The sequence below is a fragment of the Electrophorus electricus genome, chromosome 26 (assembly GCF_013358815.1).
Source record: "Electrophorus electricus isolate fEleEle1 chromosome 26, fEleEle1.pri, whole genome shotgun sequence".
Lineage (NCBI taxonomy): Eukaryota > Metazoa > Chordata > Actinopteri > Gymnotiformes > Gymnotidae > Electrophorus > Electrophorus electricus.
In genome coordinates, this window is record NC_049560.1 from 5869679 (window position 1) to 5941767 (window position 72089).

At 39.0% G+C, this 72089-nt stretch overlaps 3 protein-coding genes across 7 annotated transcripts; 1 reads left to right on the forward strand and 2 right to left on the reverse strand.

The window, feature by feature from the left end:
• The first annotated feature begins 21885 nt into the window (after positions 1-21885).
• On the forward strand, positions 21886-23301 carry dnajc19 (DnaJ (Hsp40) homolog, subfamily C, member 19). Of its 2 annotated transcripts, none has more exons than XM_027010686.2 (6): positions 21886-22016; positions 22537-22588; positions 22683-22756; positions 22843-22922; positions 23009-23079; positions 23156-23301. In XM_027010686.2, exons 1-6 carry the CDS (start codon positions 22014-22016, stop codon positions 23224-23226), a joined length of 351 nt encoding a protein of 116 aa, XP_026866487.1. In that variant the 5' UTR covers positions 21886-22013; the 3' UTR covers positions 23227-23301. The 2 variants fall into 2 exon arrangements, with proteins under 2 accessions (XP_026866487.1, XP_026866486.1); XM_027010685.2 differs by lacking the exon at positions 21886-22016 and adding an exon at positions 22355-22375.
• A 56-nt stretch (positions 23302-23357) lies between these two features.
• On the reverse strand, positions 23358-34461 carry fxr1 (fragile X mental retardation, autosomal homolog 1). Of its 2 annotated transcripts, XM_035523259.1 has the most exons (17): positions 34381-34461; positions 32641-32693; positions 32458-32551; positions 32273-32344; positions 32029-32177; positions 31819-31912; positions 31325-31441; positions 31021-31191; positions 30799-30877; positions 30411-30520; positions 30213-30299; positions 29372-29582; positions 28541-28750; positions 27727-27927; positions 27228-27305; positions 24901-24986; positions 23358-24433 (listed from the first exon to the last, which is right to left on the reverse strand). In XM_035523259.1, exons 1-17 carry the CDS (start codon positions 34429-34431, stop codon positions 24263-24265), a joined length of 2034 nt encoding a protein of 677 aa, XP_035379152.1. In that variant the 5' UTR covers positions 34432-34461; the 3' UTR covers positions 23358-24262. The 2 variants fall into 2 exon arrangements, with proteins under 2 accessions (XP_035379152.1, XP_035379153.1); XM_035523260.1 differs by lacking the exon at positions 27228-27305.
• Positions 34462-43317: 8856 nt separating this feature from the next.
• On the reverse strand, positions 43318-51319 carry ttc14 (tetratricopeptide repeat domain 14). Of its 3 annotated transcripts, XM_027010697.2 has the most exons (14): positions 51198-51319; positions 50673-50808; positions 50284-50460; positions 49685-49806; positions 49409-49608; positions 49250-49334; positions 49002-49131; positions 48755-48910; positions 48584-48655; positions 48336-48455; positions 48082-48204; positions 45605-45722; positions 44949-45052; positions 43318-44764 (listed from the first exon to the last, which is right to left on the reverse strand). In XM_027010697.2, the coding sequence occupies exons 3-14, from the start codon at positions 50415-50417 to the stop codon at positions 43918-43920; spliced, it is 2211 nt and encodes a 736-aa protein (XP_026866498.2). In that variant the 5' UTR covers positions 50418-50460; positions 50673-50808; positions 51198-51319; the 3' UTR covers positions 43318-43917. The 3 variants fall into 3 exon arrangements, with proteins under 3 accessions (XP_026866498.2, XP_026866497.2, XP_026866499.2); XM_027010696.2 differs by lacking the exon at positions 50673-50808; XM_027010698.2 differs by lacking the exon at positions 50673-50808 and having other exon boundaries at positions 44672-44764; positions 44949-45033.
• Positions 51320-72089: the final 20770 nt, after the last annotated feature.

A 72089-nucleotide genomic window follows, 5' to 3' on the forward strand; every position in this document is an offset into this window, starting at 1 on the left:
CGAATTGCCTGTGAATTTGTCAGTCCCCGAATGACAGAACTTGTTATTACTGTATGTAAACACTGCCAAGCTGATGATATTGTGGTAAAACACACCCCACATAAAACATCTTCTGACTTGTTCAATTACCCAAAGCACATTAATGAACAGCAGTCAAAATTTTTGGGTTTAATCTTCTTTGGACAATGATGCAACTGGGAGAAAAAAAAGAGGGGGATGGACGAATTTGTGTGGTGCCAGTACGCAGGAAGTAAATGAGCATTAACCATTTCGGGCGTCTGGCTGGAGAAACAGAGGTCTAATCTGTGTAAGGAAAAGGGAAAATGATACGTTGCAATGCAACGCCAAAGACATGATGCTTTCTGTATATTTTGCAGATGAACACTTACAAAGATGTTAGAAACAAATATGACATCTTGAGAGAACCCCAGGAAAAGGAACGGCAAACATAATCAAATTACAGTCACTATACCCCTGCTTGGTCAGTGACAGAGCTAACAGCATCTGCCATCTTTCTATTGTAGTGGTATGGCCTCAAATCACACCTGAATTCAACCTGATACTTAAGCACTGAACAGTGGTCAGCTGACTGAAGCACAGACTAGAGGCATTTACACCAGCACGTCATTCATAAAGTATCTCTCTCCTTCTTGGGGTGTTGCAAGTCAAGAGAAAGTGTCTGCTTGGCAGCACAGATCAAAGTTTCCCCTCCCCCAGCATGAAGAATAATTATGTATGTTATTTGGAGCCAAAACTGTATTTCCCATATTTCATTATTCATGAGCTTCCCTGGCAATGTCTTACCCATGCAGGTTACAGTAAGCGTCTGCAGCGGCAGATTAAGCTAAGAAACCCATCATTATCCAGGGACACACACACACACACTCATTTCTATGCATTTCAGACCGTGGTTGCATTGAAGATATTCAAAGCCCCACCCTACACTCTTCTCAATATATCACCCTGGAAGACCATTAAAGCCTACCCATGTGAATACCCGCCATTCAGTAGGAACTCGCTGCTCATTGTTCACACCAAGGTAAGTAGGGAAACCTTTAGACTGTAATCACTGCAGCATGGCCCCCACATGCACTTCTCCAGCAGCACAGAGGGAGAAACTGGAGAAATGAATGTTAAAATCCAGCAGACGCTCCCTCGCCTTGTAAGATAGTGTGTGCAAGGGAGCAAGTCTAATTCTCTACCCCCCACCTCCACCCCACTCTCCTGAAATCAAATTAGGGAAGTGCACTGAGCAAAACATGTAAACTCCTTTACGCTGTTGGATGCCTGCTTGCACGCATCTCCTCTCTCCATTGTCAGGAGTCTGCCAGTGAAACCGTACAAACCTTACCGCATGGCTCAGAGCTCCCGGTACATATTGTGATTAAGAGGTCACCGTAATACTGACCAAACCTTCACAAACACTCCCATATCAAAGTGGCCAAGTTATTACTGCCTGCAGTGGAGGATATTTGAAGAGCAACTCATAGTATTCAGTAAATATTCACCGTTGTCTGTGCATTGTTCATTTCAGAAGTGATATTCTCTGCTCTGTTTAGCAAACTGAATGAAAATAGCTTTATGAAAAATTAAATATAGCTCTTTATATATCAGTTTAAATCAGTATAAAAGGTTGTTGGATTAGCTGCCCATTTCAGTTGTGACTATATCTTCGACTGATATTCATTATTGATTATTGATTTTTGGTGGGGGTGGGAGTCCCAAGCGTCTTGATCCAGAAAGTATAATCAGGTTTATCAGTATGTCTACGGGGTGACTAATTAAAACTCATTTTGACAGGGCCTTTGAGTACTTTTTCATTTTTAATATGAAAACACAGGACCCACTGACAGAATGAAGTTTAAGGTGTTCCTTGGCACCTTAATAGAACTAAAACCCAACAAACATGCAAAACATAGCAAACAAAGTTCACATAAAAGTTGTCACAATAGCAGAGGGAAACGCACTACTACAGGACACATTTAAAAGAATATCTAATATCCACATATTTGTATTTTTAACCAACTGCCTGAGGAACTGACCTGTGAAGCCAGCAGAGTTAAGAAAGAGTTAACTCATTTAAACAGAGGTGCAGATTGCTAAAGGCTTGGCCACTGCGCAAACATTGACTCTGTCTGAATTAGCCTAACATGTGCTGTCTCATGTTCATGCGCTGATGAAATGGATGGCCTGTCTGCTTAGGGAAGTAGTAGCCAGAAGTAAACATCTATGATTAATATCATGCTGCCACAGAATGAGCTGACTCAGATAAATTCACTACTGATACCTATAACTGTCAAATTGGATTACTGTTCTCATATGCCTAATCGCTCTGAGGTGGTATTGTTTTCTGTTTTTAATGTATTGAGTTTCTTCATTCTGGCAAACTCACTCGTTCAGTGTCTTGTCTTCTCTTCAGGCTGATGTTTTTTTTTTTTACAAGCAAAATTGTTTTCTGGTGTTTTATGGCTGATAAATTATGATAATCCTTAAAGGGTAGTGGGGTGGAAATGAATAAAGTCAGAGCGAAAGTGAGATTAGCATATCCCCAAATCCATTTACAGAGCGCCAGTGTTCAGAGTACAGCTACCATTTCACTGGATATTATTCCATTATCGATGCGTCATTTCATCCACACACACACACACACACACACACACACACACACACACACACACACACACACATACACACACACACACACACACACACACACACACACACACACACACAGGCTGACTGCCCCTCTCTGCATCACCAAACTCCATTTAAAGCTTCTCACTTATTTGACCAATATTTGTTACTATGCACGACCAGATTAGCATGTAATCAGAGGAGGGTTATTACCGGCCATCGTGACAGGTGTTATCGATGTAGGGTAAGAAAAGAGGACCAAATACGTTCATTTGGCAACCAGTCTGAAAAACAAATTAACGCCATACTGAACTCACATTACTTTCAGATTAAGAGATACTTGTTGACTTAAATTAATCAAACAGATAGGTCACGGTAGTAAAGCAAATGAACAAAGATGTCACACGGCCACAAACTGAGGCAGTCTGCACCAACAAGCAGCATCAAAAAGCAGCCCTTCTCTCCTGAGAAGCTGTGTGTATGTGTGTGTGTGTGTGTGTGTGTGTGTGTGTGTGTGTGTGTGTGTGTGTGTGTGTGGGGCGGAGGGTGGGGGCAGCGACACCTCCACCCAGAATGGCTTAGATGCTTTTTATTTAGGCCGAGGGCCTGTGCGTCTCTTATTTAGAACGGAGAGGGCCCATGTGATTCCTCAGTCTAAACTAATCAGGCACGTTCTCAGTCTGCTCCCTCTCCCTTACACCGGCCTACAGCCAGCGAAAACATATTTCCATTTTAACGCCTTCAGATGATCAAAGCATCAGCTTAATATAATCAGCTCAAAGCCCATTTACCAGCCAGGCCCACCGCTGTGTCTGGGGAGCGCTTCGTTTCCCGTCGCTATCTATACGGAAACAGGTGCTATAATACTAAATTAATTAGTCGGAGGAGATGCACCTTGTTCTTCGCGGCCGGCAGCCCTGTGTGGGTCACAGCCTCCAGGAAAATGCCATCTGGGCTCGAGTTCCCCTCTGGGAGAGGCAGAGGGAGGGAGCCTCGCCCAGCCTGCAGTTGACTGTGGAGCTTTTTACATGACAATTAACCCTATTAGCCCCCAGTGCACCATGCTTGTGCTTTTGGGTTTTTTTATGCTGGGGAGTTTGGCGGTAGCAGTGTGTGTGTGTGTGTGTATGTGTGTGTGTGTGGGGGGGGGGGTTAGCACCTCAACACGTCGCCTTCTGCAAATGTTTACAGACAGCCTCCGCAGAGCCGTATGTAAATGGCAGGAGAAGGCGGGGGGAGGGCGGCGACCTTGGCTGTAGGAGCTTCCACCCTGCACTGTACTGCCTACATCCTCATTGGGCTAATTTATTCCTGGGGCAACATTCCGGTCATGCAGGAGGGAGCGCAGCCATCCAGCCCACGGCGATAACACAGAGCACTGTGCGCTACATGCCACAAGATCTAGGAGGCCTGCGACTAATAAACATGTGTTAGTGGTTAGCACCCGGGGCTCCTGCCGCTACCACTGCGGAAGAAGAGTTGAGGTTATTCTGGAGTGGCTTTTACTTGCCCTGGGGGCTCAGTGTCAAATTCACACACCGTGGCTGCCTAATTGCTTTCAGGGATCTTTTGCGCTGGGTGTCGGAGAGCAAGGCGCCAAAAGCTTCTGAACTTTAACGGGCCATGGCAGCGGCGTGGCGTGCGGTGCCGCCAGAGCTAATAGCATAGAGCGGAAGCGGCCGTGTGGAGGAGGCTCACTCCTGAGCCTGAAATCTGAAAGTCAGCTGGTTTTCCGAGCACCGACTCTCCGTGAAATGTGGAAGAAAGGAGAAGCTCCTAGCTAATGAGGTAAACACAGCCTGAAAATTTATGCTTACAGGATTTTGGGAGGGAACTCAATGTAATTACTGAGACTCTGAGGGGAGGAGCAGAGGAGTGGGTCTGCTGGCAGGCCAGGAGCCAAAGCAGGAGCCCAGACAGGGGACACCCAAACACCCGTAAGGGCGCATGGAGATGCGTATACTGATATTATCAGCAGAAGAGATGCAGGATATCACTGTCATCAGTCTGCACCAAAGCACAATAGCCTGTTGAGAGAAAAGGAGGGCTTAGCAAAACACTCTCTCTTTCTCTATCTCTCTCTCCTCTCTCTATCTCTGTCTCTCTCGCTCCTCTCTCTGTCTATGTCTCTCTGTCTCCCTCTCTGAGTGGCTCAGACCTTTTCTCTCTTCTCTTGCTCGGATCTCCCTCTGTGTTGCTGGGAGTTCCTGTGTGTGCCATAGAGATTTAGCGATTAATCAGTAAGGCAGAGGGGCTGTGATGGAGATGGGCCGAGGGATCTCCGCGCTCCAGCCCTGTTCTCCAGAGCCCCCGGATCAGGCCCTGCACTAATGTTGGGATTTGACAGCAGTTGGGCGGTAAGCCCCAAGCAGATGGTAGAGGATGTTCAGTTAAGACGGCGATTGATTCTGGGTAACAGACACCCCCTCGTTAGCTTGAAAGCACCTCTGGGACAGCAGTCAAGTGGCAGCCTAACCTCTGCTGCCAAAAACCAAGTAGAGGCAAACAGGACACAGATCACCATGGCTGGCCCCCTCGGCAGGGCCACAGAGAGATAACCCCCCCCCCCCCCCCCCCCCCCCCCCCCCCCCCCCAAAAAAAAAAAATAATAATAATAATAATAACAGGGGCCTGGCAGAGGGAGGAAATTACCCCTCTCAGAAATAGAGAGGGGCAGATTCGGCAGTGGGAGGTTCATCTCCTAAAACGTGCAGTTGCCTAACCTTATTTCAGTGCAGCTCACAAGGCAAAAGGAAGTATGCACACAGAGAGTGAAGTTGCCAAGGTACTACAGGGACTTATTGTAACTGGTTGAAAATACAAGTGCATACATTGTAAGTAGACACTGATTATGATATTTTTTGTCTGATGTTTTATTAGGGTCCCAATACCTGGAGGCTGGTGAGGCCCTAAATCTTTCCATTTTACTTACACCTCATCCATATCTAAACAATTTTTAAGCAAAATCGCCAGTGTGAAATTCTCAGTTTATCTGTGGAGAAAAAATCCTTCCATGTCATATTAATTTTCCACAGCTTCAGAGTATTACTGGTACTGAAATTTTTTTTTTTTTTTAAATCCTGCAAATAACAATCAATAATAATCAGCAACAGCGCAAAGAAAATCTGAGAAGAAAAAGGAGGTGTGTGCAGAAGGAGGTGTGGAGTAACAACAGCAGAGGGAGAAGAGCATGTATACTGAGCGTACAGTGGGTGATAAGCAGCAATCCAACTAAAAGAGAACTCAGGGCGTGTGTGTACGTGTGTGTGTGTGTGTGTGTGTGTGTGTGTGTGTGTGTGTGTGTGTGTGTGTGTGTACGTGTGTGTGTGTGTGTGTGTGTGTCAGGGGACCCTTTCAGGTCAGTACTCTGACAGAGCGAGAGTTACTGTTGCAAAGCTCGCTTTACGTCGATTGCCTCAGCAGCTGTGAGACCAAGCACACACTGCGTCAGCATGGTAAGATTGCACATCTTTTTTATGTCTCTCTTTTTCTATCTCTCTCTCTTTCTCTCTCTCTCTCTCTCGCTCTCTCTCTCTCTCACACACACACACACATACACACACACACACACACACACACACACACACACACACACACACACACACACACACATTTTTTGATGAATTACAAGACAATTGGTGGATAGGTGAGACTGCATATATGAATACTGTGTAAAGATCTTTGATGCTGTTTTTTCAGATACAATTACCAGCAATTCTGTTACTTATATCACTATTTATTAAAATCAGTTATAGTCTGTCATTAATTAACCCATATAAACACTCTGATTTCAGAAATCTAATCAACAATAAAACTGATTTTTTAAAGTGTACTGAAATTGCTATACTTACTCAAAACTGTAAAAAAAATTAAATAAAAGGAAATAATTGAGGCTGTGTATATGTTATTAAGGCCAGAACATTTGGAGTGTAATAAATGCGTGTCTTCTTGATTCCATGAATGTGGACACGATTCATGTTCATTTTCATGCAGGTAATTTCAGCGTCCTTTCTTTCTCCCCCTCCGCATGCCATCTTATCAAAAGGTGATCTTGTCGAGAGGATCTGCTGTTTGAAGTGTCTTGCTCATCCGTTATCTTGATTTTACATTTTATTATTATTTTTTTTTATCAATCTGAAAAGTGAACCCTGATGAGTGTGTGAAGATATTAGAAGCGCTTCCTCTTTTGGTTGGAGGTTTATCTATAATCAATTTTCTTCCTGGAGCACTTTAATTGACACAAATGATAGGCTCCCACCAATGCATCCTTAAACCTGAAAAGCAGGGTGCATTTTCCCCTTTAATTTAATGAAGTCATCAGCAGCAGTGACCACTTTGAATGAGATAAAACGTTTAAGCTTTTGTGTTCCAATATTACAAAGCAGACATAAAGCCTGATTCTAAAAGCAGTGCAGAAACTCAAGCAGGGAAATGATGGCCCCTATTATTCGGTACAACATCTGAAGATTACGAAGCAAAGTTACACATTTCAAAAGCAGAAAATGAAACCTTACACTTTCACAGCCGCTCTGATACCCTTACAACATCCTTCCCATCGGAGCTCCACTCACTAAGCATCCAGTCTACTGCAATGACACATTAACACACACATTCTGACAGCATAAAATGTTCCCTTTTAGATACAGTTCCTGACTGAATAATTCTCTACATAACATCAAAACAAAATAAGGACCATGTTAAATTATAACGGCAATTGATGGCACTCTATTTCAACACAAACATAAAATGCTCTTTAATTTCCAGACGGTCTGATCTCAGCCTTCTACAGCATCTTTAAAATGTCATTCCGGGGATGTCGCAATGTGTGTATATTTCTGTTAAAATGTCATTTTGTCAAAGGGAAAAAATGTGTGTACGTTTCAGTGAAAACACAGCAGCAGGGTGTGTGTGAAACACAGTAGCAGGCTAAAAGGGGGCCGGGTTCGACTCGCAGATAAGAGATGGAAATTGCCACTGGAGAAAATTAGGGTTATTCAGCACTCCGATAAGCACCTATTTGCTTTTGGTCATAGTGCCTTCTCACACTTTATAAATCATCATTTAATTACACTGACAAGGCTGATTGTCGGGCCAGGCTGTAGGTAGAGAGGCTGTGGGCATGGTGAGAGAGAGTGCTCCGCGAGACCAGCGCACAAAGAGGGAAATTATACGTGTCCTTGGCATTTCAATCATCATCACTAATGCATTAGCGTTCAATTACATTAGACAGTTTCACAAAGCGCAAAAATCTAAAGACAAAAGTAATGTGGGTGGGGGAGGGGGTCTATGTGGCTCTGGCAAATGGCTGATATTTTGGGCAGATGTCTTACACTGGGCATTTTCTTCATCACATTTAGAGTGCACAACAAGAATTTTAATTAGCTAAAAAATGTTTATCAGGCGGATTAATTACATGTCCTCGTTTTTATATTTTATTTTTCATATAGGCATTTTATTTTATTATATATATACAAACGAATAGTCCCTATATATATATATATATATATATATATATATGCGCTTTTTTGTGAACAAACGCTGTCCAATTAAATGACACTTTGGACACAGATTTTAATTACTGAATTGAAATTAAGCAATGGACTCAAAACTATGTTGTATATTGTACTTGTACATTGAACAACAATCATGCCTTAGCACTTGAATTAATTAAATATCATAGGGCAAATTAAATTATACATCAGGTATTTACCATTCACTTCTCAAATCTGGTGAACCTGATATTTCAGCCACTGAATGAGCAACAAGAAATTTCAGCTGTGACTCTTTTTATGCAGGAGCTGTATACTGGTTGCCCTGCCTAATCTGCCAATCTAGCTTCACCACTGCTAGAGACTCTGTGGTCACAAAGTAAACCGTTCGAGTAGAGGAGTGTGATCTAAAGACCTTTTCAAACTGATCCATCCCATACCCAAAAAAAGATATGCTGATAAAAACTCTGGTAAAACAGAAAAAAACAAACAAATGTGAACACAGCATGCACACAAGCAGGGACAATATAAAGGGTTTGGTATTAATGTTATTAAACTACAAACTGACAGCGAGCCCAAAGCTTTTTAAAAATAGCCTTTAGGAGATATTCTTTAACAGAGAGACAAAGATACATAATCAACTCTACTTAATTTCTGTCGTTTTATCTTTCCAGTGCTCACCTAAAAATCAAGAGATCAATTCCAATACAATTATTCTAATGAGCAGGTTACACAAAGGGAATTATGTCAGAGGTAATTACAGTGTAGACATAAGTGAAAATATTATATTCTCTAATATTTCATGTGAGGGAGTAGGTGTAGTAGAAGCACAGGCTCCCTGTGTTGGTAGGATCCCACTCAGCTCTGTGCTGGCTGTTAGTGTACGCTAGCGTTAGCGTAGGCCAATGTTAGCGTAGGCCAGTGTTTTGATGCCATCTATTGGAGTAAATGCTCATCTTATCTAACAACAGTCTGAGACAGGGGCGAACAAGGAATAAACTGTATACACTGAAATCTAATCACATTTCACATTTTTCTATACAATGTCACATATTTAGAGCATTGTAAGAAATTAGTCACCCTACTACCTGTGTGACAATACACAACATTTGTTTACAATTTGACTGTACCCATTTTTAATTTTTATCTAATCAAACACCCAACATAGGAATACTTAATTTATTAGACAACAGACAGGTTAAAATATAAATATGAGTATAATGTGCTTTAGAACATTTCATTTATTTTAAATAGAGAATAACCTTGCAAACTGATGCTGGCTTCTAAATATAATCATTCAATTATTATAAATTATATAAATAGTATTAATGTATAAAATTATATCTACTGTACATATTGTTACACAGATAACTGAATTGTTGTACTAGCATATCTTTGGTGATTGTAACATCAAATTAAAACCTAAATCCTAAATATTTTCTATATAAATACTTTGAATTATGTCATTTTAATAAAACATATAAAAGTTTCATTTGACCTGAAATTTTAATTTATCACCAGCTCAGTAACTGGACTTTTAAAAACAGTGCATATTTACAGTTGTGCTTTAAGAGCCAGCTGGCAACTGTGCTAGGTTTAAAACCAGCAATCTGTTAACAACTAAGACTAAAATACTCTGTATCTGATGGTTCTCTTATTTTAGCTTTACTGTAGGGGGCACTGCCTCCGTACAAATATGCAGCACAGAAATTAAAAGTCTTCATTAATTTGACTCACTTCAGCCTTCAGACAGCAAACACAGACTCTACGTCCAACATCCATACAGCTGTGATGTTCCAGGCAACACATTACCATTAAACATGAATTATTCCGTCACGTACCACTACGTTTCGGCATTTTAATATACAAATTCTATTAAAATTGACTACAACATTAATTTGACCACAGAGCACTGCTGCTAAAGCCGTGGTTATTAATGTGATGACTGTTTCTTTCTGAGCTGAAGTGCTGTCTATCACCACATTGCCTCTGTCACAATGACCCGATCAGAGCGGCCGTGAGCATTGCTGATTGGCTCACATCCAGGACAGTGAGAGCAGGTGTGAAAGTGAGCTCTTGTGTCAAATTGTGCTCGTTTCTTAAAAGCAAGACTGCTATCCTTCAGAGGCGCTGCACCCCAGTGCAAAACAACCTTGAAATAACAACACGAGTCCAAAGGAGAACATGCTAGCGAGGTCGGTGAGGCTGTCAGCCAAGCCTCTCCTCGCTTCCTTCACACTTCCTGCACGCAGGAGGCCGGGGCCAAGGCCAAACGGGCCAATGGCTTCATTTGAAAATTGACTGGCCGATGACTGGGGCGGTCACTTGGAGGCTTATGGACCGCTCACATCGATCTGCTAGCTAGATGGGAGGGTCTGGCCTCAATCAAAAGCTTTTCTTTTCAGTTGCACGCAGATAAAGGCTTGATATTAATTGGTATAGAAAAAAACAGCTAGTTGTAGAAATGGAAGACACTGCTAGTGGCTTGAAATGGCCTCAAGAGCTGCAGACACAGACAGACAGCAAATTACCTCTACAGAGGAAAACGAAGCCAGTCTGAGTGGACTCCATATTGCCTGCACCATCATTCAGTTAATCTGTGATGTATCACAGTAGAGCTATAGAAAAAAGCTGCTAATCTACAGAGAACAAAGAATACGTGACAAGTGGTTTTTTGGGGATCCCTTTTTTGATGTCTTAAGTGCAGAAGTAAGTCTTTGCATAAGTACTAACGAGTACCTGTTTTCAGGTCATGTTAATAATTCTTGTTAATTCACCACAGCCAGCTAATTTTCTAGGCCACAAATCTTGAACATAAATTCAAGGGAACCAAAACAGTCCCTTTCATTTATCTCTAAAAGCACTTCATGGCTATCTTTGCGTGATCTTTGCGTAAAATAGCCACATCTCCATTCCAACACCTTCAAAGAGGTTTTGCTCAATCGATACAACCTAAAAATGACCAGGCCAGCCGAAAGTGAAGGCCTCTCGACAATATTGAGACACGTGGCGGCGTAGCTCTGCCTGGCTGATATCTATCGCGCGGCGTTTGGCAGCCGCCAAACGCCTGCTCTCATTGTGCTGCTGTCAGCTGCTGTCGAGATTTATGACAGACAATTACCACGTCCGCCGCTGCCACCTCATAATCAGAGCTATTATTTAACGATTGTTGCGATAAATTGACTTCTGCTGCTGTTTATCAGCTCCTGGGCCTGTTCACTGACGTGCTGTCGCCTCTCAGCAGGGCTCCTCTTAATGGTCGGAAACCGCAACCTCTGGAGCGGGGGAAAAAAAGAAAAAAGAAAGAAAAACCCTACAAACATTATAAGAAAACACAAAAGCACCCAATTATCTCTGAGTGATGCTTTCTTGTTTTGGGTTGTCACTTGCATGCTTCTGTACTCACTCTGCCCTGTATGTCTTAAATGACAGCATTCACTCAAACACACCTGCAAGGACAGGCACTAATCATTGTTTTACATAAAAACATCATCCAGGACATACAAAGTACATTCTTTTGCATCTATTATGTGATTATTTGTATGTTACACTCTGATACAGCACAGCTAGGGAAGGCTCTGAGAACAGAAATGTGAGTGTGCTCAAAAAGGGCATTAGTGGCAATCAAAAGGGAACGCGCTCACTCCTTCATCTTGGAGGAGGTGACTGAACCCATCAGCTGGACAAGCACGTCTTAAAGGTGACAACATTTCCTTCTGTAACTAAAAGCCTATGTGCACAAAGCATAAACAAACAGCACCACACACAATCTAATCACAATCTAAGGCTGCGGGCAAAAACAGTCACCATCGTTCTCAGTTCTTTTTCTGATTATAATGAATAAAATACAATAATTTGCCACAAAAGTGTTGTCTGGTTACTGGTCTAGCCCTCAGTCACAGCTGTGGCATTGGAGTAGCCTTTTTTTCTGTTTGAGATGAATTTTTCATTCAGAGGAAAAAAGTCACATGACAAAATAACAGAACTGTGGTGTTTCAAAGATGAGGCCTTTAAATGCAGCATTTAAGTATCATTTGGAATGTACCATACAGTCAATGTAAAAGAAAATTCATTTTAAAATTCCCTTCATGTGGCTTTAGTGGAAGAGATGGAAATTAACTAATATTTAATTTTGCCATGTAAATCATTTCACCATCCTTGTACACAAACTTTGCTTTGATATTCTTTGTCCCTACAGAATGCCATAGCACAATGCTGAACAAACAAACAAATAAATACATGTGTAATAATAATAAATACATGATAATTATTAATAATAATAATAATAATAATAATAACAACAACAACAAAAATAATTTTGAAAGAATTTTGTCTACTATAGAATCTCACTCTGACCAGGCCAGCCCTTGAGAGATGGTTCAGAGGAGAACAGCGAGCAGCTCACTAGTAGCTCACTCAGGAACTTAGCACAGGGTGTCTGAGATTCTGTCTGTAATTCTAGGTGTCACCATGCTATTTTGTCTCTGCAGAGTCACTGGAAATCCTGTTTCATACGTCACCAATGAAACAGCATGGCTGTTGTAGAAATCAAACCTTGTTTTGGAATGAACAGCACAGCTGGCCAGCTCTGGATAACTATGGCTGCTTCGAAACTCTGTGCCTGACCTCCTCGGGGTATTAGTCTCTTTAAAAACCTGCCCTGGACCAGTACTTGCTCACAGTGCTACTGGACTTCATGGTGCCGGGAGCCTGGTCTTCTTAGTCTTAGATACACTATCAGGCTAACATGACGTCTAGTGCAAAACCTAGATTGAAGACTTATTTTTGCAGTTTCTCCTGGACATGCATTAGTATCACTGCTAAACCCTTCATTTACATTTCAAGATTAAGATGGGGCAGACTCTGGGAACATCTTTGGCCCTATTAATTACAGCTTTCCAGGTGAAAGGTAGTTACTGACTTAAACACAGGGTTAGGATCCTCTTCGCTGGGGTTTTCCTATAAATCTTTTTAAATTCTGGCTTTAATAGAGGTAGATGCTTAAGACACAGCAGCAGACTGGAACTCTGTGGGAGACAAAGTAGACTGAGATTAAGGCCTACATTAAATGTTGCCTTACTTACACCTAATAGCTCAGGCACCTCGTCAGCCCTTCAAATCACTAGAAATCATTTTAGTGCACTTTGGGTTGACAGGTACAAATGTCAATCAATTGTCCTACTGCTGATAAATAATTTACTCATGCTATAGCAACAGATACGCTAGCTACTATATTTATAGCAACTTTCAAGTATTTATTTTTCTGATGCACTTAAAAAAATTTGCACCAAATCCATGTACAACAACCAAAGACATAAGAAATCTTACTTAGTCAACAGCGGAAACAGCTGACTCATCAACATCAACAATGACAAGGTTTAATATTATTTGATATAGCACCTTTCATGAACTTGAAGGAGCTTTACAGAAAATACTGATGGCCAACACACTCCACAAACGTGTTTACAAAAGAAAAAAAAAAATCACTCAATGTAAGCACTGACACACCCAGCTTCATTAAAATCTGCTAATTCTTTTAGCACACTTGTTCTTTGAGCAGCATGTGTGCAGCACGGGGTCAGGTGGCTTAGCATAGCCGAGGCTGAGTGGAGAGGTAATGAGTGGGGCTAGGCTAGTCGCCTGGAAGGAGACTATCATCAGTGCCTGACAGGCCTCGGCTCAATGGGCTCTAATTGACGGTCATTGCCGCCCTCCCACTCCAAATCCTCCCCTCACTTTAACACCCCATTAAGTTGCCCACACTGAGCGGCCCTCAGGGGGACTCCTCACAGGCAGCATAATTGAAGCAGATTTACCCCATAACCCTCAGCTGGGGCTATAAAATGGCAATGGATGACACGCAATGATATGGGTGAACAAGAGCGCAGTGCTGATTTATTAGCTTTTTATTGCTGATTTAAAATGGATTATTGCTATAGATTATTGTAGTATGTAGATTAATGATTTTGGGGGTTATGACAAGACTCTGAGCATAATTATGCATGTATGAAATAATAAAAAAATAATAATATATATATATATATATATATATATATATATATATATATATATATATATATATATATATATATATATATATATGCATGTATGTATATTAACTTAAATAGGAACCAACCAACACTACTACATGTATTATACCAAATAATATTTCTACATAATAATATAATAAATATTTGAATTTGAAAAAGAAACTGAATTAATTATTCCATTTTAAAGCATGAGCAGCCAACATGTATAAATAAGTGCTATGCAAATATGTAAGCAAACTATAATCATGCATAATGTCTGCCTATCAGGCGCACAAGAGTGCCCTCAGCCACACACCGAACTGAACACTTTTCAAAGCAATAACAGGCACAGCATCCTGCCAGGCAGCTGGTCCCAGGGGCTCCCACACTCCTGCAAGGACTGGGTGGCAGTAGAGAGCAGCATGATTAACTATTCTTTTCATCGAGAATGAACTGAATGAAGTTTTTTTGTTGTTGTTGTACCAGTGCAAATTTTGACCTTTAAATAAACCAAGTGAGAAATCAACTGATTTTAATATTTTTTTCTGTTTGTCAATTGTTAGTGGAGTCCCGAGTGTGAAACTTATTGCTTATACTTGAATGAAGGCTCAAATAAAGGAAAACTTTTGCAGGATGAAGTGGATCTTATAAAAGGTAATTCATTCATAAACTTTGTGCATCAAAAAAGAGAATGTGCATATGCATTATGTATTGTTCGACTGCAAAGAAGTGAAACTCAACAGGTCTTCACTCTTTATGAAATAAATACTGTCAATCATCAATTCATAATCAGCACTTCTTCATGACACATACACTAACTTTGATGATTATTCAGAACATTGTGAAGATTTCTAAATGACAGCTGCCAAAATATCATCTGTTAAACTTCTTACCTGATGAACTGAGAAGAAAGATGGAATGTAAGCCTTTATTTAGAATTGTATAAATGCAATAGTGTCAGCATTCTATATATGTAGATCACAACAAACAGGTGATTTTGTTCACTGACTCATTTGGGAACTTTGAACATTAAATTAGACAGGCAAATAAATTCTCACCACTCGACATTAGACCACTGAAAGCCTAATACGTTCTCTAAAGTCACAGGAAACACCACCAGTCAAATGGCTCTTTCCTTTACATAGGGCACAAATTCACAATTATTCACAACTGCACCCAAATCATTAACATGTTTAAGCAGTAACTTCTTGTTGTGTCGAAAACAAGCCCTTGGGTCTGGAGCTGAAGGAGGAAAACCTCATCCTAAAGGTTAAAGATCCTGCACAGCCAAAATAATCGACATACCAGCCCTGTGCCCTTCCACAAAGCAGAGCTCAGCAAAAAAAAGAAAAAGAAAACGGAGAAACAGAAGGGACAACGCAGCACACCAAGAGCGCAGTCATTTACATAGCAGCCCCCGACCCACAACTCCCGAGAGGAAACCCACAGGCACTCACCTTTCAGGAGAAGTCCACTTCCACTGCGAAGGAGTACAGAAAGCAAAACACAAAAGATCTTTCTCTCCCCTTCTCTTCTTCTCTCTCTCTCTCTCTCTCTCTCTCTCTCCCCTCTTTCTCGTCTGCTATCCATTAGCAGAGGGAAGAGAGCTGAGTTGAACTCCTGTCAGATTCCCATATGTTCCGACATGCTTCCATCTTCCTCCTCCATCTCCAGGCAGGCAGCCGGGATGCAGGGAGAGAACAGGACAGCTTCCTTCAGCCTGTGGGGCTCCTGGCAGGAGCAGGGCAGCTTCCTTCAACGCCTCACCCCCCAGAACGTGCTGCGTGGAAGTCTGGCTCGGATCTCCTCACAAAACAAACAGACACAGGGTTTTTCAGCAGCGTAACCCTGAGTCAGGCCTGTCTTTGAAATGCTTTCTACCCGACAACACAGACGGCTTTCATTATCTTCGCAGTCACTGCAAGGCCTAGCTTTAAAAGCTACTGATTTCTTTTTTCCTTTAGCCTCCCACACAAAGGAAGGGCATTTTGTAAATTACTTGCTCGTTTCAGACCAACAAAAGGTACTTTCATTGAAACACCCCCCCTCCATTTGATTTTGCTCAAATTTGATTACAAGGATTGAAAAAGGAAAAAGAAAGAGCAGGAAATAAAAAAAAAAAAAAAACAGATGGCGTCCTCATTCAGCACCCTGAATGGCTTTATCTGGGAGCCTTTTAAACTGTGGCAATCCACAAGCATTTCAGCTGGCTACAGAGAAAAAAAAAACTTGACAAAAATTATCGGTTTGCCAATTCTCATACAACTGCCACGAAAGAACGGAAAGAAAAGGCTTTTCTCTCTGAGTCTCTCTCACTCCCCTTCTCCCTTTTCTTCACAGTATCGCCTGCCTGGATCAAAATAATGGAGATTAGGTATTTCATTAGAAATTATAGCTGGATATGGTGTAGGCTGTCATATTAATAGCAACCTGCCCATGTCTCTTCGCCATGTGCTATTCACCTAGACAAAAGCCTGAGGGGGAGCATATATTGAACCTCTGATTCAGGCCTGATCAATTTTCCATCGTCAAGACATGAGGGCAATTTAACAAAGAAAGTTGCACATGACTGGCCTGTGGAGAGCCCCCGTCCTCAGCAAAACTGTGCTAACTAAACTAAACGCATATTTTCTGGGACAAAAAAGATACATTCTTTCAGGAGAGAAAGCGAAGAGACATGGGCTATAATTCCCTTTCTATGGCCCAATGGGCATTTCAGCATGTTCTTGTTTTCAGATGTAGATAATTACAGGCTGCAGTGCACAAAAAAAGTGGGAGTGGGAACAAACAGAGAAAGCTGAGCTCCATTATTCGGCTCCTCGTGGTGAGATGGTGTTTGGAGGATGAACGCATTGCTGGCTGCAGGTTGTGATTTCGAAAGGGTTGGTAAGTTATTAGGATAACTACTGCCAAAACGACAGCCAGAGACCTGGGATCTTTTTCAAGCGCTTTGGTGCCAAACCAGTGCATACCCAACTGCAAAGTACAACAGAGAGACATGTACATCTGGAACTGGAGTAGCTAAAATACTTAAAACTATGAGGACTGTAAACCTCAGATTAATTATTTAGTCAGGTAATCCTAATCCAGACTGGAACATGCTGGGAAAAAAATGCAGTCACTTTGCAGATAAAGGGGCTTCTTGTTTGGATTTGGTACACGATATAATTTGAGCATGTGCGTAACATCAAAGAGGAATGTTCACTAACAAAGTTAGCAAGCACTTGCTGAGACTCACTGCCCACTGTGATGAGATCCAGAGTGACCCTGCTGAATGACAGCTTGATTCAATGGGGCCACCTGATTACCACCCAGCGGTAGAGGCAAACACTGAAGACAGCAAATGCAGCAAATTTAATTTAATGTCTATAATCACAGGCCTTTGCCATAGCTGCTATTTGTGTGTGCTATTTATAAAGTGAATGGGTAAAGGTCAAACAGCTTTGGCAAGAGGCCATACCTGGATTCAAGATCAGGTCTGATGTTTCATATTAACTATAGAACTACAGCATCATGGAACAATATTTATTTAAAAAAATCAAGTTTACTGCAATTTGCCTGTTTATACTGTCACTTAACAAGCATCTTGAACTTTCAAACAATGATCAAGCCATGTTTACTAACAGGTATGGATAACTTAGCTAAGCAAAACATTGCATTCAAATGACCCATAAACCTATGGCCTCAATATAAACTGCCTTAAGACAAAGCTTTGATCTTGGACATTTGCCTAGTATTATATTCACAAAAGCTGTGAATACAAAACAAGCCATTATTTTCTAAGATGGCAAGCATAGCTCCAAGGGTGTCGTTTACAGTTTAGATGCCTGAAGAAAACTTATTCAGCAAAGTAGATAAAGCCATATGATAAGATAATTACAGCATGACATGAGCAAAAATATCCCACTCACACAAGCATGAAGAGCCTTATTACCTCTTAACACAACAGTCATAATGCACAATGCCAAGACATGTTCTCAGTGCAAAGAGAATCCCTTGAGTAAAACTCTCATCTCATCATGTGGGAAACTCTCATAAATAATTCAGAAACATCATTTAGAAAAATTACAATAACAAAATGTGGGCACAATGATAAAAACAAGTTTTCCCTCACCATGTGTGTTTATCAAAGTTCAGAAAACCATGGGTAATTATTTTCTTTCAAAATAAAAAGATGGCATATTTAAAACAGACATAAACTAAAGATAAAATGTCCCTAAATATTCCTATATTTTCTGGTTCCAATATGTTCACTTCATCTGAGCATTTGATAAAGGGATTACCGAGCAGCATTGTGTCACCCAAGACAAATCTGGATGTGGAGGTGCCAATTTGATTAAATAATTCTTATTTCCTTTTTGCAAGCCTTGCAGTCTTATTTCCAAAACCAAAATTCAGCATAATGTCAGATTTAAATGTGGTGCAGGGGAGAAAGAGCCAGGGTGAGACCCAGTCCCTCTGCCTTCAGCGTATACTCAAGCACAGGGCTAAACGTATTAGCTTTATTTTTTTTTAAAGACGCAACTTCGAAAACAGATGCAGACAGCAGTATATATAGAGCACTTACAGGAGCTCTACAGGAGCTGTACTCGCTCTAATCATGCCTCTGGAGAAAGCTCATCACTTCTTGAATTTGCCTGATTAATGAAGCAAGCTGGTAAAGCAAATCACAGTCAGATTTTATTGCTGGGTCCTCTGTATGTGTGAATCAGTCTGTAACGTCAGCTAAAATTCCTGAAGTATGGGAGACCCAGGAGACTTTGGTCTAAAGAAGTAGCCACAGATTTCGTGCATATTAGTGTTCTGATATGACAAAGAAGCAAACTCAGAATGTTGATGTTACATGGCGTGAATTTCATGTCTGTTTAAAGCTGCTCTGCTTTGCATGTTTGTACTAAAATGTGCTATAGATGTGTTTTACATTTGTGGCTTAGACCAATCAGTTCCCAACTCATCCATGTTTTTTCTTCTGAAAACCTTGATTTACACAATAAAGACATCTTCAGAATGTATAATTACTTACAAATGTAAACAGCCTATCCCATGTCCTCACTAAAGCTAACCTTTCAGAGAGGGTAATTAGAGTGCCAAGCAACGCAGAAAGTGATGCAAAAGTCCAATAAGAAACACATGAATGCAGTCATAACATTTTACCCTCTTAAAGCTGCTCTGCCACATTCAAAATGCATGCAATATCTGTTGTGAACAAGCTTAAAATGCATGCAATATTTGTTGTGATCAAGCTTAAAATGCATTTGCATGATTCTTTTAAAAATCATTTACTCCCTTATACTTGCAAAATATGCAAGCAGGTGTGAGAGAGAGCAAGAGGTCATTGAAGCAGTTCAGTATCACACTATTGAAAACTTTCAAGTGGTCACACTTGCTCACTGCATAATATGAGAGAAGATATTACATGTACATGCTGTGCACAGATTGTGATCATAATGATGTTTAATATTCTAATCCTGCTTTTACTTTGGAACTTTCTATCGTTCATTTTGTGAAAAAAAAAACACCCATTGCAGATGTGACAATGAATTTAGATAACGTCAATCCGGTGTCAGTGAGAAGAGTGCATTTCATAACTTAACAATAATACTGTAAACGACCAGATCTGATTAAAAAGCTATGACACTTATTACACCACTACATGTAAAGCTCACGCCAACATTAAGAATCAGAAATGTAGGCAAAATAATACATTGATAGCCCATCCTCAAAGAGACTGTTAAAAGTAACAGCTGAAGTAAAATGTTAGGGCAAAAATCCTTAAAAATAAAAAACTATGCCAGCCATCATGTTGCAGCTAAATCCTCAGAATGAAAATACATATCTCTGTCTCTCAAGTGCCCCATTGTCATGCTTAATTATCAAAGTCAGTATCATAAACAAACCCAGAACTTTTCATTCAAGTCCTCTATTTATGCATATCCCTAAAGACATAACCTTTGATATTAAAAACAAATAATTATCAAATCCTAACAAAAAAAAACCCCAACATCCTGAAATACCTTTAGATGCCCAGAGGAAAGCTGTGACCAGAGAGATGGTGTGATATAGTTCTTCCTCGCATTCTTAGGCTGTTTCCTCTCTCTGCGGCAGAAAGCAAATGCTTAGAGACTCGGTGGCATATTTAATTAGAAGCAAGCTGTTTGCACTATCAGTGTGAGGATCTACCTCTCCAATCTCTCGTGAGTCAATCTTCCCCATCTCTGATTTTCTTTTATATTTATGCTGGAATATTTAATTGTAGACAAAAGGTTACTCTGGCTGCATTCACCGCACAGAGGCAGAATAATCTGCTTTAAAAGGCTTGACATTTCAGGCTTTTCAAAAAGGCTGAAAAAATTATATCCCTGCTTTTGTTAATCAATGAAGTAGAACTCTCCTGAACAAAAGAATTAAATTGCTTGGTTGGTTTAATAAAACCAACAGAAATAGCTGCTTCCTCTGGGCTTTTTGTGTGGAGTCACACCACATACACCCAGCACTGTAATTCCATATGATTTAGGGGAAAAACTCTAATTTCTGCACACAGTTGGCTTTTTAAAATCCTTTTGAAACTCCAGCCAGCCTGCCTGGTTTGTAGAGGACAGATTTATCATTAAACCTGACTTTCACTGACTGCAGCCAGTCCACTACAATTTACAATTTCTATACTGTCCTTGTCTGTGCAGAAAAAGAAACATTGTAATTATGCAAATGAAAGGGGCAATAATTAGGACAGCCATTGGTTTGCTTCAGTGAGAACGATTCCAGTGGGAAGAACCTTGTGCTCTCCCAACTGGTTCCAAATCAATGTTTGCTAAAGTTTTTTTTTTGTAGATTTGAAGTTATTTTTATTGGTTAATGTATTACCATACTATCTCTTTGGGCTATCCCTACTCCTTGGGGTATACTTAAATGAGCCAATTAAATTAGTGCCCAAAAATGTTATGATTTAATCATGTACTGTTGTGAACAAGAAACTTTCTTGTTCACAACAGTACATGATTAAATCATAACATTCCTTCCATAGGGTTATAAAGTTCCAGGTGTGTAGATGAGATTTTTTTAATGTATAATTACTACAAAAAAAAAAAAAAAAAAAAAAAAAAAAAAAAAAAGACAAAAAAAGACAAAAAAAAAAAAAAAAGACCATGATCTGAGTGCAGGCAGCCCATAGACAGTTAATTTTAAGAAAGTGTGACTTCCATAGAACTTAATGAGCTAGTTAGCTACCCAGTTGCCATATAAGCCATCATGAGCAGGCACTTTTCACAAGAGCAGGCTTAATCATAGTTAGATTACTTAACCAATGTATATATTATAAGCAATATATTAGAGATATTATTCTTAAGTTATGATGAAGTTATATGAGCCATGGCAAACGTTAAGGAGGTATGCCTGCTAGTTACATTACTTTGCTATTTGTACAATTTAGACCTGTTATATATATATATATATATATATATATATATATATATATATATATATAGAGAGAGAGAGAGAGAGAGAGAGAGAGAGAGAGAGAGAGAGAGAGAGAGAGAGAGATTAATACTATAATTGAACAAAACTCGACTTTTACATCAAAGAGAGATGCAAAGTGTGTGCAAGGTGTTGTTTGTAGCAAGGTGTTGCGACCCTTGACCGTAGATAGCCATCAAATCATTTTAAGCAGCCAATTTTAGAAACGTTTGAGCCAAATAAAATATTTTGATTTTGCAACGTTTCGTTTCGCTTTCCGGCAGCACGGTGACACAAAGGTTAAAAGTCACCAAAACAAGAACACGAGACTTGCAGTGACAAGTCAGTGATTCGTAATCAAAGATATGTTTATGAACATAAATTGCAAAGGATCTTAGCAGGAAAAAGAAAAATGGTACGCACGCTTTGTTACAATCAAATTCGACCGTTTCGTTTAGCTATGTGTTTAGTGTGGATAACTACTGGATAGCAAGCGAGCAGCTAAGCTAACTTAGCTAACTTCATTATAGGTCGGAGTACTCAGGATTGTCAATTTGGCTGTTATTAATAGCTATATATGTATGATTTATGTGCCCTTTCGGACGTTACGTTTCCATCTCATGATCCAGAAAGTGTCTCAGAAATGCGTTACCCAGTGGTTTCCTGCTTTCCTGTTGGGAGAAAGTGAGCTAGCTAGCTAACGTTAGCTATCGCTAGCTGGTCACTCCGTTTAATTCGCGGAATGCACGAGGTTAAATTTGCAGGATGTCCTTGGTTAGGGAGCGTCCCGTTATTCTTTTTAAAGCTTAAACTGACACACTTTACCATAGCCACTGGAACATTTCTGTTGTGTTGATGTAAATTGCCCCCCATCCCCCTTATAATGAATGCGACGCCTAATCAGGGTTTATTGTTGATATTTTTGTGTTTTCCAGGCAAGCACCATAGTGGCCGTGGGCCTTACCCTGGCGGCAGCAGGATTCGCAGGTTTGTAAGATCTAACAAATGCTGGAGGGAGATTTACTTGTTTGCGAAGTGGCTAATAATTCTGTGATTGTGACTCTGTGGCGCTTTTGTACAGGTCGCTATGCGATGCAAGCCATGAAGCAAATGGAGCCTCAAGTGAAACAGGCTCTCCAGGCTTTTCCTAAATCTGTAAACCAGTCCTTTCTTGCAGATATTACAAAGTGTTAGGTGAACCTGTGGGTGCAACAAGGCTGAGCTACTCGCTTCTATTTCAGACTTTTGGAAGTGGCTATTACAGAGGAGGCTTTGATCCCAAGATGACCAAGAGAGAGGCTTCTCTTATTCTTGGAGTCAGGTACATCTGCAGTAGGGTAGCAGGTCTATGTACTCTTCCCCCCCCCCCCACTTCATGTGTACTTAAGGTTTTTTTTCTACCACTAGTCCCACTGCCAATAAAAACAAGATAAGAGAAGCACACAGAAAACTTATGATTTTAAATCATCCTGATCGAGGTAGGGATATACCATTTTTGGTCTTTTTTATAGTCTGGTTTTGTACACTGGAAACTGAAGAATGTTTGTTTTGCAGGTGGATCTCCCTATCTTGCTGCAAAAATCAACGAAGCTAAAGATTTACTTGATGGACAAGCCAAGAAGTAGTTTATTACAAATACTGATTGAGCCCTGACCAATTCACTTTCTTCTGTAAACATTAAAATCTTGTCATACATTTAATATGCCTTCTCTTTAAAGCATCAGTTTTACATTTATAATGAATGTGGTAGACAGACTGCAAGATCAAAATTTTATTTCAAGAACTATCTGCATACAAAACATATTGCACATCAAACAACCAGAATCATTTAAAAAAAAGAGAAAATAAGGACTCACAAACGTAATTTACAGAACACACACAAAATCTGGAAGTTGATCTTTCAGTAGTCCAAATTGTCACCTGCGTGCAAATACGTTCAGGCAGCCAGTTTAGTGTTAAAAGAATAACTGCTTTTGCTGTTTTAAATACTGTACACTTTAAAATAAATAAACCAAAAACAAGGTTCCTTTTGCTAAACAGTCACGGTCATGGTCACTATAGCCTGCCAGGCAATGAACCAGAACAAATTCAATCTTTGAGATAGCCATGAGCAGTGTCTTTTACACACCACTTAAAATGAAGAGTTAACAGACCAGTTTCCAGACTAACATTATTCTAAAGGGAAAGAAAGTACAATTCAGTGCAAAACATACTTTTTCAGACTGCTTTTCCTAATCCCGCCCATGAAGTGGTTGCATATTAAAACAGAAAGCAGCTAACTTAACAAGTCTGAGGACCTCTCTGATTTTCTGCATTACCATATCAGTTTTATTTTTCATGTTTTCCTACAGCCAGCTACTTGAATGGTAAAACAACTCTTTGAAGGCACAACATCTGATGATGTACTTGGACATACTTGGGTGTGACTTGTTTCACTTTTATCTCTACAGCGTGCATCTTTTTTCCCCTTTTTTGTAATCTTGCCTCCCCTCCTACCTGTTCCATGGTGAAGGAACAAAAAAGTGCAGTAGAGAATCTGGAAGTTCATATTTCTATCTTTGGCAAGCTTGTACAAGCACTATTGTAAAAATGTAAAGGTTACTTAATTAAAAGGGAAAAAAAGGAAAAAAAAAAAAAACCCCACAAAAAAACCCAAACTGCTTAGGAGAGTCCATTGACCACGGCTGGCTTGGCCCCATTTCCTTGACCAGTAGCCTTGGGGGCCTTCTCAGTGGAAGCACACGCGGCTTTATTCGGCTCATCTGCCTTGACGTTGGGACCGTTGGTCAGAGATGTAGAGACGCTGTGCTCTGCTATGCTCTCAACCTGTCCCTGTTCATGAGAACGGACATAGGCACCCCCGTTAGTCTCAACATGTCCCTGGTATCAAGTTTCCCAAAAGCAGTGTAGCGCTAAAATCATCTAGACTAATAGTGTTCAATGTGATGATTGCTCTACAATTTAAATGTTGTTCTTGGTCTACAGTCGTTTGGGGATACTTGGTCCTTACTGGTTGTGTTAAACACAATTAAGGAAAAAGAAGAGCAAATCCTCTCTGCAATTAGTTGTCGCTAGGAGAAAGTGCCTTATGTGTTCTTAAAATACCCCCCTTGTCCCAAATTCCCAATCCACTCTATGCATGTTTCCAGGCTTTATTCTCACCTAGATATCACATTCTCATGCTAAACTGTATTGTTCATGCACAGTTTTCTGAACACATTATATCAGAAGACTATATGAAGGCGTAGTGTTCAGTCTTTGGTAGCTCAATGAGTTCAGAAAAAAAGGAACCGACTTACCAAATCTTTATTCTTCTTCTTCAGATCTCGGCTTGTTCTCTGCCTGCTTTGTGATTCAGCCCTCGATATGTAATCAGCCACAGTAACTGCACAGAAAGGGGAAAAGCCTTGTTCAAACCCTACAGAACACTAGCGGGACTCTGAAGAAGGCAATCGATTATGAGAGCTGTATGTGGGTGCTGTGCTGGGGAAGAAGAAAAAAAGTTAGATGTTAGCTCAGCCCACTTCAGTTACTGATTTTATATAAGGCAGGCACATGGATAGAATATCTTCAGATTTGTGTTAAACCACATATCCCATGGCATAAATGTAATTATTAAAATTAGAAGATTAATTGTAAAAACAAAAAGCTCACATCAGCACTTTCTAAAACACTTGATTCTAAATAAAAATCTAAAACCACTTGATATTCATAAACCTAAACTGTGTGCCATTTTTCCAGACTCATCAATCTGAAACAGAGAATAAAAACGATGCTTCTGCATTAGCACTACAACCGAGTAGACTTAAGACTAGACTTAATCCATAAACAGGAAGCCATGCCCTTATGTTTGACTACTACAGTTATGTGCAAAATAATAGCAGTGAGTTTAAAACAACTGAGAAAAAGCTCAATCCTCATAATAGCATTTATTTCCATATACACAAGGCACTGGGAGCACTGCACATTCAATTCCAGATGAAAACATGAACAAAATTTTTAACTGAAAATGAAGGGGACGGGAAAAAAAAAAGAAAAAAAAAAAAAGAATAATGGGCTGTATAAAAAAAAAAATAGCAGTGTCTTCATTTTCATTTACAAACTCAAATATTTACAGTATAAACAGTTGTTTACAGATTTAGCTTTTCTGTTGATCACTGAACTAATATTTTGTTGTATTTCCTTCATTTCTGATGACTGCTTTACATCTATGTGGCATGGAGTCAACTAACATCTGACACCTGCAAACAGATATTCCAGCCCAAGATGACTGGACTACATTCCACAGTTCTTTTCCATTCTTGAGTTTTGCATCAAAAACAGCATTTTTGATGTCACTCCACAAATTCTCAATCAGATTGAGGTCTGGGGATTGGGCTGGCCACTTCATAACATGAATCTTGTTGGTCTGGAACCAGGATGTTGCCCGCTTGCTGGTGTGTTTGGGGTCGTTGTCCTGCTGAAGCACCCATTTCAATGGCATTTCTTCTTCATCATAAGACAACATGACCTCTTCCAGTATTTTGATATATTCAAACTGGTCCATGGTGCCTGGTATGCGATAAATGGGTCTGACTCCAAAGTATGAGAAACATCCCCAACCCATTATGCTTGCACCTCCATGTTTTACAGTCTTCACAGTGTACTGTGGCTTGAATTCAGTGTTTATGGGTCATCTCTCAAACTGTCTGTGGCCTTTAGACACATCTTGCCCTCATCTGTCCATAGAATGTTGCGTCACTTCTCTTTAGGGCAGTCAGTGGTGTTTGGCAAATTAACCTTTTCAACATGTCTTTTTTCCCCAGCAATGGTACTTCAGGAGGGTTTCTTTGAAATAGTTTGGCTTCATGTAGGCGTCTTCGGATTGTTGCAGCACTTACAGATAACCGAAGATCTTCTTCGATTTCCCTGGAGCTGATCATTGGATGCTTCTTTGCCATTCTTGTTATTCTATGACCTACGCAGATGGTAGCATTTCTTTTCCTTCCACGTGTTTCGGGTTTTGTTTGCCATTTTAAAACATCTGAGATCATTTCAGCTGAGCAGCCAATTATTTTATGCACTTCTTTGTGTTTTCCCCTCTCCAATCAACTTCTTGATCAAAGGTCTTTCTCCTTCGGTACAATGTCTGGACCGACCCATTTTACTCATTGAGCAAGGGCTAAAACCAGCAGGTACAACATTTGCTGCCCTCCTTCTTTAAATAAGGGCCATAATTGACACCTGTTTATTCATAGAATGAATGATCTCACTAATTGAACTCCACTCTGCTATTAATTTGAACACGCCCCTTTCATTAAATGAGTCAACTACACCCAATTAGCAGTCATGACTTGATTCTGTTGGTTACCCATTACTCGGCTACACCTAGTCATGAATGTTTTCCGAATGTTGTATCATCTTTTCTGCCAAAATCAGTCAGTAAATACAATAGTGATGTTGGACCTCTATTATTTTGCACATAACCGTACATTTAAACCATGAAAATATAGGGGTCTCAGGTCTGTGAATTATTGCTTCTCGGAACAGGCCTGTTCTTCATGGCTCTTGAGCTGTCCTGATTAGGGGCTGCTCCAAGCATGAATAAGCCATGCAGCTTACACACTACCATTCATGCACCCATTACCTGGCTGCCTCTCCTCTGGAGGGCGGTAGCGGCGTCGGCGGCTACGGTTACGCCGCTGTGGTTTAGCCTCCGCTTCATCTACAGCGGGGAAGGCAGCAGAGATTCCTCTCTGAGAGTTACACCAGACAGGCAGAGAGCCTTCTCTCACAAGTTATAACACACAGGCAAAAGTGCTCCCTTAAGAGTTATTCCAGACAACATGGGCTCCCTCTCTCTCAGAACTATATCACACAGGCAGAGTGTCTGGCATAACACAGAAGCGAGGTCAATTATACCACAGCAACAGTAGGACACGTTCGCTGGGCAACTTCACCACCTCTGTTCAGTTCAATTTTTGCTTGCGTATGTTTTGGTTTAAGCAGAGGCTCTCTACAGTTTTTACCCAGACAACAGCTCTAAAAAGCAGCTGTGCATCTTCTGATCGTGGCACCTGCAATGGTGGGGAGAAGCTAGGTCGATGGAAGTGCATGTGGGGCACCTTGGCCAGCAGCGTACTTGCCTAGGCCATTCTCGCTGAGCGAGGTGTTGTCCGACTCGCTCATGCCGTCGATAATGGTCTCGTCTTCGTCCGTTCGGCGGCGTCGCGAGCGGCGGCGGCGGCTCGTGTTCACGTGAGACTCGCTGGTGTCCGTGTCCACTGTCTGGTCTGTCTCAGTGTTGTCCAGAAGGCTGTAAGGGTTCCGATCTGGATCTTTCAGAACTGTTTAATTAAGCAAAAAAGAAGATTGTATTATTTTGGTGCACAGTCAGGATTTTAAGTTTATCAGTATTAAATTGAGTGCTGAATAGGCTTCTAAAGAAGGTCCCACCAGAAGATGCTGGACAAGAGTAACTCCACAAAGAAGAGGAAAGGGTAACTTGCCTGTGTCCTCTGCACAATACAGACACTCGTTTGTATATTACATTCCAAGTAAAATGCTTGGAAATACAAAATACAAGTCCTACCAAATACATCTAATCAATCATTCAGAAGAATGTGGCCATTTCCTTAAGCTTTCTTCATACTAATGAAGATCTGATTTTCTTTGATACTGACCACACAAGCTATTTCACTCTCTTTCATAAAGTGTACACAGCAAAACAAATATATCTACTGTGAGTGGAGGACATCAAAAGGGTAACTTTAGGAGACTGCATAGAGCCAAGGTCCAAACTAAATGCCAAAGTCTTTGATAATCTAAGAATATAAATGCCACTTTAAATTTTTAAATGTATGACAATCTCTTCCTTGAGTATTCCTTGGCTGGATAAAACAAGCGAGGAAAAGAAATGCTTCTCTTGGCTGTCCTCTAGCAGAGCCTGTAGAGCTGTACCTGAGCTCATGGTGCTGGATGCCCCTCTCGCTGTCCCACGACCTCTGCCCCCAGGGCCACCACGGCCTCTCCCTACAGCTGGTCTCCGCCTGCTGTCTCTCTGCTGACGCACCCCTCGCTCTGGCTCCTCCCCCGCCATGGACCAGTCGCTCAGCTCATCCTTGCGCTCAGAGTCCGTCTCTGAGGCGTACGAGTGCTCGGAGTTTGTTCCTACATGCGGCAAATGGAACGATTTCACTGCCTGGCTGGGCACTGCAGCCTGCCACTGCTAACACAGAACCTCCCTGAACAAAGGCTATAGTGTACATGCAAACAACTGGCTCTTATTCATGTTTGAGGAAGCATGAAGTGGGGACTAGATTAGAACATGAGACTGCAACATGGAACCTGAGGAAATGTTTTTTGTAGAAAGAATTTTTTGTAGAAGCTTATAGGATCACATAATATAGTTTGCTTACAATAGACTGTCTGTGCACAATACAATTAAATAAAGGAACAGATTCATAAATATTTTAAGCGTGTTCCTGCGTGCGCAGGGATGAGGCAGATGGCATTACCATTATGCCATACTCGTTATTTTGACTTTTTCAGTTTAAAGGCTTTATCTGAGTAAAAGGCTTAAGAGGTTACCAAAGCCAGAAGTAACAAAACTGTGAAACAGCTTGGAGTTATTGTAACCAGAAGTCAAAAAGTATATGTAAAAAGCTTAAAATTTTAAAATGTTATTGCAACCCAGTGCGTGTAAAAATGGTCTGTAATGGGAAATCTACGCAAGAGGCTTAAAAGGCGTCGGTTTAATCCAAAGTCTATAAAGAGTTCATAGGGCGTTACCATAACCAGAAGTATAGTTCATGCCTCTGCGTCCACGGCCTCGGCCGGCATAGGAGCGGCTAGAGTGGGGGGGGGCACCAGGCACACTCTCATCCATGGCATAGCCCTTGTCCTTGTCAGCAGGCCGGCCAGGAACAGGCCGGTAGCCGAGACCGATCTGCCGTAACTGCTCATCGATCTGCAGCCTCTCAAGCCTCAACTGCTCCACCTCCTGCAGGAAGCAAAACAGAGCACTGCTTGGAGCTGCCCCTGTGGCCTGCATGAGGCCAGCTTTGACACTGCCAGTCAGTGAATTACATTTGAAATAGGTGCTTATTATTAAAGGGGGGGACTTGTCAATTGCCATCATTAAACCCAGATATGACCTTTTGTTTTTATTTCTATCAGTTCAAAGTCAAGCCCATGAGTTACAATTTTTTTTTTGCAATAACTTCCTCCAATACTTGTTTTTATTCATATATCTACTGTAAGCCAACCATAAAGCTGAGCAAGCCAGCTATAGGGTCAGCAGGTTATTATTGCCCATGCTTAACCAAGTATCAGACGGTGAACATTGACCCAGGTCAATCTCTTTTTATACCAAGCAACACGCGTTACAAATGCCTCTTGAATTTGTTTTTTTTTTTAAATCAATACTTCAACCATGTTTAACCCTGGTTAAAAGCTCAGTGTGAAAGGGGGAATTGTAATGGTTAAGGTCAGGGTTTGGATTGTAGCAACTGGGACAGCATGGAAAGTGATAGCTTCCATCCAAAAACCCAAACATGGGAGCTGAGTCTCAGAGGCACAGCAGGACCACCAGCATGGGGGCTGAGTTGAGTCCCTCACCCTCACTACTCACATTTAGGTAAGCAATGTGGTACTCCAGGAGGACTTGCACGTTGCCAATGCTCTCCTTTGTGCCAACAAACGTGAAGGGTACCATCCCCTGTTAGAAGAATATTACTATTCATGAATAAACACCTCTCACCACACTTCATTATTATGTTTTGTTCAGGATTAAAAAATGAAAGAAAGCATCATGAGAATGAGATCTTACTTCTTGTCTGGGGAGTTTGTTGTCATTGTCACCTTCTATTCGTACTCGGACCACCCCAGACTTGTCGACAATCTCTTGGATAACTTTGCCACTCTTACCAATAACCTTCCCTGCAAAAAAAAAAAAAAGAATTTTGACCTTAGGAGACAACAAAAGTTCATATGAGGGCAGTGGAATTTTAAAACGGTACATGAAAATAACCTTTGTCCTCAGAGAAAAGCACAAACTATTTCCTTATCCAATATATTGCTTAGTTTCCTTATTTTACAGGTACAACCAGTAATAAATAATAGTTAGAATTTAGAATTTGCACAACAAAGTCAGGATCTCCAGAGAAAAAGGCCATCAAGTTTAGAATCACATGCAGTCAGAAATAAAAGATTCATACCGACTAGGTTTCTAGGAATTTGAACAGATTCTTCGAGGAATTCCAGATAATTTCTTGCTTTCTGGACTGCCTCTTCAGTCTGCAATCACACAAGAATAAACAGAAAAGGTCATTATTAAGGCAATACCGCCTAGCAACAAGGGCTAGACGGGGTCTGAACACTGATAGATCCATCCGTTGCTTGCATTGAGTGCTATCGTGTCCCGCCAGCAGTTTACTTACCTCACCATAAATCCTAAAGGTGCCACTTTCTTCATCCAGCTCAATGGCGGTCACGCCCGGCACTTTCCTGGCCTGCTGGATATTACTGCCATGGCTGCCGATGGCAAGGCCCATAAGGTCTTCCCTCACGGTGAACTCCTCCTGGAAGGCAGAGGCTAGCTGCTTTGTGCTCTGAACATGGATGATGTGTGTGTAGTAAGGAGAGGGGAGAGAGAAAAAAAAAAGAGTTAATATGTGGCTACACTCTGTGTTCCATTTTTACTGAAAACAATGAAAAGCAAAAGGCGGTGTTTTGTACGGTCACCTCCAAGTGCTTGGTGGCCTCCTCGTTCCTGTACATGAGCATGAGTTTGGTACGGATGCTCCTTAAGTGCATGTCACTCAGGAGGGAAACTCTCTTCACCGTGGCCTCGTTCACAGACTGTTAGAACAAGAAAACAGCAGCATGTCCAGGTGGTAGACTAAACAAAATTTAATACTAGAGGACAGAAGTTCTCATTATTATTTCAAAACGGCTGAAAATCAAATTGATTTTGGAAGGTGTGAAATTCTCAAATATGTTATTCATAGAAGAATCAATTCATTGTTCCTCCTTGATTTATCATTACTATAAAGCTAAAAACTAATATATATAAGATTTTATACAACTTTACCACTGTCAAATAAAACCTTGTAATATGTGCAAATGCAAGTCGTCGTCCCCACACGATAGTGTGGTCATGTTTAATACACACTTTAGATTCTTCAGCATTCTGTTGACCAGTAGTACTTATGTAATTAATTGTAACAGAAACTCACCAGTATAACCAACTGGCTAGTCTCTGGGTTGTAGACTATCCGGCTGGCTCCTACCGCCTTTTTGAAGTCCTTGTGAGCAGGCTCGTTTGCACATCTAAAAATGGAAATATTGAGAAATATGTAATGCTCCATCCTTCATGGCAACTCACACACTAACATAGGCAAGATGCGGGGGGGGGGGGGGTGCACAAAAATGGCCACTGCACTCACGCAGCCTTCAGATCCTCAGGGACAGGAACAGTGCACTTGTGGAAGGTGGTCTCTGTGACTGCTTGGTTGAGGTTCACTGGTCGAAGGCGGTCAAAAGTGACGATTTCATTGTATGTTGCATCACAAGCAGCATACTCAATCACATAGAACTGGCACAGAACAGAAAGTGAAAGTTAGAGACCTTTCGGCTGAAACGGAACCTAAAGAGCAGGGCATAATCAGGAAGGAGTCTTTTAATACTCACATCTCCCTTCATCATTCGAACTTTAGCTAGCCACCAACCACAGGGCTCCTGTTCATTTGCTCGGGAATAGATCTGAGTTACAATATAGAACCATGTTAAATGCATAACATTTACTTTTTATTCAGGCTTTACAGCAACAAAAACTTGTATCCAGAGTGGGCAGTGGAGATGTTGTGCCTACTCACCTCCACCTCATCTCCCTCGCCGATCTCCTTTTTGCCATCAGCAGAAGGAGGCAAACGGATATCGCTGAACGGGACTTGTCTTTCAGGTTGCCAGCTTAAAAAAATTTTTTCATAATAAAATGGTATTGCACAACTCAGACTGAAGAAACATTTTTGAAGAACAGTCATGACTGGTCTACTTACTTGTTTTCAAATGAAATGGAAAGCGAGTCATCATGAACATCTTTGACAAATCCCTGAATAAAAAAATATGTTAACATTTTTAAATAACATGCAATGACAAACATACACTTGAAATAAAACAGTAGCATGTCAGTGATGAATTTCAGCATAAAAAGATAACAAAATAGGGATACTTTTAACGCGTAGGTGAAAGGATTTTTAAATTTTGACTGTGGCCAGAGATTACATTTTTTAAGTACATCTGACTGAAATCAACAAAAAAATAAATGTGTTACATGACAGTAACAAAAGTACACTCTATGAGTTTATTGTTTAGTGTGAGCCAGGTAACCAACAGCAACACAACAACTGGCCACTGAAATTAAAACCTATGTATGGTGGCTGCTAAAGATCTTCAGAGCTCCAAGGGCACTAAGAAAAAAACTATTACAACAAGAAACTAAAAGGTGACTAAAATTACTGTGTGACCTAACAAGAAGCCTGTGACTGATGAGTGTGGCTTATTTCATCCCAATGCCATTGTAAATGAACAACACCTGGAACACTTTGAATGTTAGCAACAATTCTTTACTTTTCAAACCACTCAAAATCATGTGGTACAACAATGCAAATATCCACTGAAGTGCAAGGAAGGTATGCTTTAATCTACAGTTGTTGGTTCTCGTCAGAGGCAAACGTCTCTGATCCCAGAATAACACCAACACACATCTCCCAAACACCAATTCAAAAATAGAACTGGCGTCCATAGTATCTGCCGAAGCCGATGACAGCTAATGAGCCAAAGTGAACAGCTGACACGCAGCGAAACAAGTCTGGGCCAGAGACGCATGCACGGCATAGCTTCACGATGATAAAACGACAGAATTATAGCTTTAACAGGTGAATTTTCCAACCAGGCCTGTCACGTATAACCCAACATAACCTGGTGTGTGATCTACTGAAACGACTAGTTCCCCCTTTCGTAAAACTTCACGAAAACTTGCAAATATGATGTAACCTAATGTAGATATTTAAATACACTTCACAGCCCAGTAGATAATCATTACTGTTAGATAGTTACCTTGACTGCTAACAAAAACGGATAAAACCATCACAAGTCCATTGTTCATGCTAGACGCAACTTCAGTAACGCTAGCTATGCTAAGCTAGTTAGGATACGTAAATAATAAAAAAAAAGTCACAACGAGAGCTGCCTGGTTTCGCAAAGCTCTTTCACCAACCTCACCAATCCGCCTGGAAGATTTGCCAGAAACAGCGGCCAAAGAAAAATAAAGTAGTTAAGATAGCCACTGGAAACTAAAAAGCAGCGAACTAGGTTCATCCTCCGCGCACTGCCGTTAGCTAGGCGCTTGCTCGGCTAAATATCTGGCTAGATAAAGCTCATCTTGCTACAAGGTTAGGGCGGTTTGTGCCATCAATGAACACTAGCTAAAATAACTCTGAATAATGACTACTACACGGTACTCATAGAAAAAAAGAGGCAGTAAATCCAATTGTCCTGCTTACTGTGTTTAAAAAGAAAATGTAGCGTTGGCTAGCTAGCAACATCCCCAACACCCGCGTTAGCACGTAGCTAACAAGCTAGCGAACCTAGCTAACTCTGGCAGCCCGAAACGCGGAAAATCAACAATAGCAGGCCAACTGACGTTACGTTTGAGAGTTCGGTGTGGCGCCTCACCTGTCTTAGAAATAAACCACCTTCGTTATTTACAAAGTGAAACATAAGAAAACACGTTTTACCTTATAATAAGCTCCATTGGAGCCACGAACCTCTACCGTCAGTTCCTCCATCTTGAGCACGCAAAGGATCGTGGGTAAGCGCTCTAGAAAGGTTCAGGCTGCAGCCCGTGCGAGTCCTGCAAAATGATCAACTATCATACACTTTACACTTTAAACGTGTGCCACTGTCATAATCACATTTAATCGTAAATGGGGGGTTGGTAGACCTCTTGTTTTTAACATATAAAATAATAATATAACTTAACAAAAGTCATTTTATTCCTATCATGGGCCTATCAAAGGAAGAAATCCTCCCCTGATCATTTAACCCTTGTAAAGGTATAAAACCCTGGTATGGCAGTGCACTCATGTACTCATTTCTTCTTTGGTCACTCAAGGACATGATTGGGAATAATAACCATATGCAGAAGAGTAGAGTAGCAGCTACCATTGCATATTTTCGGCAGTGAGGCATAGCATTCAGACATACTCTATTGTGGTTGCACAGACGCACACAAAGCGGACCGAATTGTGAAGAAGGCATCAAACCTATTGGATGAGACCTCCCATCATTGCAGTCTCTTTACAAGCACATTTAAAAAGAGAATGGGGCTACAATAATTATCAGTGACTCCCTTTCCCAGCAAATTACATGTTTCCTTACTTCTGGAAGTCCATACTGAATACCAAACCCAGTTTCTTCTATGTTGTTTCTTTCCCTCTGCTATAAGAGGACTAACTTTAAGAACTATTATTGCAATTATTATTCAGAGTCTAAAACTTTAAAATGATCGAATACTACCTGTCAGTTTTGCAGTTTTGAAATAACACATTGGTCTTATAATTTAGTCTTATGATGTGGTTTTAAAATCTATACTTCAGACTGCAAGTCTACCTTGTCTTAATCTACAATCTTCCTTCTTTTGCAGCTCTTGTACTTTACTGTAGTTTATTGTCCATATTGTCTACGTCTTTGCATTTTGTTTGTGTACCCACAGAGCTGTTCCAATAACAGTAATAAAGAATCTTGCATTGAGTGTAATTTTCCGACAAGTAGGCTAGTCTAATTACAACAGGTTTTCCAGCTTGGAAATCAAGCACAACATTTTACTTAGTTTTTCTTGAAAACGAATAAGCCTATTTAAAAAATTTAAAAAAAAAATCAATAGTCTATGTTTATCAAGGAGATTCTTTAAGAAGTCCTTCCTTGATGAATATTATTCTGTTAGATGAAACCTGTTAGTGGCACCTAGTGGTCAAAATTATTTGTGCAACATTTCAGTATTTATCCTGCTTTTTCCCCCCCAAAATAATTTTACAATTTCCAATAAATTATTAAAATTACTATAAATTAATGCAAAATGAGTCTTGAAAATATACAAATTACTGAAAATATACAAATTACATCTAGGTGATAACATAGTGGATTAAAATAATTTATTGCTTCAGTTATGCACAACATTGACTTCAGAAGGTCGCAAACACTATAAAAAAGTTCACCAATTCAGATTAGTTAGTGACATAACATGCTAGGAGTTTGTATAAAAATCTTAAATTAAAAATCTTTATTAAGATTAAAAGCCCTTCATCATTAGAAAAAAGATATTTTAACAATGTTTTTAGTCAGACTCTATTATTTTCCCAGTGGATATTTTGATAATCTTTTCAGTAAAGAAAGTTTTAAAAATTATAGCAAATCTCATTCACTCAAATATCTGGCTCTACATTCAGTAAGGGTTACAGTTTCTCTGAGGAAATGTATTAGTGTAATCAGGTGATGGTGACACCTTATACTAGGACCTGAATGGACTCATAGTCATGGTCTCAATTTCTATCTTAATTTTAGTTTAAGGAGATTTTTGTCATGCTGAATCGTACATTTAAAAGGAAACAAGGCTGACAATAACCCATGTTTTATCCATCTCAGCTCATTACTTGAACATACACTATATTAATGCATGCAAAGATATGTTTTTTTTCCATTTGTCTCCTTCTCAGGGTGAATAGATAAAAAAAAAATGTTCCCTGGCTTTATAAAATATAATACATAGAACAAGGCCTTGATGAACTGTGTCTCTCAGCTGACTTCATGTTGAACACAAGTTTGGTTGGCAAATAGTAAATAATAATGCATAATGTGCAACAAAATGCATGAGGCTAGCTGAAGTCCTTCTGCAGCTCTCTACACCTAAGCAGAGTTATGTGTACATAATAAAGTCTGCTCATCCAAAATATATCAAATATCCAGGCAAATACCTAATACCGCGTGGCAGTAAAAATGTGTTAGGGGGTTTGCCAGCACATGGCCGCATAAGCGTTTATGGCCCTGCTGATAGCATAGCCTCATGTTCACTCTAACCAGTTTATGAATTCCATTATGCTAAGCCTGAACACTCTAACTACTGATGAATGATTATGAAATACATAATCTCCCGCAGTACCATCAATGCACTACGACAGGGAAATTTCTTTCATCCTATCCAATTTTTCCCTTATTTAAGAAAATAAATTACTGTCCCTCAGTAATCAGATATATTGCAGGGCTGTTTCATGAGTTAAGCCAAGTTCCATTAGGCTTTCATCTTCTGCCATATTTCGAAAAGCATGCGTACACAGCGAGATACTCAAGTGCTCATTTGCCAAGCCCTCTATATTATCTTTACCCATACCCTTTCCACCTTCAGTATAACAAAATTACAACACCTGAAGGAAGCCATTTAGCCCCCTCCTTTTTACATTCTTGAATTCACTCTGAGAATCTGTTATTTTATGCCAGATTCAAGTTGTCTATGTTGTGAAAATATCTATATTAAATTACGTTAGTAAAAACTCATTTTCTGACTTTACTTAAATGGTTTGCTTTAATTGTTCACGTCCAGCTTGAAGCTATATAAATAATGTACGTGTGCGAATAATGTTAGTGAAGCAGGACTCAGGGGCTCCTTAAGGCAGTTTAAGGCTAGGCGTTTGCTAAAATAAACAAATCTGGTTTTACTGTGCAGTGCACTGGGAAATCAAAAAGTTTGTGGTTTTATTCTCAATATCAAAAAAAAAAAAAGTGATAAAACCTAGATGAAAAATACCAGAAACCCTTGCTGCCCTGTGGCATCATAATTTTTGGTGGATCAGTTTCAATTTACACATTTCTAGATTACAGAAAATGTTCAGTTTCAAAATAAAACGGACATAATGAGATGGATCATTATGTATCGAATGCTGATGGTATACAACATAGATTTGGAATCCTTATTGGTAATCAAGCCATCTGTGGATATTTATCTCTGAAAATGGATCTCATGTCTGTTAAATCACAAATGAGTTTGTTTTGTGCTCAAATGGACAGGATGGAGAGCATTAGCAAAGATAGGGGTGCGAATCTATTAGTTTGTTCTCCATGCATATCCAATTTTTCTACAATCTGCGAATGCATTTATAGGAATAATTGAAAATTAGCTGTACATCTTTTTTGGGGAAGGGTAATTTATCACGACCCATTGTTCGCCTGTGACACTTCAGCCCTACCTCTAACAAGGATGGGGGAGCTCGGCGTTGAGCCACGCTGAGCAATTCTGCTGTACCGATGCATTTTCTCTGCTTTGTGGCTAATTGTGGCCTCCTTTCCATTCAGTGGTGAGTGGAGTAAAAGAGCGTGCTGGCTCGGTGTAGTGCCACTGCCTGGCCCACTCTTGCTATTATCAAAGATACTCTTGATCTTTTCAAAAGCAGGAAATAGATTTTTCCCTCTACTACAGGAAAAAAAAAAGTAATTTGCAATGCGTCCATTAGTTCTTCATTAAAGCAAGATTAAATTGCACTGCAAATCACATCTGCCTTCCCATGATTAAAGGGTGGCATTTTAGAGGCCAAAACTAATTACTAGTCAAAATGAATAAGAGTGAGAGAAAAAAAAAAAAAAACAGGCATGTTTTTACATTAGATAGTGTGGCTGGTAATTAGATTCAAGCTAATTCCACTATTTCGTCTCTATTAATGAGATGAGACTCTTTTCGTCTGCAATTCCTTCCTTTTTTTTTTTTGACTGGACTCACAGCTCCAAGTGTGTAATTCTGATAATACTAGAAGTCCGTATTAATGAAATTTTTGAGTTACCTGCTACAAGTGACAATTCTGTCTAGTGCTGCATTATCATCAAAGAGAAAAGAGTGAAAATTGGTTTCAGAGTGTCAGAAAGTGGCGAAATTATGGTTGGGGTAAGAAAGTGTGACTGTCAACTCCTTTTGTATGTGTGGGGCTCCAAGCTGTTGCCAATTGTACATGAGTAGCTCTGCTTTGGCACTCAATCCTGCTGCTTGTCCAGTGGAGCTGATGTGCCTGCTGGAGCAGTCTTCTTTTCACATTTATCCCAATTACTTTGATGCAGATCTCATAGATCAACTCTAAAGTCTCAGTCTTGTTACCTGGTAACTTCAGCATTAATGAACTTTAAGTAATCTTTAAAAAGGAATTAAAACAATCTGTCTGTTTTTTCTTCCCATATATCTCCAATTCATCATAGTCTATTTGCACAGTTTCCAGTACTAAAGCGCATTAATACAAGTGTTAATTAATTCTGCAACTTTACGTACATGGAACCTTAATCCAAAAGTAATGGAACCTTAATCCAAAATATTATCAGTTATTTCATGTTTACTTATGATAAGGCTGGAATATATACAGAATATTTAGAATGACAAAATAATTGCTTCATTGTATCAAAATCAAATGTATTACTATTTTATAATGTTTTCACTATTTCAAGCCTAAGTAGTCAATTTCAGTGTGTAAACACTAATGTCACCCTGTGTTGTAAACCCTACTGCCAAAATGCTTTAAAAGTGTCATGCTGATTACTCAATGGGAAATAGTTGACGCTCCAGAAATGTATACGCATGGAATTTTCCCCCAAGGCACAGTCCTCCTGCCCTTGCAGAAATCCATGCAGGAGCATGTTTTTTTTTTTTTTTTTTACACAGGAGGAATCACTGCGTTTCTGCTGAAGCGAGATTCTGGCCCACACACCGCCTCCACTTCAAGAATTCAAACCTCATACCGCGCCAGTCGAAGCTTATCCTAAGCTTGTTAGTATTTCTGATGCCATGTGTGATAGGCCCTGCAGCAGGTCCACAAATCAGCAGAATTAACTATGATCTTCCACTGCACATGTAAAACTGGGCAACACAAGTCTGAAATATGCTGCACAGAATATTATGATAACAAACCATTATAAATGCCCATAATCTACTTATGGCCAGGGTTCAAATTCATTCTGAGTTAGTGTGCTTCTCTGCCCCCCCCCCCCCCCTCCACTCGCCCACACACCAGCATGAGTCCGGACAATCTGAACCATAAACATATGGAAAATGGAAACACAAATTCCACAAATTCTTGGCTGTATATTCGTTGCTTTGCTGTACATACACACTCCAGTAAACATGGGTAAACCTAATACAAATATATGAGAAGGATGTTTTTGATCTGGTCTTTCCCTTAAAGTGGGATCCATAGTTCAGGAGGTGCAGGAAGGGGCAGTGTTGAGCGCGGCACTAATGATTCAACAGAACACCGTGCATCTCGTCAGATCTGGGAGCACCCCTGATGTCACTTATGTCACTCTTTAATGTAAACCAAACTCTCTGCTGTAATATGTTTAATAATACATTCAGAATTACGTTTTGGTCGCAAGAAAATTGCAAAGGGCTGGTACCTTTATCTACGAATTTCACTTGTGCCTAAGCAAAATAAATAAATAAATAAATAAAAAATTACATTATTTGGTTACATTCCATCACTATGAGAAATAACATTGTGCAAATTCTATGCATGCTAATGATAAATAGAAATCCACCTGCCTACAGATAAAATGAGTTTAATTTTCCCTCACCCAATGCCGGGTTGGCCTTTCATAAATTACTTATGCACAGCTATTATTAAAATAGGAGGGAAAGCAAATTAGAAAGTCTTCATATCTCTCCACTGGATTTATCCAAGGCAGGGATGGAGCCCACATAGTCAGCATTTTTTCTCCCTCACCCTCTCTCTCTCTCTCTCTCTCGCCCCCAGAAATTCAGCTCTCTTAAAATTTCCATTCATATTCCGCATCTCTCGCTGCCGCTGTAGCCCTGTTGTAGAAGTCCTGACCCAGTGTTTACCAAATTAACCCAAATCTTTCCTAGTTCACAACCGTAATGGAATTCATGGACTTTTGCAAGCCTGTGTTCAGATGTGTTTGTTGCTGAGCTGGAGTGTCCTTTTGCTGTGTGGTTTTCCTCTAGCCATCACTGCTGAGTGGACACAATGGAAAGATTCAGCACAGAAAATATTACAGTGCATCATTGATTATTGCCTTGAGAATATGCATTGATGAAAGTTTTACAAAATCTGCTTCTAGTATATAAGGATGCCCTCCTTTACAGATTGGATTTCATTGATGCCCATACAACTTACCACAGCATGTTTGGCAGTAGGCTGTATTGTTAAGTTTAGTGCTGCTACTTTCTAAACTCAAAAGGCAACAAAACATTAATTGATGAAAAAGGCAAAAAAAAAAAATTCATTGGGATGAGGGGTCCTGGTGCTCTTGCTGTCCTCATTTTCTCTTCCATGCAACATTTGTCAGGTCACAATGTGCAGAACGTTGTGCACTAATTACCTGTTCACATTCGCAATTTTAGTTTTGTTGTCTGTGGCTGACTTCTTTTATACTGAACAAAGCAAAACTAAATCAAGTATATCAGAGCTCACTGTAACCCTAGTGGCAGCCTCGGCCAAATATAAGTAGTAAATGAGAGAATGAAAAATTCCAACACAATGTAAAATAAACAGAGAAAAACAGATCGAGGTCTGTGAAAAGAATTTTACAGTACAAAAGACTCAAAGCTTGTGAAATGTCTCTCTTGGCTTAGGCAGCAAAACTCTTGCTATTTATTGTGGCTAATATATTCCTTTGACTGAGTCTTTCAGGGACCCCATTTCTAATTGTGTGAGATTTTAAAGGCACTGGCCCAATTTTAGCTCCCCTTTCTCCTTTTTCATCCAACAAGAAGTCCTGCTTAGGTAATCCAAAGGTAGTCTCCTTTGGTCTGAGCCCAGAGACATCCTTTTTTTTTTTGTCCCTTCCAACTTGAATTCTGAATGCCTCATCGCAGTCAGCATGTTCGTCTGATTATCCCACCAGAGAATTACTTCATACAAACCAAATTTCTGCTCTGAAAGGAGCCCCCCAGTTTTCCATCACAAAGTACAAGAGAGGGGATGAGTAATTCCTTCCCTGAGAATCTGCCACTTCATCAAACGCAGTCATGTCTGTCCTGTGCCGAGAGCCATTTACCAAGAGCTACTCAAGGACTATAGAGGTCCTTCAAAACCATACTGCAGCCTCCATATTCTACTGTAGAAGTGTACTTCTATGCTCATCTGTTATCAAGGGATAAAAACAGAACATAACTTGTTGAGGAAGCTCTGATGAAGGTATACAAGAGTTTTGGAGAGGGATGGGGGTCAATGTCAAGAAAAAGTAAAAGGTTCAATGGCTGTCATATAACCAGCATAAACAAACTACTGTAGGAGTGTGTGTTTAGGGTACTCCTGGCAAGATAACCCAAGCATTGCAAAAATGGCTGGCACTAGATTTGGGAGGAAGGGGAGACGGCCTGATGTGAAGTATGCTGAAAAGCCCTTTTTTTTTTCCAGGTGTGAACTCCAGTTGCCACTCGTGTACATACAGCTCTGACAACTAAAGTGGCTGTGCAGAGAGATGCTTTTACCGCACACCTTCAGAGACTGGAACAATGAGTCACTGCAGTGAAATTGTTTTAATTTGTGCCAGCCCTCTATAGTCTGGAACGGCTCCTACATGCTCACAGCACTGCAGGCCAGCCCAGGGCTACGCAGCTGGGAATGCAGGCCTCTCTTTATGAACCAAAACCAGGATATTCCCTGACTAAAACTATTTTGAGACTTAAGCAGGCACATCACATGGTGATGGGTATTTGCTTATTTGAACATTCCTTACCTGTGAAGGACTTGCATGTATTTTGCAGTACTGGATCAGCTGAATTATGAAACATTTTTAATATTCCCTGCTTCACACAAGTAAGTTCTTTCAGGGAGAAATTTGTCTAGTAGTTTATCATTAATGGGCCCACTGATAATGCAATTTGTTTTAATTGGATGAGGGTAATTACCCGAATTAAATTAGCTATCTCATGAAACTTATCCAAATAAGAGAGTTTAAATTCACATTTTCCATAGAAGCAAAATGTTCATTACTGAGGTGATGTTGTCCTGCCCTCTACTGGGCAATACATGCAGCACAATTTTAAACACCTTTTCACTCCTGACTTCATGATTAATTAAAGGCAAGAGCACTCCAGTAATACTCTGGCAGGACTAGATAAGCTGTGAAGGAAATCATTAAGCATACACATGATATTTAGCCTCCAGATATTTCAGGACAAACTGAGCTTAGAATTTTCATGACAAAGCCACCTCTTTTGGGCTGAGTATAAACGTATAAATGAGTATAAATTTTAAACCTATAACCAAAATAACTAAGATGTTTTCACACCTTCCTGGGGCATATCTTGCATTATTCTAGAGATAGACAATTCAAAAATCAGAAACTAAGAAATTACCTCCTTTGAAAATGGATAAATGATGGCTCTATGAACATGTGGTGCCATTAAAACAAACGCTCAGCTGTATTAAGCCAAGGCTGCTGAATTAAAAGAGGTATTTAACTCAGATCCAATGACTGCACTCTTCTAGTAATTTCAGCATCACACAAAAACACAAACCTTTACATTTCTCATTAACAGAACATTACACAGTGCCTTACAGTGAAGAGTCAGTCTAGTCCACAGGCTGCTTGTATTCTGTTCTGCAGTATTTACAGCAAAGCTTAATATAATACACTGCCCTCATTGTGAAACTGAATACTTGAATACCATGCAAGTAGCATGACTGAAAACTGATAAGCCACTGTTTATTAGAATATGCACAAACATACATTTGTTTATCTGTAGTCTGAAGATTTTGCATTCCAAAACATTTGGCCAGAGAGATGAAAGAACACGTATACGGAAGACTCATGCTGCAAGTTTGTTAAAAATGAGCATATGTGGTTAATCTATTGGAAAAAGCTACAGTCAGTACATTTTCAGTTTGAATGTAAACCAAAATCTTCTCAATTAGTTATAAAATCAGCCAAGTTCTGCAAAGTAAAAAAAGTGATCAAAACAAACATATCAAATTCACCTAGGGTACATACTGACTGCAGCTTCAACTGTTTACCCTTACCTATCAATTTAGAGGGAGAAGTATCAGACTTGAAACTTAGTTTCCAAGAAGGTACAAATAAGCATTTGAAGTCATGTGCACTTAAAAGAAAGTATTTCATGGCATACAAAAATGAAAGACTCTCTCCCCATCTAAAAAAAACCCCCCAAGAAATTCTAACCAAAGAACTCTACTGTGTGGCATAGCCAACTAACTTTATTTAAAATCTCCCTTCAAGGCACAAGCAAGCAAGCAAGGAAAAACACTGAAATGGTAGTCATTTCATTTCTTCTGCTTTCTCTCTTTTTCAAATTCAGCTATCTGGTTAAATATATCCAGTAAATTGGCAGGTAAATCCTTCTTCTGGCTTCCTGCTGAAGCCCTATTCCCATCACCACTGCTTAGTCTGCGATCCTTTCCATCAGCCCCTCTGTTACTCCCACAATCCTCTCTGGCTCTGTCCTTGCGCTCACGCCCACCACCTTCTGACCTTTCCTCACTGGCAGCCTGCCAGGATGTGTCCTTCATGGGTCCATCCAATTTAAGGGAGTGCTCCGAGTAAGCTGAGGATAAGAAGTCCATTTTGCTGACGGCATGGCGTGAGCTGCCTGAACCTTCCTGGTGGCTCCTGATACTGTCGTCAGATATCCTGCGGGCTCTGTACGCTTCTCTTTCCCCGCCATTCACGCCAGTGAGCACCGGGTCCTCCGGCCGGTCACTAAACTGCCACCTGCCCTTCCCACTGTCAGCCTCGGGACTGCGTGAAGGACGATAGTCTTCAGACCTACCTCTGCTGTCTTCTGCTCTGTTCTTTCCATAAGAGCCCCTTGGATCCTCATCTCCACCCTCCTCGTCGATCAGTTTCGTGAGGGCTCCTTTGTGGTTGATGAAGGAAGCCGACGTGTTGGCAGGAACGGGGTAATGCTCCTCTTTGTCCTCGGTTGTCCTGTCGTCACGAGACGACACTCTCCGCTTGCGCTTCTTACTGCTATGTGACGACCGCCTTCGCTTGTGTTTCCGCTTTTTGGACTTTTTGCGGCTGGCTGAGAGCATGGAGTCGCCGCTGGAGGAATCGGAGCTTGACGATGTTACAGATGAGGAGTCTGATCGTCTCCTTTTCTTCTTCATTCTGGATAGAAATTATTTTGACACACTCAAACTGCATGAGTATCTTACATTCTCCTCTAAAGGTACGAAAATAAAAGTTTTTTTTTTTTTTTTTTTTAAGTAAAGGCAAATAGTAACTTTAAAGAAAACAAACATCAAAAATAAACCCCAAGTGCTGGGCCAGGCTCCAGTGTGCATGATATTACCTCTTTTCTTCTCTTAAGATCTTACGCAATTTCTCGGCACTCGTCTCTGTGGCCTGTGGCTTCTCTTCCCTAGCAGCCTCCTCAGCTTTCCGTTTAAGAGTTTTCTTTAAAGCGGCCAGTTGGCACAGTGAAAGTCAAAACCACGCAAGAGAGACCAATCATGCGTGCATGGAAGCATCAGGTCACGTCATGTTTTTGTAGTAGCGTTTCCGCACAGAAGTTCCGTCATATAAAACCATTGGTAAAAACAAAGAGACCATTTCAGCAGATAGAAAATACATTAGCAGGAGTTCGAAGCATCAACACAGGACGTCAAGAATATGAGAAAGCATTTTGCAGATATCAAAATGGCACAGTTACCAGTTAGCACAAGCAGCAGAATACAAACCAGTGGAGTTTCAGTCCAAATGGGATTTTCCAGAGATTCCATTTATGCCCACCCGGTGCAATTAGGATTCAAGGTCCCACAGCAATCAGGGTTCCAATGTCCCAGATCAGAGACACAAATGACAAAAATATTTCATCAGTGTAACAAAACACTTTCAGGCTGCCCTCAACTTCTGTAAAAACATTTCACAGCAACACATATGCTAAAGAATTCTAAACAAAATAATGCAAGCTTCACTTGCCATGAGCCTGGGGAGACACCAGCTCACCTGGATGAGTGCCTGAAGCTTCCTCAATGCGTCCTCTGCTTCCTGAAACGTGTTGTCCAAGGCAATCGCTTTCTTATAGAGCCCCTCTGCTGTGACCAGCTTTTCTTCTTCCTCCAGCCTGAAGAGATGACAAGTTCCTCACTCATTCACCAAAATAGTCACAACGTCATTTTTAAAATAACCAAATGTATTGCCAGAAACTGTCTCACAAAGAATTTATTGCTGAGCCAGATGACTATAAGCTTAGTTTGAAGCCTGGACTTTCTTTTCCCCAAAAGTTGCTCATTTTCTGCTGCAGTACATTGCCATGGCAACTTTTACTGTATGTCTAACTTGTTCCAGGGCAGGTTAAATTCAGAATAATGCACCATAAACAACCTAGGCCAATCAGCTGTCAGATTCTCTGGTGTTGAAAATGTAACTTTCCAATTTATTCTGTGGAGAATGGCCTCAATATTATTTAAAAATCATCTGCATTAGAACAAAGACAAACATACCTCTCCAACTGATATTGGGTTATTCACTATTTAGATTAACTGCAATCAAGTTAGTTTATTGCTATTTGTTTTTGTAAAGGTTGGTCATATAGAACTCAAAGGCCCAAAATTTGAAAGAAATGCTGGAATACTATGATGGGTGGTATACGACACTCTGTTTACACCAACTATTATGGATAACAGATTGAAACATTGGGCAAACATGGGTATTACTGTATAGTATCCTCAGCTTTCAACAACTCAACAAACAATTTGGGGAAACAAGATCTCTTTAGATACCTTCAACTGAGACTTTTTAAAATATTAAAACAGATGGAGAGGAAGGGCTGTCTGATTAGGATGCTCACTGATGCACACATAAGGTAAGACTAATAGAACACCAATTTCCAGACTTTTCTCATCTCTACAACTGCAACGAGGTCTCTCTACAGCTTATGTTAAATCAAGATGGGAGAAAGGAGCTAACAAAATGATGACTTGTCATATACATGTAGGACACCAACACAAAAGTTCAGGCTTTAGGAGGGAATTTACCTGGGAAAATACTTTTAAGATTTTTCATTGCTCCCAAAATTAAAAGACTACAAAGCAACATTAGAGCAGGTGCAGTGTTGACAGTGTGGCAATATCTGTGTCACATTTTTTGGGAGTGCTCTATTACTTCATTATGTGTAGATGTGGTAACGAATATTGGATCAATAACCAGCTTAGAGCTTCACTTCAACGTCAGTGTAGTCTATATGGGAAACCTGCCGTCTGCATGAACAAAGTGAGATAGATATTTGTTCCAATTATTATTAGCATGTAGTTAAAAATACAAAAAAAATAAAAAATTAAATCAATCAATCACTAGTAATTGGCTGAAGATGGAACCTCCAATGATCCTAAAATGAACAGAAATAGTTCAAGAAATTTGCGTCATGGAACGTCTCACTTTCATTGAGACATGCCACTGAAAACTGGAAAAAAGTATTTGAATCAGTAATTAATTAGTTATTTTTTTGTTTTCTTCAAAATACTTTGCTTTAATTATGTCTATATCTATGCCACAAACCTAAGCCAGTGTATTTGTAATGGACATCTATAGACACAAGACACATAGACCTTGATGCTGTAAACCGCTTTGACCTTTGCCTCCACTGTGGTGACCCTGCCTTTTAATCCTGGACCCGTTTGTTTCATTGTTTTCTGTTAACATTCACTCGTAATTTTACTAATAACTAAAAAAAAGTATTTTTAAAAATTCCATGTATTTTTATAGGAACACAAGTTGTGAGAAATTTCCCAAGAATGCTATGGATATTTTGGAGCGGCTGACCAGGTCTGGGCCATTTCTGGTGTTTCTTTCCCCAATTTGCTGAAAGTCAATTTTACAGTTAGATCAAGCCTTTATACTGCAGGGATTGCAACTAAAAATAATTAAGAAAATATGTGGCTTACAAACCATCAATTTGTATAGAGAGTAATGTTATATAAAGTAATTAAAAAATAGCCAATGTTTAGCCATTAATTATGCTCTTTAAGTAAATTATCACCATTATGTAGGGCAATATACAAACCTATGGATCATCGTAGTTGACAATTTTCTTACAGCATTCATTAATACTTCTTGCTATTATAACTGTTTTAGCCTACAAGCATTACTCGCATTTACACAGTAGGCTAGGATTTCCTCTACTGAAAACTAAGCCACTCAAATTTCACATTATCATTGGCTATTTGCCACAAAAGCCACATTTTTATGTACATATTACAGTGAATTAATCTTAGTGCAAATATCTAAACCTGGGTAAACAAAGAAAGTTGTTAAACATCGTTGCAACATAACAAGTGCAAGTGCAACTAACTTAAGTTTTTAAAAGCTGGAACTTAATCAGAAACCCCAGCTAAGTTGAACATGCTTCATGAAAAAGAACCCTGGCCCAGCCAGCTTGTGTGTGCAAGGAATGCAGGATGTAATACTATTCCTGGGCAACTTACTGGCCACCTCGCTCCACTAGAGTTTGGCAGAGATACTTCTTGGCATTGCGGTGGGTGGGGCAGGTGTCAAGGGCCAGCTCAAAGTCACTGATGGCTTTTACCAAGCTGCCTTTGGTTGCATACCTGCATTAGGTAAAGGGTCCATGCAAAAGAGTTCTGAAGAATGGCGCAGAGAAATCCTAACAGCTCAAGTTTCACATTTTTGTTTCTCTTAGCTGTTTTCTTTTTGTTTTTCTTAGCAGGCGGCAGCTTACAGAGCCCCACGTGCGACGAGAGCCTCAACATTGTTGGTGTCAATCTCTAAAGCCTTATTGTATTCATTCATGGCTTCCACATGTCGTCCTGACTTGAAATGATCCACACCAGCTTTCACACTAAGAAACAAGAAACAGGCATGATCTGAAACTTGTTTTGACAATGAGATCATAAGAATGCTCAGGGTTGTGTTCGTTTGTGTTTTTCTCAAGACATGACTGTCTAGTGAGAGTGACACTGTACAAACCATTTTAAGGCCCAGGACGCAGATTGCTTTTTCCGAATTGCACTTGCAAAATCATCTTCCTTAAAATGTTTACTATTTAAAAAAAGAAAAGAAAAATAAATAAATTAAAACGTTGCATATTACACTCAGAATTACAACATCTATCCACAGGATATATGTGGGAGTCTTTACCTCTGCAAACCTCTCATCAGTGAAGGAGATTTTGTATCAATAATTCCAAGATTGCCAAGCAGATAATCCACATTGGAAGGGTTGGAGAAGCCAAGCGAACTCTCCAGCAGCCTCTCATATGTCTCGCTGCTGTCACTGGCCACCTTTTCTCCACGGCTGAACCAAGAGGGCAGGAAAAGAGGGCACTAAGTGTGGAACCACATACAGGTGGCAGAGGAACCTGGCAAACACTCAACCTGTGTCTTACATGTAGTGCAGTGGCAGCTCCTCCTTGCTAATTACACCCAGTTTGATTTTGTTGAAGTTTGGAGCCAGTGAGGAAGAGTAGAGAGAGATCGTCAGCTTCTCATGATAACGGTCTATGTCCTTCACGCCGGCTGCACCAAATGAAATTATATAGGTTAACAACAAGAGTCAAATAAAAAAGTCTGATCCTACTTTTTAAATCATTAACTCTCTAGGATGATATTAATCTAAATTTATAATGTGCAATACCTCTAATCAAATCCCCAATTAGAAAATATGACAAGGGATCATCATGGTTTCCAGATGATGGTACATCTCGTATAGGACAGAGGCCCTGAGAAAATTAACATAATTTTGAGTAGGATTGAAACTGCTTCTGTTAACCCTAAACAAAAACCACAATCCTACCGTAATCTCTAGGTCTTCAATATCCCTCTCCAGGCCACCAGCCGTGCAGATTAGACTAACAAAGAAACCAAAGTCTCGGATTGATGTAATCCTTCCTATAACCATGTCTCCTCGCTCCACGTCTCTATAGAAAATATCCCTCCTCTCTTCATATGGGACGTCCATGAATTGCTCCAGTGGGGGAATGACAGCATACAGTTCTGCAACATTAGTAAACTTCATCAGCAGCATTCTTCACATACATTATAACCAGCTTTGTCTGTCCGTGTAAGCAACCTTGTGTTGCTTCTTGCCAGTCATCCTCTTCTGGTGCTGTGAACTTCCATGAGGGGGCAAACAGAAGGTCTGCCTTCCTTGCAATGAACTGCTCCACAACAGGGCTGTCATCTTCTTTATCCCTTTTATATCGGTTAGGGGGTCAAATATCGTAAAATAAAACACACAGTCACACACTACAAAACATCCAGTCTTTTTCCTGAAAAGACCTGTTTCTGAATGTTTATACAGAACAGCAACTCTCTGTATTGCCCATTAGCCTTTTGTCCTTTCTTGCTCTTTAAAACTGCTAAAATTTTAAGTCCTATATATATATATATATATATATATATATATATATATATATATATATATATATATATATATATAAAAAAAATCAAATCAATGCAAAGTGTTTTTTTAAGTGCACAAAAGGTTTGACTCCAATTTATGAGAAAACCAGAACATTTATCTTACAGTCACTTCTACTAATAAACTTTCAAACATAGTTAACATAATATTTAAAAGCTACAAAGTTGTTTTGTTGGATTGTGCTGCATTTCATATTAGTTATACATCACTAGCTTTAAAACATGAATCAACAAAGAAACAACTCCTACCTTTGGTTCACAGATTTGGCAAGGTCAGCCGCAACATACTTAAAGTCTGGATTTTCACTCTGCTCACATTTTAAAAGAGAAAACAAATTTGGTCCATGACATGAAACGGATTGCCTCAGCAAATCTCTATCCATGGTCAATGACGGACTCCCAGTGGGCTGTTATGATCACATCACCCTAACGGGAAAAGAAACGTTCAAATTAGTTTGGAAAGGCAACTGCTAAATATAAACTCTGCAAAGTATGTAAACTGTCTTCTGAATGTTTTCCAGAAATAAAATGCTAAACGGTACAGCTTAATTAAGACGAATACAAAACACTACGAACAGCACTTGTGAAAAATCATATAACCACATGTAGTCAGACAGCTAGCTCTTGCGAACACTTACTTTTCCACAGAGATAAAATTCATGAATAATCCGAACACAAGTATCGCAGCGGTGCAAACATTTGTAACCTCCGGTCCTTTATCAGGGGCAGTTTACCACAGACACCAGTTACCACACCGCATCGTGAATGGTAGGCCTAGGCGTAGAAGGCACCCTTCATGCTCCAAACACTAATTAAAGTAGATCGGTACCACCATACACATACGTCTGCGAAGACGATCTAAACTAACTAGCTAGCTAGCTACCACATACAGCTGAATTTAATGCGTAAGTACTTATCCTAGCCACCTAGCTAACTCTCCATATGGAAGCATTAGCTAGCTGTTATTTCGATTGTGCGCTGGATTAAAACATCTCGGAAGCCAGCTAGCAAGTTAATTTCTCTTTACCACTTTACATACGCAACGAAACACGATGCCAGCCAGCCCTCTGTAGCTCACGAAGGCTACAAGGTGGTAGCATCGCATAGCATAAGGTAGCAGCTCTAGACAGTCTATTTTGGACACGTCACAGCAAAGTCTGTACCTTCAGATATTTCATTTGTAGGGTTCTTCAACATTGTAAATGAAATTTGTTGTCTTTATCACGAGCTTGCAACGGACTACACGTTCACGGAAAAGAATAAGAAACCGTGGCAGGAAGCTAGCTAACTAGCTAGATAGGTCGGACAATCACAATAAAGGTCCTAAATCAGTAGTCATAATAAAAGTCTCAACTTTTTTTTTTGGCGGCGTCCTATATTATAATGAATATTTTACGCTGCCTCCACATACAATTTAACATATTTATGCATGCTCTTAAAATACAGAATAAATACAGGAAAAGAAAAAAAAAATCTTTCTAAGGTATAATACTACCTTTACATTTGCTTGGTGTGACATCACAATAAGCAAATTTAAGCAGCTTGTGGAATGGAATGCATTCTGTAAAGAATGCTTTCTTGCATGATAGAGTGACGCATGATATATGTGGATCAGCAAAGGGAAAATCTGTTTTTATGGTTTTATGGTGTAGGTGAATACTTGATTCTGACTGACTGGTATGTGTTGTAGGAGGAGGTTTGGGTTGTATCCATGGTAAAATCTCAAATATCAGAAGATGATACTACTCAAGATAAAGTCAATCGTTTTTTCTCTGTCAGTTATGTCTTCATAAATATTTGTTTATGTAGTGACCATGGTATAAGCAGGTTAATCCACCTCAAGACATGTATATGATTTTAAGACATTCCACGGGGGCAACCTCCAATTCACATCAGGTGGTTCTTTGCCTCTGCAGCCATGCATGGTAAGGCACAGGTTATAATATGTTAATCCTCACACTCAAGCCTTCAACCAGAGGCCTGGGAGTTTGATGGCGGGGCACAGAATTCTCACTGTTGCTAGGATTGCACTCTACTGGACAGATGATGTTATAATTCCTGGGATGAGTCAGCCCCAAGTGTCCAACCTTCACATTTTCTCAATTTTTTCTTTCTTTCCCTGGTATTTTCCAACTTTTCTTATATCTAACTTTGGATGTTTCCTTTCCTTGGGACTGCTACATCCATTACCACTGCTGTTTCCTTTATCTTATCACCATGCCTGGTTGGGTCGTCATTACTTGCTTAGCTGTGTGGATCTGGATACGCACACAGTCGTTGCCTTGTTGTTATCCACCGCTCTGTGGTTCCCCTCATATGCCTCTCATTATCCAGTATTTTATTGTTCCTCTCATATGCCTTGCATATATTCCTGTATATAGTATTTGCCAATTGCTTGTAACTCAGTGGTTCACCCACCAGCAGCTTGCATCTTAATACAAGGTACTGGATTGTCTCAGAGGCTACATTACACAGTCTGCATCTTGGGTGTTATTTGACCTAGTGCTTTGTGTTTGATCTTGTGCTACCATGTGTATGTTGCACTGTCCTTTAATCCTATCTTTTCCAGAGAAATTAACAACTCTGAGACGTGTACCAGGCTTAGAGGACTGCTATAAAAAACATGAAGCTTGGTGATTAAGGTACTTGACTAGTAATCAGTTGCTGGTTGAAGGCCCACAATGAAGTTGCCACTGTTGGGCCCCTGAGCAAGGCTTATAACCCTCAATTGCTCAAGTTGTACTCAGTCCTAATTGTAAATTTAGTGTCAGCTAAATGCCATAAAATGCATGGCCATGTAGACATACATACACACACACACACACACACACACACACACACACACACACACACACACACACACACACGCACACACACAATGACAAACACCAACACAGACATGGGGAGGAGTTGAGTAGGAGGGGGCTGTGCTGTGACATAAACTAATTCCAAGATTTTTGCATTAGGATAATCAGTCATTGATGTTTCTGATAAACATTCTATGTCTGATTTCCCCAAACCCCCAAATCCAGTGCAGCAAAAAGATTGTTATATAGTGATAATTGTTTCTTTCATTAAAAAAAGTAAGGAAAAAAAATCAAGATTATAAACTGCATTTAATTTACAGTGGTGGACAGTTTCTAAAAATATAATAATAGAAGTTTAATATGTTAAGTATATTCTCATACCCAGAGTAACTGTCCAGACCAAATTGCATGGACATACACAAAAAAGAAAAAGGTTTACACAATTATTAAAAGCTGAATATTAATGGTAGTGCCACCAGAACATTCTTTTGTAAAAATCTGTTCCGATATAAAGGTGGTTTAAGCTGTTTTTTAAAAAATACACAATGGTTTCAGTGACAAACTCTAAATGCATTTCAGCAGAACCCTCATTTCTGTCTGAAACAGATTATTCAGGTTATCAAAAATCTATCCTGCCTTTCTAATGGAATTTTCAGGAGGCAGAACCTTTAATATGTATCTTTGTGTGAATTTCATTTGCACATTTTCCACACTATCCACCACAGAAAGTTACCATGCTGGTATTACTGCTACCATGTAGCCTCACAGGTACAGAGGCACAGAATTCCGCAGAATTCTGGCATGTCTGCAAATTAAGGCAATAGTGGTAGACAATGCCATTCAATGTGTCTTATAAGAAACATTCCACTCATATTTAGTTATATTTTTATCCAGGAGAAAACACAAGCTTCATTAACTTTGAATTTGGCTAAATGTCAACTTGGTAAGGTTGTAGTTAATTACCTGGGAAAGCAAGTTGGACAGGTTCAAGTTCATCCAGTTCTGCAAAAGTGCAGACCATACGAAACAGAATCTCAGACAATTCCTTGGTATGGCAGGTTATTACCATGGGTTTTGCAGAATCTTTTCTGATATGGTTTTATTTTAGACCAATTTACTTTGTTGTTTGAGAGTTTGTTTGGAGTAATGAGTGTCAGATTGCACTTCATTCTGTGAAATTGTTATTTAGTAGTGCTCTTGTGCTTTCTGCTCCAGATTCTGTGTGACCGTTTAAGATGGATGTAGATGCCAATGCTACAGGGGTTGGTGCTGTCCTTTGCAAGAGGATTCAAGAGTATAGATCATCCTGTGGGCTACTTTTCTAAGACATTTGTGAAACTTCATCTTAACTAATAGCACAAAAAACCAAACTAAAACTTCCCAAACAAAACCAGAAAACAGGGAGGAACTTTAATGGCTAAGGGGAGCCTTGGGAGAGAGACAGACTTGAGAGAGGAAAACTAGAGAAGGGAGGGGATGTGTAAAAACACAGACACCCTGGCAGAGCAGAAGAGAGGTGTAGCACAAGGGCTCACAGTCCTTGATACTCAAAGTTACCAGCTAGGCGTTTGGCTCAAAACTTTAGCAAAGACCCAATACTGAGAGACTGGGTCACTGGGCTTATATAGATCTAGCTGTTAGGCATCAAGCCTGATTAGTAATGTGCCTGACTCGAGGCCTCCCTCTGGTGGCCAGAGGGGGCCTTGGCCTGGTGCCAACCCTTACACACATAAAACAGTCAGTACATAGAAGATTACTGGAATATGCTCACCCTCAACCCTGTAGTTTTTTTTTCTAATAAAATCTACATAAATTAAATATGTTAGCAAATTATTGATTCAGCAATGACTCAGCAACATACTTAGAGTATAACCTTTTTTTTTTTACTGTCATACTGTTACTGAAATATATATTTTAAGCTAAAATCTGGTAGTTCACTGAGAACCAGTTCTTCCTCTGGAGAGGGTGGAGTTTGGAGACCAATAATTTTTAGGAGTCAAATTTCTATCAGTCAACACTTTCAGTCAACTTTGTTAATTCTATAACTTGATGCGATGTGCACTTATAAAAATTTCAGTTGTTAAGCTCTTTATCCTCAGCTGGAGCTTTCATACTATCAATTTACAGCAAGATGCTTCAATTTACTTTACTTTTAGGATGTTTTGTAGTGCTTAATGGGCAAAATGCAACAACTGCTTGTAAGTTCATCTTCATTCCCTATATCTATATACAGCAATGATGTTACTGCAAGTAATACTGTAAAATAACAATAACACACTTATACCTTAATAAAGTTCATATCTATCTGATATTATCAATCCAATATTGTGTGTAGATATTTTGCTTGTGTTGTTAAGTAGTGTCAAGGATAAAATTATTACCTTCGAATTTAAACAGTTGCCTTTGCCTTCTCAGCATTATTTAATCATTCAATCAGTCATATGCTGGTATTCATGAATTTATGAACATAGGTTCCTAATCAAGGCACCTACAGCCTCCGTTGTCACTTTGCAGAAATGTTACATAATAGTTACACCATAACAGTCTAATAGTATACTAGAATAACAGTATAATAGTTAGATCATACAATATTAAAAAAAGATTGTTTAAAAAACATTACCTATAAATCTACATTTTCCTTGTTATAACTTGCGGGTAGCTGTGTATACTGCATAAACAGGGGCTTTCAAATAATTATTCATCACCTGCTAAACCATTTGTTTTCTGCAAGGTAATCTCAACAGTAAATACTTAGGAGCAGTGGTGCTGTTTTAGTCATTTCCAATTGAGTTTTTAATTTGGATTGTCCAGTATTTAAACTCTTTGGAAAGCCTGACAAGCAAGACAAAGACATAACATGAGATGCCACCCAATGCTGGGAAAAGTTTCTTTCTCTTCATGTTTTTCTAATCCTGTTCTAATCCAGAATCTGTTGTCTGTGCTAATATAAGCACCTTGTCAAATAAATGCTGTAATACTAGATCTGATACATAGATCAAATGACTATGTGTGCAAAGCTATGTGTGTAATGAACATAGTTATATGAGCTATATGGTACACCAGTAAGAAGCTTACAAAAATAGTTGACATACTCACAGAGCAGAAACTAATTAATCTTCTGAGACCCAGGAGACCCACAAAAGATTCCAAAATCTCCTCTTTTGAGAATGTGGTGTCTCATATCTAACATTTGTTGCCTATTTCCTTTAAGGGAAGTATTTAGATCTAGTCTATTCCTGTTGAACTGCTCATTTAATGTGATGAAGTTGCACTTGTGAGAAAATGGAGGAATATTCATATTGAGGGAGAGTCATTGTGTGGTTGACGATTACTCTTCTTATGGATCAACGACATCACTGAGATGTTTTCAGTCATTTTGTCAAAGTTCTGAATTGTTGTCATGTTTGATTGTGGTATAAGGTTGCATTCATTATGAGAAATCTTGAATTCTGTGTAAATATCCAAGCAATATGTACACTCCCGTATCCAAATATCATGGTAAATATGACAGACAGATAAGACTCAAAGCCTTTCTTACTTTTCTCTAACAGATCATTTCCATAAAGAGCAGGTATGTTTTGGTTTCTGCTTTTTGTTGTTGTTGTTGTAATTCTTCAGGTGGTGATGTCTGTAGACACTGTCATTCTTCCCAGCACAGTGCGGGCACTGCAAGTTTTTCCTTCCTTGACTGATGGATGGCAGGTGGGCTGTCAGGCCCTCATCCATGAACACCTATGCACGTTTAGCTTTCTTCGACAATTTATCGCAGACCCAGGCGGTGTTAAGTTGTTCTGAATTCAGTGTAATTACCATTAATTATAAATGAATTCACCTATGCAATTGCTTCCCGTGACATCTATTCATTCCTTCTGATTGTGTATTTTAGAGCTGATATTTTTGTGTATTATCTTCTGGCATTGCTGATGTTTCATTGGTTTTCTGAATTTCTGTCTGTGGTTTGTCATTTTAAGCTATCACATGGTATTTTTTTGAACTAAGGAGTTTGTTAGGTTTTCAGATAAACTGTGTGTTTTTAAAATAAACTCTGCATTTCAGTCATTGAGGCCTGGCATTGCTTGTAGGAGAGCGCTCAACTGAGCCTAACAGAGCTTTCATTGGTTGAGCCACTTTCCCATCATGCCAGTCATGACACAAAAATAGATATAGTCTCATTGACAGTAAGTGCTTTAAACTGACAGGAATGTGCATTTAAAAAACAATGTCAGAAAAGTTATTTGTTCTAATGAATGTGGAGTGAATGTGGATTACATTGTATGCGGATCTCAGACTAACTGCTGCCAATGCAGGTTTATAAAACCAGTTAGGGCACCTTTTACTCTAAGCCCTATTCAGAGATTTCCAAATTTGGTTGTGCTGAAGGAAAAAAAAATACAGTGACTCTATTTTGAGTGATCCTTTTTAGATTAAATAAACACTCAGTAACATATCAATGATGTAGCATCTGAATGCATTCAGTAGATTTATCAAGAGACTTAATTAAACATGCAAATAAGATTTTTAATAATCTATTAAATTCAGTTGTTTTTCACTTTCTTTGGACTGTCCAAGTTCATATCTGTAGATGTTAACCTGAGAAGTCACCAAACATGTAACAGGTATAATACATACCATCTTAGCATACTCAGCAAGCAGTTATAGACATGTTGAGGTTTACTTGTGAGTAAACCTGATTGCAATTGCATCCAAACTCTGGTTTATTTATTATAACGATACACATACTCTGTTGAGAGTTTATTAATCATCAATAAAGGACCACTCAAAATAAAATGTTACCAAATATCCTTTTAATGGCTGGAAATTGTACATTAGAGCTAGATGGATCCCATATGAAAGTAGAAATATAGGCTTGGACAGTCCAGAAAATATTCAGTGCAACAGTCAGTGTTCTAGAATAGTAGATAACTGGCCATAGTTGACCATTGGAAAAGGATGCCTCCAAGATCTTGACTGCTTGCATCCATACTCATGATAGTTGACTTGTGGTCATCAAAGAAGGTTAGGGCTTGAACCTTAAATATCATGTATTGGATAATTGAGAAAGCTTGCGCTAGTGTCGAACACCACATATACACTATGTCTGCATTCAGGAAGTCATTTAGTGGCCTTGCCATATTTTTTTTCTGATTATGTGCTATCACTGTACCTTGTTGGCTTGTCTTTGTTTGCTTGTCTGTCTGAATTTGGCAGTCTGACAGAATCTTTGCCTTGTTTTTTTTCCACTACTCTCTGTGGTTCCTCCCATTTAGACTTGGGGATGTCTAGCTCATATACCTTGCACATGTTTCTATGTATGATCCCTGCCACTCCAATGCGTCACTCAGTGTAGTATGTCCCCATCAGTAACTTGCACCCTGCTGCTGGGTGTTGGATTGTCTTTCAGGGCTGAGGCAGACTGTGCAAAGGAGTTCCTGAAATACAAATATGCAACTTGAATCCATTTTGCGAAAGTCACATTTCATGCGGGTGTAGAAAGTCGGTATAGCAAAAAAAACAAACTAAATAAAATAAATAAATTTTTATATATATATATATATATATATATATATATATATATATATATATATATATATATATATATATATATATATATATATAATGCCTTAGTATATCATCTTTAGAATATCTGAATATAAATAATTAAATAATTTTACACCATTCTATGAAAGTCTACGAGCAGACAATTCTTTAATTAATAATAAAAATGTGCAAAATTTATAGTGATAATTTGTCTATGTACCTGTGATAGTCCTGATCTAAGCTTCATCATGTGATAAATATGTACTAGAAATTGTACATTGATGATTAATACATTCTCGGAGTATCTGTAAAATTGTCTTGAATGAATCATAGGAGAGTTTGGATGCAATTGCGGTCATGTTTCATACACCAAGCAGTACTCACAATAGGAAAGGTTCAGACCAATACATGATCAGACCAATACAGTCAAAACAAGAATCAGTAATGGGAAGTACAGATAGAAGGTCAAATATACCAGGGATACAAGAGATATGCAATTAGAAATACAAAGCTTTATGAACACAAGTGAGTTATTCTTGAGTGTGAGGGTTCAGTCCTTTTAAGCATAGCCTTGATCAGTTGCAGGTGAGGTGAATAGGAATAGGTCATAATTAGGGTCATAATTAGAGAGGGCAAATCTTAAACACAGGGATGTGGTTACACACAAAAATATAAACAGAAATGCATGTGCAGTGTTGCCATGGAAAACAGTGACAGGAGAATGGGGCGGTATGTGGCATCATCTGTCCCAACAATGCCGATGGTGGGATTGTGGCAAACATATCAACAACCTGTCAGAGAAGCATATGAATACACTGAAGTAAATATTTTGAAAATGTACTGTCAATACAATATTTATATTAAGTAGATGTGTTGTTTATATGTGTTATATGAAGTAGACTTAAAGGGAACCTATTATGTTTATAATTTTTGGGGACTACTTGAATAGATTTACATGCTTAAATTTTTTTTTTTTTAATTACTTTTCTCATATGTCTTTTCACCCTCTGAAATGCTCTTAGAGACATGAAGTTCTCTGTATGTGGGCAGACTTTGGCATAATACATGTGTAAAATACTGGGGAGATTTAAAATTTAGTAAGCAAGTTAAGTGAATTGTGATCAAAACATTACAGTGTGTAATCAAAAATCCACCCCCACACTTGAACACTGTTCAACATCTAGTCATCAAACAAACAAACAAACAAACAGAAAAATCATATTTATACAAAACATTGGATAAAAGTAGCCCTGCAGCTGAATAAACCTGCAGTTGCCAAGTCAGCCTCATTAGCCGAGAAACTTGCAGCTGAGCACTGGGACTACAGTTTAGCCACAGTCACCAACTCCACACCAGAAGACTCATAGCAGCTACCTTGTTTGCTTTAGTCAGATAGGCTTGTGAATCTACAGCTTGGAGTTGGATCAAATCAACCTATCTTAGCTCATTTATATTTTTCTCATGACCTTTAGGTGGTGCTATTGTTTCACTGTTGAATTGTTCCATTTGTTAGTATTGCTTGGTAATAAACATGACTGTGACTGAATCCAAACTCTCCTGATTCATTCAGAGATACACAATACACAATCACAGATACACCAAGGTTCTACAGATACACAATTAGGACCTACCGAATAATCAGGAACTAAAGAGTTCCAAACTAAAAAATCCATCCATAGTTTTGAGGACATCAATAACTGTGAATTACACAAACATAAAGAACAAAGTCATCATCAGTAATTACAGAAATACGACCAGTAATTGCAAATTCATCAGTAACTACAGATTAATTACAGATGCAAGTACATATCAGAACAGCTCAAACAGCTATTGATCACCCATCAACAAATTAAAACACACAAATATTATCTACATTCATATCAGTAATTATTAATTTTTCAAAAATTGTTACAGATTGAACAAATGCAACATTGGCAGCCCAATCATCTACAGTTCCAACATTAACCACAGCTTCCATATCTACAGTTCAAACAATTCGACAAACAACAGCCAGAGATTCAGGTATACATTCAACATTTACAGATCCAGTATCAGTGACCTACCACCATAGTCTTTAAGTACAGATGCAGCAAAAATGCATATGCTGTGTAATGTGACAAAAGCCCTATAAATCAATCATTATCTGCACTTACAGCTACAGATGCTATAGAATTTACAAATGAAATTGTCTATGCATACACCAAGAACGCATATAACTAGTTTATCAATTATTACAGGCAAATCAACTACATTTGTATCTTCCGCTACATCACTAAAACTGACATTTACCTTCTCACCATATTCAACTTGAATACCAACAGGTACCTCTTCAACAGCTACAGTTCCAGCACTCTCTTTTCAACCACCACCAACGACAGAGCAACAGTCAACACCTACAGTTTCACCAGCCACGAATGCAGTTTCTGCAATTAAAAATATTTACCCCTACATCAACATCTGTATCACAAGCATCTATCACCACTTTAACAACCACTTCTATAACACCAACATATACAGCCTCAACATCTACAAATCAAACATTAACAAGTCCCTCACCACCAGCCACAACCATAACTATAACCTCTCCTCTAACAACCAGCGTGCAACCAACAATTCCCAGCACAACTGCTCCTCTAACAAACAGCACTCCACAAATGTCTTCTCTTACAACACCAATCCTTCCAGCAACACTCATCACAACCACTCCAACACCACCAGTTCCAAGAACAATCGCTACCATAACCATCCCTCTAACTGCCAACACTTCACCACTGTCCACTATAGCCATTCCTCTAAGAACAGCCACCACACCAACAACCTCTCCTACAACTCCAATCCCTCCAATATTAAATACAACCACCCCTACACCATTAGCAACCACAAATTCACTAAAAACAACCAACACCACAAACTCCCCTCTAACCAGCACTGCATCAAAACCAATTCCCTTCCCAACAAGTCCTCTATCAACAACAGCCTCCTCTGTATCAACAACTTCTCCTACACCTGAAACCCCTCCAACAACATTCACAACCACAACTCCACCAACAACCATCACCGCAAACACCCCTCAAACCAGCACTCCACCGACATCATTTCCAACCACAACCACAACCACTACCACTCCTCTAACAACTGCCCCCACTCTACAGACACCTTCAACAAATAAAACCCTTCAAACATTAACAACCGTCACACTAAGCACAATCACAAATTCACCAACAACCAGAACCACAAACACTCCTTTCATCAATACTTCAACATCAAATCTCACCACAACCACTCGTTTAACAACTGCCTCCACTCTACCTTTTACCACCACAAATACATCTTCAATCATAACTGCCACACCTCCACCAACAATGTCCACCTCAACTACCCTTCCAAACACAACAATCCTCACTACAACTATCCAACCGACATCAGTGTCCACCACATTCACCTCCCAATCAACAACCCACACCACAGCCACCCTTCAAACAACCACAAACCCTCCACCAACTATTACTACCACCACGACCACCACTGTCACACCTCCACCAACCACAGATATCACAACTTCAACTCTAATGATAACCACCAGCTTATCTACAGTTCACCCTACATCTGCAACAGTGACACCTTCAGTTCAATCATCCACTGTTCATACAACAGCTCTAGTAAATCTAAAGCCCTGCTGCCATCAGCTCCACTGACATGTACTGCTTGTCCTATACTAATCCTAGAATTATCCAATCATTTTCTTTATTACAAACTATAAAAGAGCATTTTTACTTACAGAACATGTGATGATATTAACAATGTACATTTTTAATTTAATAAGTAATTTGTTTTCTCTAGGTTTCAGATTTGCTGAAGCAATTGTTAGGATGAGATCTTTCACCGAACTAAATAGTGATGCAGTCAAATCACTTATACAGATGGTAAGTTGTCAGTTTTCAGGATGCTCCCTCTTTAGTACTTTAACCACATATTTATGTGGCAATCCTTTTTTAAAGATATAGATACAATAATAGAAGATATTATAAATATTATTGGATAGAATTTTGAATAGAATTTTCATTTTATATATATATAAATATATATATTGCATTTAAGCATCAACAAATGGAGGAAAAAGGTAAGAAATGTAGACTTCAAGATTCCAATGTATTCATCACGGTATTGGTTTTTGTACTGAAAATTAAATCAAGTATATTCATTTGGATAACTGATAAATCAAAAAGTAATAACACAATTACTCACTGTCATGGTTGCAGAACATGCAGAAATAAATAAATAAAGAAAGAAAGAAAGAAAACAAACAAACATGAGGCATTTAATAAAAGTAATGAAAATGAAACCAAACATAAAAGTGCGCTTAGTGCAACAAAGGAAGCCAACGTAATGTTAATGACAGAAATGGTCAAAATAAACAGATTCAAACAAGGCTAAACATAATGACATAACCCCTGGTGGTGTGGCTACTCATAGACCAAACACACCAACTGAGGGAGATGTGGACAAGCAAAACATTAACAGGTTACAATTAACATAAGAACAATAAACACAAGTCCACATGTGCCACCGAATGCTGGTAGCTGTCAACAGGGGGACAACACCATGACACTCAAAAGTATTATGGTTCCAGTTTGGAACGTTTATATATAAAAAATGTAAATATAACATTTTATCGATGTTTACTTTCTTTTCTTTGCAGCTTGCTACTCGCCTTCAGGCTAAGGTTAATGGAACGATTATAATTACTGTGAAGAGCAATATTAAAGTGACACCCTTAGGATCATGATTGGCAACCCCGTGTTCAAGGATGCTCATCACCATGCATGAATGAGAAAGTCTTGAAGAATGAGTAATTTTTCTAATCATTTATAATAAGTGGTGGACTGATTCTTGAAAAATGACACCTACCAAACTCAGTAACAGTAAACAAAAAAACCCTTCTTTTATGTTTGATCTGTACATGGAACACTCCCCCCAATGAATCCTGTAATACGGCCTGCCATGTGCAGGGGGGATCACCACAGGTGTCTACACTGTCTGTTATGTGTGAGTGTCTTGAGTGTCATATATGTTTTATGTTATTAAATGTATCACCAAACTGAGGGAGTCTGGGCATCCTGCTCCGCGCCCTGCGGCACAACTGGAGGTCCACACCACAGCAGTTTAATATTTTTTGCTGCTAAAATCCCTGATCCAGTTAATTAAAGATTTGAATATACCCCCGATTACTATAATGCACACCATTCAGGCTGTTCAAGATAAATCTTAGAATAACACAGATTGTAACCTGAGTTCATAAAAGTCCACAATAAAAAAATCTGCATTAATAAATGCGGATCATAATGTGTTCTCTTGTCTAATCCAATTAGTCACTGTTAGTCAAATTTTGATTGTGGATTTATCCAAAATAAACATCAGTCATCTTTTCTAATGCATCCTGCCTTGCCTCACTCACCATTGCAGAATGACCAAACCACCTAAGGATGAAGCAAGCAAGTGACAGCAGTTTGTGGCTCTCTTGTTAAGGCCAAACGCCATGTGCATCCCTGCAGCACCTTAAACAAGGGGTTCTTGTTGCTTGAGAAGATCAGTTGTGGGTATTCCCCAAATGGGTTTTTCATGTGTGTCACGATCAGTCCCTCCCAGGTTCCGTGTTTTCCCTGTCTTGTGTGTATTTTGTTCCGTCCCGTGGTTTCGTTTTCTCCTCCCCTCGTTTGATTTTCCACACACACCTGTCCCACGTTTCTAGTATGAAGTTCAGGTATTTAAACCCTGTTGTCTGCCTCGGTCATGGCTGTTCATTGAATGATTTGTGAATGTGTTTCATTGTGGTTTATTGATTGAATGTGTTTAGTTCATTGCGTTTGCATATTTATTCGTATGGTTGTGAAGGAATCTTCATGTTTCCTAGCCTTTGTGTTTCCCAGCCCCAAGTTTTCCATAGTCTTTTGTTATAGCCTGAATCCCCTGTTTGCTTTTGTGTACTCTTGTTTTGTTTACTCATGAATCCCTATGCTCTCTGTGTTGGCTCTTTGACCCTGGACTATGATAACGACTCTGATTTTGGATTTGCCTATAATAAATTTCGCTCTTCTTCGCACATGCATTCGCCTCCTTACCGCTCAACCTTGCAATATGTCAGGAGTCTTGTAAGTTCACTGAGTTTTGAACACTGAACTGATAAAAATAAGTCCTATACTATAACAAATGCATAACTTCTAATCAGAGATCATTAAAAAAAACACCATAATACAAACTAGAAATATTTGTTGAGCCAATATTACTCTAGTTTAATTAATTTAATAAAGAGGATTATAACACGTGGCACTTTGTTTAAGCTGTACTACACTAATTTCCAATATTGTGTATTGAAAATTAAGTCTATTAAACCTGCAGTCAGTAGGCATCATGCCTAGCTAGAACCCAGCCAGCCATTAAAGACCACTCACATCATCACCTACATCTGTCCTTTATTTAATCTGCTAAATACCACACATGTACATGTAAATATAGTGGAACAACAACAACAACAAAAAACCTTTATAGGTGACACCATATACCTTGCTTTAGATCTATGTCCTTCTTTGCTCATGCGGTGTATTTAAGCTATATGACATTTTTGATATCAGGTACATTTTGTGCACATTACTTGTGTCACCAAGCATTGCATTGGACAGAAATGGTCAAAATAAACAGATTCAAACAAGGCTAAACATAATGACATAACCCCTGGTGGTGTGGCTACTCATAGACCAAACACACCAACTGAGGGAGATGTGGACAAGCAAAACATTAACAGGTTACAATTAACATAAGAACAATAAACACAAGTCCACATGTGCCACCGAATGCTGGTAGCTGTCAACAGGGGGACAACACCATGACACTCAAAAGTATTATGGTTCCAGTTTGGAACGTTTATATATAAAAAATGTAAATATAACATTTTATCGATGTTTACTTTCTTTTCTTTGCAGCTTGCTACTCGCCTTCAGGCTAAGGTTAATGGAACGATTATAATTACTGTGAAGAGCAATATTAAAGTATATTAAAGTCACCAAGCATTGCATTGGATTGGGTGATCATTTTGTGATTAATACAATTTTAGTGAATATTTCAAGATCTTGCCCAAAGTAACTAGCTAGACTTTTTTTTTTTTTTTTTTACTTTTTATTATATTTACATTGGAATTAGGCAACTGATTAGCCAGACTGGCTGACTAGCTAGTTAGATATCTGATGTTGACTAAATAACAACTATGTTGCTTAGTTAATATCTATGCCTGTTTGTGGTCAATATATAAAATCAATAACAAACCTTATTTTTTATAATCTTGAAATCTATATAATCTTTATAAAATGCATCAACATAGAGCCTGCATTGCTGCACACCATGAATTCAGTTCAGCTGCTGCATGTGCTATTTATCTGTAGTTTCTAGCTATGTAGCTAGCCATGTTTTTTTCTATCAGAATATCCTTGATATCAAATCACACTTTACTTTCATGTTAGTTAATGCATATTAGGAGAGAGCACTGATACACACGTGAGCCATAAAAAGGACATATTGCAAGCTACTTTTCATAAATTGATTCTGTTGAGTCCCACACTGAAAAAAAAATTGCCTGTTTGCTGTTCATTATATCTGTCTATTTTCCAGTTGCCTTGCATACTTCATTGTCACTCAGTGATCATTTTTAGGGATTTCACAACCCACCTGTGGTCATAGCAGATCACAAGAACCTCCACTATCTCCATATACCTATATACCTGAACTCATGCCTGACAACCTGGTCCATCTTCTTCCAGTTCAATTTCCACAGCACTAAGATCCAAGAACACCATGGCCAAACCCACCAGCCAGGAATCCATCATGTACCCCTTCCGCTTCCTGGGAGCCATTAAATGGGACCTGGACCATGTCATTGCTTAGGTCAACCCTCACCCAAGCCACTGTTTGTACATCCCACTCCAGTGGAGTTTCCATCTTATCACCTGGGCCCAAAACTCTCTGAGGACTGGCCATCCAGAATTGACTGAGATGAGCCAGCTACTCACAGCTCAGTGCTATTGAAGTGAGATGTAATGAACCACGTGGCATCCTGTGCCATCTGCACCAAGACTATATGCATTCCTCCTGCTAGCAAACTGCTTCCTCTGCCTACCCCAGAGAGGCACTGATTGCATAAAGTAGTTAACTTCATCACCGATATCCCAGCTTCAGAAAGCAATACCACCATCCATTCTATTGTTGATCACTTTTCAAAGTGCATTTCATTCCCCTCCCAGATCTCCCCACAGCATCGAAGATGGCACGGCATGTCTTAACTAGATTTTATTTCATCCCCACAGGTGCCTGAGCTCAGTTGGTCACTTGATGGTATCTAGCCACCATTTAGAGATTCTGCCAAGCCTGCTTCTCTGAAAACTTATTTTCTTTGTTTAACAAGGGAGTGTTGCAACAAGCAAAGAGGCAGTCACACTTAACACAGTCAACAATAAACTCCCACTGCATGTGGCAGGCCATACCATGTGATCAGTGGGAAGGGGAGCATACCATGACACACAGATAAATATCAGGAAAAACACCAAACTGATATGATTGCCTGGATACTTCACAAAGATATTTCAGGCAAAATAAAACAACTTTCAGATAAGACCCAAACCTGGAAACAAGCTAACATTAGCCTGACTGCAACATCACCGTAAAATGGGAAATGTTCTATGGAGTGGTAATGTAACGATTACCATTTTAAGTTTGTGGTTTTTTTCCCCAAAAGTCAATTAAAAATTAAACAAGCAGGTGTAATTGGATACCTCACAAGAAGAAATATGGTTGACACAAAAACATTGCTGATTATAAAGATACTCACCACAAAGTTATTTGCTGCCAGTTTACTATATACTGAGGATTAAGGAAAGACATTGAAAAAGAACAAAAGGCAGAGCACCAGATGTTTTAGCAGCCATTGTTGGAACTTCTGTGCATTCTTGATAGGAGCCAGGAGTGATGGGACCAGGATGTGGACAGTATTCCCTGTCTGCACAGCAGAGTATGATTTAAATAACATGAATTAGGACCAGTAAAGGTTCTTGTAAATGAGTGTAGTAAACAAATGGTTTAGAAATTTGGGATTCACTACTCATTGAAAACTCTGCTGTCCAGGGTTCCAGTACTCTTGCATTTACTGAACTATCATACCAAAAGAAGAAACTATACTTGTGAGAAAAGGCAAATTAAAAACAATGAATATATTATAATGAGTGCATTGACCTCATGAACAATATTTAGCAGTCATTCCATTACATTGGACTACAATTTGAGCTGTAAATTTAGTTTTTGGCTGTAAAGCCAGATAGAACTTTTTAGATTGTGTAATGTTGAGCGGTAAGGAGGTGTACGCATGTGCAGAGAAGAGGGAGATTTATTCAGGGCAAATCCAAAATCGGAGTGGTTGTTGTAGTCCAGGGTCATAGAGCCAACAAGGAGAGCATGGGGATACATGAGTAAACAAAACATGAGTACACAAAAGCAAACAGGGGAATCAGGCTATAACAAAAGACTAGGGAAAACTCGGGGCTAAGGCTAGGAGAACAAACAAACAAAATGACTCAAGTATACATACAACCATCAATGAACTAAACACATTCAAACAATGAACAGCAATGACAAAGGCACACAACAGGGTTTAAATGCATGAACTTCACAAAACTAGAAAAGAGGCACAGGTGTAAGCAATCAAACAAGGTGAGGACAAAATGAACCTATGGAATGGAACTAAACAGAATGTTTGAAACACTGTTTTATTGCATTTAGAAGTAACAGAACAGAGATGCTATTGCTTGCAATGTAATCATGTTAAAAAGTTCTTTTGCACACATGATTTTCAACTGAAATACATTCTAGAAAGTTTTGTGTGGTCATGCATTACATTTTGGTTGAAAACACTATGTTCAATAAAATAGTGTTTAAGGCGATTAGAATGTTTGGAAACACTTTCATTGCATTTAGCAGTAACAAAACAAAGTTGCTATTATTTGCAGTGTAATCCTGTTAAAAAGTTATTTTCACTTGCACACGCATTTCAACTGATACATTTTAGAATGTGCTGTGTAGTCATGCATTACATTTTGTTTGAAAACAGAATGTCTTTCAATGAAATACTGTTTTGGGCGAATAGAATGTTTGGAAACAATGTGTCATTGCATTTAGAAGTAAAAGAACAGCGATGCTATTGCTTGCAAAGTAAACCTGTTAAACATTTATTTTCACTTGCACACACTTTTCAAATGAAATACATTTTAGAAATTGTTCCGGGGTGATGCTTTACATTTTGGCTGAAAACACTGTCTTTCAATAAAATAGTGTTTAAGGCGATAAGAATGTTTGGCAACAGTTTCTTCGCAATTAGAAGTAACAGAACAGAGATGCTATTGCTTGCAATGTAATTGTTTTAAAAAGTTATTTTCACTTGCACACATGATTTTTGACTGAAATACATTTTGGAAAGTTGTGTGGTCATGCATTACATTTTGGCTGAAAACACTATGTCTTTCAATGAAATAGCGTTTAAGGCAATTAGAATGTTTGGAAACTCTGTTTTATTGCATTTAGAAGTAACAGAACAGAGTTGCAATGAAATAGTGTATAAGGCAAATAGAATCTTTGGAAACACTATCATGGCATTTAGATGTAAAAGAACACTATGTCTCTCAATGATATAGGGTTTAAGGCGATTAGACCGTTTAGATACACTGTTTCATGGCATTTAGAAGTAACAGAAGACTATGTCTTTCAATAAAATAGTGTATAAGGCAATTATAATGTTTATAAACACTGTATCATTGCATTTAGACGTAACAGAACACTATGTCTCTCAAGGAAATAGTCTTTAAGGTGAATAGAATGTTTGAAAACACTGTTTCATTGCATTTAGAAGTAAAAGAAAAATATGGCCTTTAATGAAATAGGGTTTAAGGCGATTAGAATGTTTAGATACACTGTTTCATTGCATAGACAGACATAGTGTTGTTACTTCTAAATGCAATGAAACAGTGTATCAACACATTTTAATCGCCTAAAAGACGTATTTCATTAAAGGACATATTGTTCTTTTACTTCTAAATGCAATGAAACAGTGTTTCCAAACATTGTAATCGCTGTAAAAACTATTTCCTTGAGAGACATAGTCTTCTGTTACTTCTAAATGCAATGAAACAGTGTTCCAAACATTCTAATTGCCTAAACCCCATTGCCTTGAGAGACATAGTGTTCTGTTACTTCTAAATGCAACGAAACAGTTCATCTACATATTTTAATCGCCAAAAAGACCTATTTCATTAAAGGACATATTGTTCTGTTATTGCTAAATGCAATGAAACAGTGTGAAAACAATCTGTTCTATCATTTGCAATAAGCACATCACACCTCTTTCCTTTCTTTTAATATGCTGTGAAACAGCATTTCCAGGCATTGCAATGCTTTAAACATTGTTTCAGGGCAAGACATCGTGTTTTCAACTAATATGTCATGCATTTTAAGAAGAAATTTCAAAGATTAGTCTAAGTGAAAACAATCTGTTCTATCATTTGCAATAAATACATTGCAACCCTTCTTTCCTTTAATATGCTGAGAAACAACATTTCAAGGCTTTGCGATGGCTTTCAACAATGTTTCAGGGCAAGACACTGTGTTTTCAACTAATATATCATGCATGTTAAGAAGAAACTTTCTAAGATTAGTTTACGTGAAAATAATCTGTTCTATAGTTTGCAATAAGTAGATTGCAACTGTGCTCTTTATGTTTTACATACATTGAAAGAGGGTTTGAAGAAATTGTAAGTGATTAAACAGTGTTTCAGGGCAAGACATTGTGCTGTCGAGTAGATTTAAACTGTCTTCTTTATGTTTTACATACATTAAAACAGCGTTTCAAGGCATTGTAAGTGATTAAACAGTGTTTCAGGGCAAGACATTGTGTTTTTGAGTAGATTTAAACTGTTTTCTTTGTTTTACATGCATTTCAAAGCATTGTAAGTCCCGTAAACTCTGTTTTAGAGCCAAACATTGCGTTCTCAAGTAATATCTCATGCAAGTTAAGAAGAAACTTTCAAAGATTAGTTTAAGAGAAAACAGTCTGTTCTATAGTTTGCAATAAGTAGATTGCAACTGTGTTCTTTATGTTTTACATACATTGAAACAGCGTTTCAAGAAATTGTAAGTGATTAAACAGTGTTTCAGGTCAAGACATTGTGTTTTCGAGTAGATTTAAACTGTGTTCTTTATGTTTTACATACATTAAAACAGCATTTCAAAGCATTATAAGTACCTTAAACTCTGTTTTAGAGCCAAACATTGCATTCTCAACTAATATCTCAGGCAAGTTAAGAAGAAACTTTCAAAGATTAGTTTAAGAGAAAACAGTCTGTTCTATAGTTAGCAGTAAGTAGATTGCAACTGTGTCCTTTATGTTTTACATACATTGAAAGAGTGTTTCAAGGCATTGTAAGTGATTAAACAGTGTTTCAGGGCAAGACATTGTGTTTTCGAGTAGATTTAAACTGTGTTCTTTATGTTTTACATACATTGAAACAGCGTTTCAAGGTATTGTATGTGAATAAACAGTGTTTCAGGGCAAGACATTGTGCTGTTGAGTAGGTTTAAACTGTGTCCTTTGTTTTACATACATTGAAACAGCGTTTCAAGGCATTGTAAGTGATTAAACAGTGTTTCAGGGCAAGACATTGTGTTTTCGAGTAGATTTAAACTATGTTCTTTATGCTTTACATACATTGAAAGAGCGTTTCAAGGCATTGTATGTGATTAAACAGTGTTTCAGGGAAAGACATTGTGCTGTCGAGTAGATTTAAACTGTGTTCTTTATGTTTTACATACATTAAAACAGCATTTCAAAGCATTGTAAGTCCCGTAAACTCTGTTTTAGAGCCAAACATTGCGTTCTCAACTAATATCTCATGCAAGTTAAGAATAAACTTTCAAAGATTAGTTTAAGAGAAAACAGTCTGTTCTATAGTTAGCAGTAAGTAGATTGCAACTGTGTCCTTTATGTTTTACATACATTGAAAGAGCGTTTCATGGCATTGTAAGTGATTAAACAGTGTTTCAGGGCAAGACATTGTGTTTTCGAGTAGATTTAAACTGTGTTCTTTATGTTTTACATACATTGAAAGAGCGTTTCAAGGCATTGTAAGTGATTAAAGAGTGTTTCAGGGCAACACATTGTGTTTTCGAGTAGATTTAAACTGTGTTCTTTGTTTTACATGCATTTCAAAGCATTGTAAGTCCCCTAAACTCTCTTTTATAGCCAAACATTGCGTTCCCAACTAATATCTCATGCAAGTTAAGAAGAAACTTTCAAAGATTAGTTTAAGAGAAAACAGTCTGTTCTATAGTTTGCAATAAGTAGATTGCAACTGTGTACTTTATGTTTTACATACATTGAAACAGCGTTTCAAGACATTGTAAGTGATTAAACAGTGTTTCAGGGCAAGACATTGTGTTTTCGAGTAGATTTAAACTGTGTTCTTTATGTTTTACATACATTAAAACAGTATTTCAAAGCATTGTAAGTACCTTAAACTCTGTTTTAGAGCCAAACATTGCATTCTCAACTAATGTCTCAGGCAAGTTAAGAAGAAACTTTCAAAGATTAGTTTAAGAGAAAACAGTCTGTTCTATAGTTAGCAGTAA

What these genes read in the sequence shown, in the direction of transcription:
- dnajc19 (XM_027010685.2), top strand. An exon ending in GGCGGCAGCAGGATTCGCAG is followed by an intron (nt 22,589 to 22,682) that starts GTTTGTAAGATC and finishes GCTTTTGTACAG; the next exon opens with GTCGCTATGCGATGCAAGCC. An exon ending in TCTCTTATTCTTGGAGTCAG is followed by an intron (nt 22,923 to 23,008) that starts GTACATCTGCAG and finishes TTCTACCACTAG; the next exon opens with TCCCACTGCCAATAAAAACA.
- fxr1 (XM_035523259.1), bottom strand. Translation starts at nt 34,431, where the DNA reads ATGGAGGAACTGACGGTAGAGGTTCGTGGCTCCAATGGAGCTTATTAT. An exon ending in CCAATGGAGCTTATTATAAG is followed by an intron (nt 32,694 to 34,380) that starts GTAAAACGTGTT and finishes TTTTTTATTCAG; the next exon opens with GGATTTGTCAAAGATGTTCA. An exon ending in AGAAGAAGAATAAAGATTTG is followed by an intron (nt 24,434 to 24,900) that starts GTAAGTCGGTTC and finishes TCTCATGAACAG; the next exon opens with GGACAGGTTGAGAGCATAGC.
- ttc14 (XM_027010696.2), bottom strand. Translation starts at nt 50,417, where the DNA reads ATGGATAGAGATTTGCTGAGGCAATCCGTTTCATGTCATGGACCAAAT. An exon ending in GAGCTGCCACTGCACTACAT is followed by an intron (nt 48,911 to 49,001) that starts GTAAGACACAGG and finishes CTCTTGGTTCAG; the next exon opens with CCGTGGAGAAAAGGTGGCCA. An exon ending in ATCTTAAGAGAAGAAAAGAG is followed by an intron (nt 44,765 to 44,948) that starts GTAATATCATGC and finishes ATTTCTATCCAG; the next exon opens with AATGAAGAAGAAAAGGAGAC.